The sequence below is a fragment of the Pinus tabuliformis genome, chromosome 8 (assembly GCF_031772625.1).
Source record: "Pinus tabuliformis cultivar Carrire ecotype Pingquan chromosome 8, CPIR1, whole genome shotgun sequence".
Lineage (NCBI taxonomy): Eukaryota > Viridiplantae > Streptophyta > Pinopsida > Pinales > Pinaceae > Pinus > Pinus tabuliformis.
The window spans coordinates 1,225,185,535-1,225,257,623 of NC_142294.1; positions in this window are offsets into that span (position 1 = coordinate 1,225,185,535).

Sequence of the window (72,089 nt, forward strand, 5' to 3'; positions counted from 1 at the left end):
AGGGATTCCTGTTATCGGAAAATCTAGTGTCTATGCAGAGCTGCTAGTCCCACTAAGGCTGGTAGCTACCTTAGAAACAAACAAACTAAAACCACTTTCATTTTCCTTTATGAGAAATAGATAAGAGGGGATAAAGGAGACCAACATCTGTCTTGCGCTTGGTTCCTTGCTTGATTCATCTCCCTTCTAATAGATCTTTGCCACTCGCTTCCTTGTCTACCCAGCTTCAAAGAGCACCTGTAGAATCAAAGCAGCATAACACTATCCAAGAACATAGATCTATTATCATAAACAATATAGGACCAGATATATATTGACCACAGAAATGCATATATCATCAATCATACAAGAATGTGGAGGAAAACTTGAATAGCTTTACTAATAATCAAGAATAGCAAAGAGGATTACAACCAATTGTTCTGACCCAGCGTCATCCTCTCAGCAAGAAAGCCCTTCTTCACCTCATGAAAAGCTTAGATCACCCAACACTATGATGTTACCCCAAGAAACTAGCAACACTTCCTTACAAGATACAAAATTCCAGCCTTTGGATCTCTGGGATGAGGGATCCATATATAGATGTTTGCAAGGGGGGTGAGTCAACTTTTGAGATTTGATTAGTGTCCTCTCTCTGATAGTTCTTGATTCCACTTCGAGATTGATGATCTCTTACTCATCCCTGGGCGAATGCAGAGAGGCAAGTGTCATAGGAGAAGTTTCTGGAAGATTCCATAATCCTCCACGTTGCAGATTGACCCTGCCATTTGTCCACTCTCGCCCATCGCACCCCTTAGAAGGGCTTTTCAGTATGCATCAAACCTCCCTTGTGTATTTAGGTGGGATGCAACGCACATTGACCATGGAGCAGGTGAGATGGTCCAGTTTTGACCAGTTCTAAGCAGTTTTTCATGGAGAACTTCTGGGAGAAGATGTAATCAGTTGACCTTGTTCTTTTAGAGGTTGGAACAACACTTTTAGGGACTTAAGAGCCCTTGGTTTATGGACATTTATGATTGGGGTTGTAGTGCCCAAAAATGTCTATAACAGTTGCCCCGTAAAGCATGAGGTCGTTAATCTGTTGATGTCGGGTGAAATGCTTTATCATGAGGATCTGAAGTTTTTTCAAGCTGGAAGGCGACCTGTAATAAGATACAATACAATGCATTATCTTCATAATATTTTCATGATCTAGCTGAGGTTGGAATTCCCATGCTCAGCTTTATAAATTTATTTTCATGTACATAAGACAGACAATCGTCTGAGTGTAGACTGATGATCCTGGTGGAGCCATCATCCCTTGGATTGGATGATTATCTGTGTAGTAATGATGTACATTTGATGTCTTTATTTTCCCGAACATATATCGCATCCCGGATGGATGAAACTAGATCCAGGGTCTTCAATCTCCTTCGATCTTCACTCAAAGTACAAGTCGATCCATGTGAGAGATGTTCTGGAGTCGAACATGGAAAGACATCACCTGATTACCAGCCGATGATGTAAGATGTTAACAGGCGTGAGAGGAATCACCGATAATGATGATGACCCTCAAGGTACTACAGTACAATTCACGTGGTGTGAATAAGGGACTTGGCGTCAAACACCACGCAAAGTCTTTCGGTCGAAGGCCATTGATGTAAACCTGTCGCTGGAAGTGAGAAACTTGCAATTGAGGATGCAAGTTTCAAAGTACTGAAAGGGTTGTTCCTAGATCAACTTATTGGATAATGAGCTGATGCCAACAAGAAGCGGTCCGTCATAGGAGGGCCTTAGTGAATCCCACATCCATGACACGGAATGGAGCAAATGATTTTAATGGAGGTGAAAACGATCTGGTGATATAATGTTCAGGGTGGCGGTCATGAAAGGATGGAGCGTGAATGTATTGCAGTGGATGAGACACAGGTGAATTCTCTGAATGACTTCTCTTGAACATATAGGCGACACGGACATGATGGATTGGTAGCTTTAACCCCAAATATGGATGGTGTGATGGACCCATGGTGATATGAACAGTGAATGGAACAACCCAACCCGACTCGGATGCGGAGTGAAAGTTTCATGTTCAAGAGTGACTTGCTACCAATAAAGTTTCTTCAAGTTTTCTTCCCAATTTTTCCCCAGTCATTGCTGACCAGTACCTATTTATTTTTATCAAGCTTGAGGAGGATAACATATTCTTGTTCTATAATTTTCCCTTCGGGAAAACCCATCGCTATGTTTTAATGAGCCTAGCGATAGTGAAACTCATTCCTGTCTGTATGGACAAGTTTGTCGCTATTCGGTTTTAACGAGTTTAACGACAAGGATAACTCGGTCCTTTTCAATTTTAGAGAGTCTAAAAAAGGGACGTAAAGAAAACTCCAATAATCCTTTTTCGTCATATAATCCCTTGAGTCTGAAAAAGTATAAAACAATACAAAAGGGATGAATTTTCGGTACTTTTAACGAGCCGAACAAGACAAGCGCTCAATATTTTTGTGTAATAATCCCTGAAGTCCAAAAAGATTAAAATCTAAAGGAGGGATAGCATTTCCGATCCCTTTAACGAGATGGAGAGGCCAATTGCTCGGCAATATTTTCATATTTTACGAGTCAGTTGAAGAGATCTTAAAGGAGACTCATTTTTTGAGGAACGTGTGATAAATTCAGGTAGCAACTGATTCCAGGTAAGGTTTGGAATTTTCCAATCACAGCAGTGTCACAAGGATGGCTAATAGGATCACTCTTCGTAGTTGTTCCTCAAAAAGGGTAAATAATCAAATGGAGGTGAATGATCAGCCAATACAGAGTGGAGGTGATGATGAGAACACGACCAAGGCTTCAAAGGCTGATGATAATACATTCACGAAGGTTATTTACCGGAAAATGGTTCATTTTTTAATGAGCTTAAACTCTAGGGGAACATTTGCTCATTGCTTATGTTTATTTTTTAACGAGCTTGAATTCCGCGTTAAAACTACTCGATCCAATCGTATAATAAGGATGTCTCATTTAAAAATGGCATTTTTTCAAAGCTTTGCCCCGCATCCTTTCTTTATGCAAGTTAGGAAACGACCAATCCTACGAGTTTAAAGGGTTAGAGGACCTACAAATTTTAAAAATAAATGGTCGCTCTTTGCTTGCATGCCAAAATGTTTGCATTCCCCCAGGTATAGTGAGTTAGAGTTTCTAGGTTACCCCTCAATTTGCAGACAAAACATTTGTTTTATCGGTAAAGGCCTACCTTTTCCAGGTTACCTTTCAATTTGCAGACAAAACATTTGTTCTATCGGGAAAGGCCTACCTTCTAACGGAGGTATATTATTCCGGTTTAACCCCTTTTTCCTAAACGGATGGGTATGTCAACCAGTCATATATCCTTCGCGGAAACCTACTCTATGCCCAAGGTTTTCCTGCCGAAATAGGCCAGGGTGCATGCCCCCTGGGTTTTAGTCATATCCTCCAAATCACTCGCGCTCATCAGGAGGATGGACTGGGGATTGATGAGACATTCCTTGCATGAAAAGACCATTCAGGGATGGTATATGACTATTTGCTATGTGTGAATCGAGGAATGAAAGCTGGTCTACGAGCTTGGCCACTCTTCCTTCATGCGGAAAACACATTACTCTAAAGAGTGAGGAGACAATGGCTCCCATGCAATAAATATAGTCACGTCCAAGAAGTAGATTATAATCGAGGGGTCCTTGGACTACCATTACGTTCATGTGAACGGTTTTCATTCTCAATGTTATCGGCACATTGGGAAGGATCCCTAACGGTCGACTGGTTCCTTTGTCAAAGCCTGTTAGATTTCTCATTTCAGGGAAAAGCGGTGGTGAACCAAGCACTTTCCAAGCAGTTGAGGAAAGGATACTCACAGAAGCCCCTTCATCTATGATGGTACCGGCCATGACCATTCTATATATTTGAGCAATGATTCGAAATGGTACACTAGCTGGTAAGCGGGGTCTGCCTGGTAGATTCCAATCGAAGGAAACAACTAGGTTGCTTGAAAGGTGGGACCGAATAGACGGTCGGATATGACTATGACGAACTTCCTTCCTGCAGTAAAGGAACGGGTAGACTACCCCCATGTTCATTGGAGTCTGTGCTTACGAAGAGAATTTGGACTGTGTCATTCTTGTTCTCCCCGGTGACTGTATCATCTGAAGATGGATCCTCTGAAGGCAAGACCAGGTCAACTGCCACCTCGACCTTTTGACTTTCGTCTGGTGTGGATTCAGATGGTTCATTTTCAATTATAGATGCTTCATCTGACCACAACGGTGTGTCAGCTGGGTTTTCAACTAGTGACGAACTCGGCAAGAGTTTGTTATATCCAGGAGGAAGCTGTAACGGTGAGACCGGACGGTCGTCCAAAACTCTTTTAGCCTCGTCTAAGAAGGGACAACAGTGGACGGCATGATCGCCTTCACATAGTTTACAAGGAAATTTACATTTTCTTTTTTGTCCAGGGGCTTCACTTTCACTAGTTGAAGGTGTATTTTCAACCTTATCATCAGAGGTTGATGACACCGGATTGTGCAAACGAGGAGACCAGTCCCTTAAGATCCGAGGGATGCAAGGACAATCTCGATGATAGTGGTCTCCTTTGCAAATGACACATGGTGATTTAGGCTTGGACGGTGTAGTGTGTGGATTTTCGCTAGACGATGCTTGGTTGCCCCTTTTTGCCTTTGGCTCCTTCTTCTTCTTCTCTTTCTTCTTCTTCACCTTCTTCTTCTCGGTTACTTGATTTTTGGCTTTACCAGCTTCATCAAGCGAAGAGGAAGGAGGAGAGGAAGAATTGGATGAAGTAGAAGGCAAGGGGGTAACTCTGGTATTGTTTAGTTGCTGACTTGATTGTTCAGGAATCACGGTGTTCTGAATGACAGAGGTTGAGAAGAGCCATACGGGAAAGCCGATTGTCAATCCTGGAAGCGACAATGTGGCCATATGGGGCGCACCAACGTCTCCCCAGGAGGAGAAAGGACTAGGATTTCCCCCAAGGGGAACTCCTTGGTTGGTGGACTCCATTTTTCTCAACCTAAGACCAACGTAGGAAAGGTGATATTTATTCCGATTAAAATAAATTTTAGACGCTTTGACACAACTTGTTTTTTCAATTTTGAAGAGTCGAGAAAAAACAAAATATGATTCTAGTCGCCTTCGACTTTTAATGAGCCTGAAGTGACAAGTGCTCAGATGGACCTTTTCCTTTAAGGAGTCTGAAAAGGAATGAAAGAGACTTCTCTGGAAATCTAGATAGAGGGATTACCAAACCAATCGCAAAACTGCATAATATTTTTTACGGTACGGCAGTCAATCTTCCCGAATGCTGTGTTCAGTGTATTGCGATCGATAAGGCGACAGACACCGCTTCCTATGGATAAAGGATAAATCCTATTGTGGTCTCCCAGTATATACTCGACGATACGTGGGAGCACAGGTCCGTACTAACACTTATCACCTCAAAGTGGAGGAATCACCCAACCATCAATGAAAACAACAGTTACCAGGCTTTACGACACCAGAATAGTCTCTAGCCTAGAATTCTAAATGTTGTGCGTTAGGTTCCAAAGCATTTTTAGCTTCATTAAATTTATTTTACAGTTGATCTTGCTTAAGAAATTTGCCTTTCAGGTTCACTGTGCGATGTAGATGTACAATTCCTAAAATGAAATCTAAGATGATAACCAATCGTTTAATCTTCTTTTTTGCAATGAAAATCCTAGTTACTAAGGAAAGAGAGGTGATATTCTTTCAACATAGAGCAGAGAGCACACACTATATGCACTGTCCTAAATCAAACCAACAAACAGTCTAAATGCAAATGCACATTCATGTATTTGTTTTCAGCCTTCTTAATGTGTGAATGATAAAAAGAAAGCTAAGCGCAAATCTGAATTATTTTTCAAAGCGACATTACTAACAAGTTTCTTTTCAAGACAAACTAAAGACAATGATGACACTTTGCAATTTGGAATTGAAAACTTTCTTTCGACACTTGAAAAACTACTAATTCAAATCAAATACAAGAGTAACAGTGTAATCGACTATCAAGAACAATCGGATTATCTTCTATGACTGAAAACGACACTTGTGACACTTTCAAATCAAGGACAGTTCAATTATGCTACTTCTTTGTAAAGAGAACTGAAAATGGATCACAATACATAAAAACATTTACAGTTCATTACACAATGGAGGCGGAATAATGGCAAGGAAGGGGGTTTCAACAGAGGTATACTGACTACAGACAGCAAAACTCCTGAATAGAGCTAAAAAGAGTGAACACAGAAACCAAAATCTAAGAGCAGAAGAGGCCTTGTCTGATCAGCACACCTGTAACACGGGGAAAGTGAGATGCAGCGCACCTACTACACTCGGCAAGTGCGATGCATCCAGAATCCAAAGAAGAGACAGTGTGATGATCCAGGGACGAGACTTCAACTGGGTTCCGGGTCACAGTTTGCAGCTTAGTTCAGGGATTTAGGCCGAGCAAGTGGTAATCAGTAAATAAATCATAGGGGTAGATCTAAGGAGGTTACTAGAGCCACCACAAGGGCAATTAGAGAGTTTGTAAATAAATTTTTCAGTTCATAAACAAAACCCAGAGATAGACTGAAGTAACATTGATCTACTTTTCACTTGCATAGCAAATGCAATTTGAAGGCTAGCAGGCTTGACTTCAGGCTCAGTCTGTACGTTTATAAAGAAAACAAATGTAGACAAGCAAATAATCTATTCGCTCCCCAGTGGAGTCGCCATTTTGTTATCGGGAAATCTAGTGTCTATGCAGAGCTGCTAGTCCCACTAAGGCTGGTAGTTACCTTAGAAACAAACAAACTAAAACCACTTTCGTTTTCCTTTATGAGAAATAGATAAGAGGGGAATAAAGGAGACCAACCTCTGTCTTGCGCTTCGTTCCTTGCTTTATTCCTCTCCCTTTTGATAGATCTTTGTCACTCGCTTCCTCATCTACCCAGCTTCAAAGAGCACCTGTAGAATCAAAGCAGCATAACACTATCCAAGAACATAGATCTATTATCATAAACAATATAGGACCAGATATATATTGACCACACAAATGCATATATCATCAATCATACAAGAATGTGGAGGAAAACTTGAATAGATTTATTAATAATCAGGAATAGAAAAGAGGATTACAACCAATTGTTCTGACCCAGTGTCATCCTCTCAGCAAGAAAGCCCTTCTTCACCTCATGAAAAGTTTAGATCACCCAACACTATGATGTTACCCCAAGAAACCAGTAGCACTTCCTTACAAGATACAAAATTCCAGCCTCTGGATCTCTGGGATGAGGGATCCACATATAGGGGGGTGAGTCAGCTTTTGAGATTTGATTAGTGTCCTCTCTCTGTTAGTTCTTGATTCCACTTGGAGATTGATGATCTCATACTCATCCCTGGGAAAATGCAGAGAGGCAAGTGTCACAGGAGAAGTTTCTGGAAGATTCCATGATTCTCCACCTTGCAGATTGACCCTGCCATTTGTCCACTCTCACCCATCGCACCCCATAGAAGTGATTTTCAGTATGCATCACACCTCCCTTGTGTATTTAGGTGGGATGCAGCGCACTTTGACCATGGAGCAGGTGAGATGGTCCAGTTTTGACCAGGTCTGAGCAGTTTTTCATGGAGAACTTCTGGGAGAAGATGTAATCAGTTGACCTTGTTCTTTTAGAGGTTGGAACAACACTTTTAGGGACTTAAGAGCCCTTAGTTTATGGACATTTATGATAGGGGCTGCAATGCCCAAAAATGTCTATAACACTTCCTCTACTAGGATTTTGATTAAGCCATGGTGAGCTAGTTGCTCTGAATTTCCTACTTGTACCTTGGTGCTGGAGTCAATGAGGGACTACAGGAGGAAGTAAGGGATACTGAGCTTCTGAGGTGCTGGAGTGTCCATTCCATACGTTAATTCTTGGAGGATTCTAAAGTGATAACCATAAACAATGTTGTACCTCCCGTCAAAGGAAATGTATTTGATTATTTGAAAGCTAAGCTCATCCCAGGGATATGGTATGCTAGCCCTTCTAATGCCATTTTTATCTTCAACAGAGGTTTCATTATTTTGGAAAATTTCTTCTTAGTAGCCTAGCCAATTGGTTTCTCTTTACTCCAAGGCAGCCCAAGAGGAAGGGTAGTGACCCTACTGATAAATTCAGGGGTTATCTCCTTGGAAAGACCTATAATGGTGAAAGTGGCATGATTTCTTGTGTGAGGGACCAGAGAGAGAGAAAACTCTTGGGCAATTTCCTCATCAAACCCTGGAAATTTCTCAAAGAAATTCATCCAGTTTTCCCTTTTGAAGATGTCCACCACTTGAGGATGTGCATGGAGCCTAGTGGAGTTAGTGGGCTCCTTTCTCATAAATCCTCCTATCATATTGTCTATACTCTTTTGGAAAACCAAATATGGAGATGGAGACAAAGAATTTTGAGAAAAACAGAGAAACATAGGAGACTGTGTTTTTTTTATTGTATTTTCTTCTCTCCTAAAGACTTATTTCCTCCTCAAATTGAAACCACTTATTTCATATGTTGATATTCAACAGGGGGCATGCATGAACCCTACCTCTTAAAACTAAAAATTGTGCTAAAAATTGTGTATTCTCCCTTCAAAATGACTCACTGCCCCTCCTGTAGAAGCCTATTGTCCCTCCTGTAGATTTCCTGTAGGTGCTCCTGTAGAAAACCTATAGGTGCTCCTGTAGAAAACACCGAGAGCAAGAATATGGGAGAGATCGATGGAGGACAGTGGTTATGAGGCTGTGGGGGCACAAGGAGACTATTGTAGTTGAGTTACGAGGAGAGAATGAAGGAAAAGGTGGTGAGAATGCTTGGGGAGGAGTACTTATTACCCTTTATGGATATTTTTGGTGATGAGTGCTAAGTTGGTAAGGTATACGATAGCCACTTTTGGACCGTTGGTCCCCACCTACTTGGTTATCATGGCCCCTCCTTGTAATCATACCTCATTATTGCATTGGAGTTCACACTTCCTCCACTACCTATCCTTGGCATCTTGTGCTGGAGTTAACTGTGCGCACGTGTCAGTGACATCTCGAATGAGTGGAGTTAACTAGATGAAGGTGGCCAAGTTAACTGGCCACCTTTCCCTCATTCAACCTCAACCATCTCATTGCTTTTGCATGACTTCTAATTACACAAATGCAAACAGAGGAGTGACTTAGTTACTTACCTGTGATCTAAGTGTATTTGTTGTGAGGTGTTGTGGCTTTCTCTGCTGCATGCTTTTATTTCCCTTTTTGCATGCTATCTCTGCTTGCTGATGTGTGGTTGTCTGCTTGTTTAGGTTCTTCTATGGCTAGATCTGAGCTTCAGGTGCCTTTTCAACCTTCATGTTTTCACTCTCTTGCTGTTGGTGCTGGATTTCTATGGGATCATCTTCTACAGGAATTCCTACAGGAGCTCTTGTACCTACTTCTCCCCTTGAAACTTCAGTATCTTCCTGTTCTTGGAGCTCGAGGATAATGCTAGAGGTGTAGATAAAGATTGAGAGGTAGTAGGTAGGCTTCAGGTGAGGTTGATGGTGCTTTTTCCTCTCATTTTTTTGTTTTTTTTTTTTGTATTTTTTTTAACTAAAAAACTGTTTTTCTGTGTTTTTCTTGGACAGGAAGAAAAATGATGCTTGGGGTGTGATGCAGGTTTGGAAATGATGGAAAGGAGGTTTGAATATTGTAGAAGGGATTATATGTTCTTCATGGAGCTTCTTTTTACCTCAAACTACCTTTTATAGCCACTTCTGACTCTCTGTAATTCTTACAGGAGCCTCATGTAGAAAACACAGTTTTTGAAAAGGAGGTATAGTGGGGTGAAAGAAATGCCAAAAATGATGGAGGAAGGTGTGGAGAGATGAGATGGGTGCTGGTGTGAATGTCAGAGTCCCCTTGGCACCTTCTTCTTCTACCTGTAGTCCTTATGCAAACCTGCAATGCAACAAAAAAAATCATTTTCTTTCTCCTTTTTCTCTCTTTTTTTTTTTTTTTAACAACTGGGGCACCTCAAAGAGGTTTTCACACTAATTTCTTGCCCTGGGCACCTCCAAGGGAGGTTTTCACCCAGGGATCTTATTCTCTTTCCTCTCTTTTTTTTGACATCACTGGGCCGCCTCAGAAGAGGTTTTCAACCCAATGATGGGATTCAAGTACCTCATGGAGGTTTTTACTTGAGTCCTTATTTTTTCTTTCCTTTTTCTTTTCTTTAGTGAGTTGGTGAAGTGGAAGCTAAGACATGCTCCACTACCATCATTGTCTTATTAAAATCTTCGATGAACTCTCGTTTGGAGAGGGGCTTCTTGTAGACCTTCAACCGATGTCCATTGACAAACATGGGGATGGCTTCATCATCAATGGTTCTGATCAGAATTGAACCATTGTCATTGCATTTCTCCACAGTGTATGGTCCCAGCCATCTTGTCCTCAGCTTGCCTTTGAAATCCTTATATCTTGAACCATAGAGTAGTGCCCAATCTCCCTCTTGGAATTGGTTCTCCTTGATATTTTTGTCATGCCATATCTTTCTCTAAAGCTAAACTACCTCTGTATGGAGAAGGGCTTGCAATCTATATTCATCCAATCCATTGAGCTGAAGTAATCTCTCCTTCTGTGCATGGCTGAGGTCTAGGTCTAGTTGAGCTACCATCCTTAGTGTATTGAACTCAAATTCTATTGACATCAAAGCCTTCTTCCCATAGACCAATTCATAGGGTGTGAACCCGATGGTGGTCTTCCATGTGGTGTTGTAGGCCCAAGTGGCCTCAACTAATCTGTCTGCCTAGTATTTTCTGCTACTACTCACTACCTTGGTTAGTATCCCTTCCAATGCTTTGTTAGTGACCTCCACTTGCCCATTGGCTTGTGGATGGTAAGGGGTGGAAGTCTTGTGCTTGATCTTATGATGTGTGAACAGGTCTTCAATTAGGTTGGAAGTGAACTGATTGCCTTGATCTATGACCAACTCTCTCAGATACGTGAACTTATAGAATATGTTTTCTCTCAAAAACTCAGCTACTTTTTCCTCTGTCTCTATTTTGATTGCTTTTGTCTCTACCCACTTTGTCAGGTAGTTGGTGCACACAATGATGTATTGTTTATGCTTTGAAGGAGGGTTGATAGGCCCCACAAAGTCCATGCTCCACTTCTCAAATGGCTCAAAGGTCACTTGAGGTTGCATGGGCATCTCATATTTTGGAGTAGGTTTCCCCATCCTCTGACACTGATCACACTGGCTTGTATATCTCCTCACATCCTGATGAAGAGTGGGCCAGTAGTAGCCTGCTTGCAATATCTTGAAGGCAGTTATTTTTGCTGCAAAATGACCTCCATAAGGCCCATCATGACAGGTTAGGAGGATGTCAAAGACTTCCTCCTCCTTGACACATCTTCTCAAGATCTGATCTAGGCCAAGTTTGAAGAGATTTCCTTCAAACTAGGTGAAAGGGGCACATTTCCTTACTATCTTACTCTTCTCTTTTGAGGATAGGTGTGGTGGGAACTGTGTTGAAACCAAGTATTTTTCTATATCAACAAACTATGGAGAGAGTATTGATATAGCAAACAGATGTTCATCTAGCATTTGGTCATCCACCATTCCTTCTTCACCTGCAGACAAATTTACTCTAGACAAAATGTCAGCAACAACATTTTCTTTACCAAGCTTATCAATAATGGTCAGATAAAACTACTGCATTAAAAGAAACCATCTAATAATGCCAGCATTTACATCTAGTTTTTTCAATAAATATCTAATTGCAGTGTGATCAGTGTGCACAAAGGTTTGATAGCCTATGATATGATGTTTGAATTTATTTAAGGAATGCATGACAGCTAGGAGTTCATTCTCGGTCACTGTATAGTTTAACTCTTCCTTTGACAAGTTTTTGCTTATAAAGTATATGGCATAAGGTAACTCTTCATCAATTTGTCCTAAGGCTACTCCTATTGTTTTGTTCGAGGCATCTGTGTGAATGTGGAAAGATAGGGCCCAAATTGGGCCTCTGAGAATTGGGGCAGTCACTAACTTGCTCTTCAAGGTATCTAGGGCTTCTTGACAGTTTTCTGACCATATGAACTCAACATATTTGCCTAAGAGGCCAAACAAAGGAGAGGCTAGCTTACTGAAATATTTAGTGAATCTCCTGTAATATTCAGCTAAGTCTAGGAAACTTCTGAGATCTCTCACCTTTTGAGGAGGTGGGACCCTTTGGATGATGGCAATTTTTTTAGGGTCCACCTGCAGTCCTTGCTGAGATATTGCATGACCTAACACGGTCCCTTCAGTCATCAAAAATTCACATTTTTCCAAACTGAGGGATAGGTTCATCTCAATACACTTGTATAGAACTTTTCCTAGGTTAGATAAAGCTTCCTGAAAGTCAGAACCATAAGGAGTAAAATCATCCATGTATATTTCTACTGCATCATGAACTAGTTCAAAAAATATACTCAATACCATTCTTTGGAAAGTGGTTGGAGCGTTACACAAACCAAAGGAAGGACCCGGTATGCAAAAGTACCCCAAGGACAAGTGAAAGTGGTCTTATATTGGTCTTCCGGACTTATTTGAATCTAATTGTACCCGATAAACCCATCTAGGAAGGAGAAATTTTTTTTCCCTGCCAGACTGTCTAACACTTGATCTATGAAAGGTAAAGGAAAATGGTCCTTTTTAGTGGCTTTGTTCAATTCCTGATTGTCGACACAGATTCTCCACTTACCATTTTTCTTTGGCATTAGCACCAAAGGAAAGACCCATTCACTGTCAGAGATGGGATAGATGAATCCTGCATCAAGCAATTTCTGCAGTTCTTCCTTAACAATATCTTTAAGTGCTAGATTCATCCTCCTTTGAGGTTACCTGACTATTTTGCAATCTTAGTTGATGTATATATGATGAGTACATACTAAAGCGTGCACTCCCTTCATCTCCTTATAACTCCAGGCTAAGGCATCTAGAAATTTTCTCAGTAGGCTGCACAGTTCCTTCTCCTGGGAAGTGGATAAGGAGGGATTGATTTTCAATGTTCTTTCTGGGCCAAACTCTATATTATTAACATGGAGAGAACTGGAGTCGGCCGCAAAAAGATTAGTTGAGGGGCTGTTTTTGGTTTCTCTTACTATGTCCTCCAATGGTGATACACTGGGAGGTGGATTCTGAATCAAATTTTAAATCATATCATCCTCATCTTGTTGTTTGCCCCCCATGGTGATTTCTAATGCACAAACTGGTACAGAATAAACCTCATCCTCATCTTCCTCCTCCAACTAGAGAGGTAGATCGTGTTCTAGCAAGGGCTGCGTAGGAGAATATAGGATTAATTGCTTGGACATGTGCCCATTCTTTATGGTCATGTTCCGAGCTCGACAGTTGATGTAGGCATCGGCTATAGCCAACCAGGTTCTTCCAAGAATGAGAGGATACCCAGTGAGCTTTGCCTTTGGCTGGAGAACTAAGAAATCAACAGGGTACTCCCAAGAATCAATGGAGACCATCACATCTTCCATAATCCACTCAAGGGTCACTGTGGAGTGGTCTGCTAGCTATAGCACTGTCGTGGTCTTCCTCAAGGAACCCTGGAGGTTAAGTTTGAGCATTGTGTCCTTTTACATCACATTAATGGCAACTCCCAGATCAATCAAGGTATGCAAGTTCATTGTGCCATTGATGATGACATCAATTATTGGGCTTCTAGGGTCCAGATATTTTGGAAAGATTACCTGCCCCAACAACAGATCAGACAGTTGTTCTATGACATTGATGGTTGGGGCATCTCTCTTGCGCCTTCCTGGATGCCTAAAGAACTTCTCTATGATCAACCCATTGTAGATAGGCACATATTTTATGGCTTGGAGAAGTGGTATATTTACACATAAATGTTTCAATTCTTCCAGGAGTTCAGTCTCTTCTAGGATAGGCTAGACTGTCATGGATAGTCTCTCAGGAGAGGGTGGATTTGCTTTAGGTTCGCTTTCCCATTTATCTTCCTCAACCTCCCCGAGTGAAGGTTGGCTATCTGGGAGGACTTTCCCAGATCTCAAGTTAATTTCTTGAATCCCCACAGCATAAGTTGGGCATGATGGTTCCCCACTATACACTTGCTGAGCCTATCTGTTGTTTGGGTTTGGATTTGGCTAGGTAGGCATTTGGGGTTGCTTTGATGGAGCAGAAGGTAATGGTTGTGGTTGGGCAGGTGGTGGAGGCAAAAGAGTGGAAAGAGGGTTGTATTGGGGCCTCCACTCCTTATGAGATGCATTCCACTAAAGTTTTTGTTGAGCATAGGATTGAAATGAATGGGTGGCTGGTTGGGCATGATATTGAGATGTGAAGGACCAAGGAGGAGGCGTGGACCAGGAAGGATGAGCAAGAGGGCCCCAAGAAGGTATGGAGGTTACTTGGTTGGGGTTGTAGTATGACTGAGATGTCCCTTGCATCCCCTGTTGGTATGGTCTAGGTCCATGTGGCCTTTTTTTTGTTTATGTAATAGAGTTGTTCAGTGACTCCCTCGGCCCCTTGATATACAACTTTAATTCCAGGCAAGGAAGGGCACTTATCTGTGGAATGATTTTCCTCACAGACTGAACAAACCTCTATAGAGTTCAATGGGAATTCATTCCTAAGATGCCTCCTGGTGCATCTAGGGAAAAAAATGGCCAAAGCCCTCTCTGCTTCCTCTTGTTTTCTTTTGATATGTAAGGTATCCATTTGCATGGGAAGAGTCTGCAGCATCTCACTCTTGAAGTCTTCCAGCATGTTTCCAATTTCTACTTTAATGGATGAGTTGGAGGAAGACGTATTGACTATGGGTTTACTCCTCCTACCTTTCTTTCTGGCTACTCTAGAGTGGTTTCTAAAAACAATCTTTATGTCCTCATAGGATACTTGGTAGATGTCTCCCCTGGCCAGTAGATGGAGGGTGTCTAAAAGATCTTCCCGAATTCCCCTGAGCAAGACCAACTTCAGAAACTCAGCGACAAGTGTACACCTGGCCCTTTGGTAATTGAGCTAGAACCTCTCTTCATAGTCTTAAAGGGACTCATCACTTCCTATGGTCATTCAGAAAATTTCTTCTTTAGTATCTTTTGACCAATAATAGTCTCAATACTTGTTGTTAAAGGCTTGCTACATCTAAGCCCAAGTTGTGATGCTCTTGCCATGTCATCCCATGAACCAACACAGTGGTGCATCCTTGAGAGTGGAAGGTGTTATCACAAAAATCCAACCCTGATAGGCTGCTGATTAGGTAGACCTTGAGTAACTATTTCAAACCAACTTTTGGCTGAGGCTTAGCCTCCTCAACCTGAGAGGGCTCTCTCAAAGGATTAATGATATTGATAATGGATTAGATGGCTAACTCTATTAAACAAATGAAGAAGTATAAGTGATTAAAACACAATCAATAAACATCCATTGGGCTTATGGAGTCAGAAAAGCTTAGTATGATAACAGTATCAGCTAAACATGGAAGTCAGGGCATCAAAAGTTCAATATATCAGTTAACACATAGAGACATGTAGGAAAACACAGTATATAAATGTATGAAGGAAGTTAGAGCATGTCAATGAGTTCTAAGTATCATACATTCATATAAATGAAAATAAGGAAATAAGGAAAAACATAAACAAGCCACCATTGAACTCTTTCTGAATCTTGAGAAGTAAAGCCAAAGTCTGCATTCATAAAAACATAATCTTCTACAATGGCACAATATGAGTCTTTCTTTGAAAATTTCCAACCCTTTGTACATTATATCTTCTCCTATATATAGAGATCTTTACATAACTGATATTCCTTCCTCTAGGATGAGGAGAATTCGAATTCTACCTGACCTGACACCTATTGACACTTAAAACTAACTTTTAAATGTAACTCACTGTTAACTGGCAGTTTTAGAGACCTAAAACAATTAGGAGTGTAACTGCTCATTATGACTAAAACGACCTTATCTAAGAATTAAAAACTCCTTTTTACACCTATAACCCCATGAATTCGAATTTGATGGTGCTCATAACCCTCTATCTGGCCCTTGATGACTCATCCTTTTACTGTTCCTAGAAACTAGGAGACTGTTCCTTGCTCTGTTCTGGCTGAAAAATAGGTCTTGGGACAGAGCTCATATCTTCTCATAAAAAATGTATTTGGAAAAACTGAAGAAGGCTTTTGTGAACCAATCCATGCTAAAAAAAAACCTCTCTTTTGTTTTTTGAAACACCTTTCCTACTGCCCAAAATGTGTCTTTGAAAAGCAGGTGTAAAACAGGAGAAATATGCTTGTGAAAAACTGCACCTATAGCAGTTTCGTAGCGCAAGTTTGGTCATTCATTTTGCCCATATCATAATGGATTTGGAGAAAGTAAAAGAGGTTTTCGTATTTTAGTATATTAGGAATGAAAACCTCTTTCACTTTTCAGAGATGATTTTTCCATTGCTTGGTAATCCCCTTGGAAGTTGACTGTTGTTTTCATAACATAAAATTTTGGAGTTCATAAATGTCCTTCTTTACTTGTTTTTCCCTTGTTGGATGTTTACACCTTGTAAATACTCCCTTTTAGAAACCATTCTTCAGAAAGATTTACTTTTTGTCTCTCAAAATTGGTCCATGAAATCATAATATGCAGCCACAGCAGTTTCGTAGCGCGCTACGAAACTGCTGTGCATTAGGCATCACCTACAGCAGTTTCGTAGCGCACTACGAAACTGCTGTGTAATTTTAAAAACACAGCTTGAGGCCAAAATTTAACTCTCTTGATCTTTCTTTTGCTTGAAATGGCATTTCCATCTGCCATGAAGTTGTTCAAAACTAAAAACATAGACACCATTCTTTTAAGGTAAACTTCAAAAGGTAATCTATTAAAATTTAGGACTTAGCCTTACTTGCTGTGTGATTTCTTTTAGCTAAGGATGTCCTTCATGCTGGCTTAGTTGTGTCTTCAGATCTTCAAAACTACATTCCTCTTGTTGAGAGATGACTGCCTTACCTTTGTCATTTTTATGCAGCTGTGATGATGTTTCTGATGCAGTCATAGGTCCTTCATAAGATTTTGTTACCTCCCCTGTTTCACTTGCTTCTGGCAGCACCTCTTGAATCTCTTTTGAATGCCTTGTCACAGGTCTTCTCGGCTTAAAAACAAATTTAGAAACCTGATCATCAAATTTGATTTTTTTAGAGGTTTTGGCTTTTTTGGCTTGGCCTTTACCTGTGTCTATTAAGTCTGCTCGAACCAAAGGAGATTCCTCAATGTAAATAGCTTGAAGCAAATCATTCAAACTTCCTTTTGAAATTGGGCTTCCCTCAGTACCCACTGTCTTACCTTTTTCTCTAGCTAGCTGGCTCTTGGTTACTCTTCTTTGGACTGTTTTATCAATAGACTGCTCTTGTACCACTTCCTTGATCTGAACCTTCTTCTTCTATGACTGCAAATATGACCTCAGGAGAAACTGGTATTTCTAGCACTCCAACTTTTGAATTCAAACCAATGAAATTAAAAACGAAATCTTTGAAACAGCCTTGACACATGACACCTTTGTGGGATTAATGTTAGGTAAAAAAAGATTGTTGACATTATTTGCTAATGGGAACAAGGCTCTGCTCTATGTTCTAGACTCCTTAATCAAAACAATAAAAATGACTTTGACCAGGACTGACTTACAACTTTGAAACCATACAAGTTGCCCAATTTTTTTTTTTTTTTTTTTTTTTTTTAGTGATAACAGAAGGGAATAGTTTCAACTTTTTCTCATCTTCTGCATAGTCATATGTTCGACAGATGATAGCAAACTCGAACAAGAATGCGTCAAAATATTCTGTAGTCAGACCATGGAAATAGGGTAGGGTAGAAGGGCTTATATTCTTCATTTTGATGTCCCCATTGGTCTCCTGAATGGGAAGGGTACCCTCTATTCTCTCTCCATTCCCCCTAGCATTTCTGTTTTCAGCCATTGGCTCCAAAGGAATGTTTTCTTCATATTTTTCCCCTATATGTTCTTCAAATATGTTTGGCTATTCACCTAAGGGTTCTTCTTGATCATAGCCACCAAAGAAGAGAAAAGGTTAGCTGTGTGAAGCAGTGGGGGTGTTGGGCAGAAATTTTCCTGAGTTATATCTATACCTACGAGGCATGAAAGGAAATATTTTTGGTTGTTTTTTGTTTTTTTTTCCCGACACTGACGGTAACTACAGAAACTGAAATTGATTGAACAAAAAAAATTGCAACTAACTAAATTGAACTTGCTGAAATGAAATTTGCAGAATTGAAAAGGAAAGCAAGGAAATGAAAAATTGAAGGAAAAGGAATGACTAGTCTACTGTTGCTGAGATAAACCATTAGCAGAATGTTGCAATAGGAAATAGAAGAAAGTAGTGATCACAGAATACTCTGACACTTCCCTAGCAATGGCGCCAAAATGTGGTGAGCACCAGTATTGCAGCAATGATGATGCAACTCTTGGGCTGCCTACTTTACTCTTATCAACCGGGTAATTCGTAACAAACTTGGAAGCGTCGGTGTTGTATGCACAAGTACTAGTTCTCACTGCAAGTTGTCACTTGGTCAACCGACACAAGATCACTAGGAGCTCAACCCAACTTCTATAGATTCCAAAAGAAGGTCTATATGTGATCAAAGAAAAGAAAGATTACTCTACAAATGCTATTCTACTACAGAAAGGAGAAAGACTGAAATGTAAAGAAAACCTAGTAAACCCTAATTAACCAACTAATTATACTTTTGTAGAAAGCACTATGAAAACCATGAAATGAATTCCATTATCTAATCAAGGAAGTAAACAACATCTAAATATGCTATTTCTGGAAGTAAATAAGCAAAAAACATATTTTTGGATTTTTATGTATTTTTATGTGAATTTGACATGCATGTAATTTATTGTGTGTGAGTGTGGCAGCGAATAGGTGGCGTTGAAGGGAAATTTTGGGACTTGAGAGGATGTAGGATGGTTTGGATTGGTCCTAAGAGGTCTCAGGTGGTCTTCTGGAGGCTTTTCCCACACTCGGCCTACAAAAGAAAGCCTACAAGAAAATCTACAGGAGGAAAATAGGGAAACTACAAGAGGCCTACAGGAGAAGGCCCAGAGTAGTTTTCGTTGTTTTGAGGGTGTGAGAGTTGGTGAAAAAGGTGGATGGAGGTTGGAATGAGGTGTTAGGGTGCCTAAGGTTTACCATGAATCACCAGGAGAAAGAAAGATGATTAGGTTTGCTCAAGGAGAGAGGAAGAAGTTCTATGGAAAAATGTAGGAAATTAGGGCAGAATTGAGGTGAGATTTGGGAGACCTATAGGGCATGGATCAGATGGGGGGTGTGATTGCTAATAAGTTGGCCTACTATTGGAAGATATCTACTACATAGAAACTAACAAATAACCAAGGAAATCAAACAACAATTGAAATAAATGCATTTAGGAAAAATAGAGTTTTGCATAAAAATGGTCTAAACTATGATCTATGAAAGGAAATGCTGAGAAATGTTGTAGGAAAGGAAAGCATGAAAGAAGACTATTGCAAATGAGGAAGTGAGCATGATGAAGAAGATCTGAAGCAAAGCAAGCTAGACTATTAACCTACTAAAATGCTACAAACACTAGAAGTCCTATGAAGGAGGAAACTCTGTGTTTTTGGGGCAGCAAGAGAGTCTTTACCTCAAATCATGGTCCGAGAGGGAGGAAGAGAGGCCAAGGAACTGTTGCTAGACTCCCCTGAGACTTTGGAAAGGGAGGCAAGAGCTACCCTCACTACCCTCAGTACACCAATCAAGCCAAAGAAAAAAAGGAAAAGACAGACCTTCATGTATTTAAGGGCTAGGAAAAGCACAAGAATTAAAACAGGCAAACCTCAACCCTCTTCAAAAGTGCCAATTACCATTGAAGATTCACCCTCTACCAAGGGGAAAGAATCTCCTTCCAAGACACCTATAACATATGAAAGGGGGACTCCTAGATCTTCCACATGGAAGGAAAAGGCAGTACTACAGGACCCAAAAACAGTCCTACAGGAGGCTCAAATAGTTCTACAGGAGACACTGTCAAAACTACAGGAGACCCAAAAACTTGAGAAAAGGATAGAAATATAGACACAGGTGAAGGAGGAAGCACAAGAGATACAAGAACCTGATCCCCAGCCTAGTCTTGCCTCCTATTACAATCTACTTGAGGGAGGAAGGATAATCCCACAGAAATTTTCAATTCCACTATTTTTTGAATTGGAGAAAGAAAGAGTGAGAACACATAGGTGGATGCAGATAGCCAAATCCAAAGGAGTTGAGGATGTTGGCCATATGGAAAACAAACTCAGGGAAATGGGCAGAGAGTTGAGTGCTCTCAGAGATAGGGAAGCAATTACAAGAAGCCACCTTGAAACTAAAAATGAATTGCGAAGGAGGTAGCTGCAAGAGAAAGAGATCCAGCTGGAATGCATGGCCAACTTATCCATGGAGGAATTTCAATGCAGAACACCAGTCAAATCCTTTGGCCTCTTTCTAAAGGACTAATGGTTACAATTCCAAATAAAGACTTTGGCACAAAGAGGCACAATGCCTTTCCAAGACTACAGGCAGTTCATGGATTTGTGTGACCAAAGCACCTCAGAGGATAAAGCAAAGATGGCAGAATTCTACTTACACAACATGGCCCTCACAGACATGAATGTGTGGGATCCCAATGCCAAGCTAGGGGACCTGCAATTAATGGCCATGGCCTCATAGATGAACCATGAAGAATTGAGGGCAGTTGAAATAAAAAGATTGATGATAAAGAAGCAAAATGAGCCATAAATGATAAGAGTTGAGCCATCAGATCCTATGGTACTCATTAGCACACACAACCTACTTGTCAATGACCCTTAGATTGCCCCTAGATATCTCACCAATCAGGCACAAGCCATTGCACACTTTGAGGATATGAAAAGGCTACTTGGGGATGACTATGTGCATGCATGCATGAGGAGATGGAAAGCCTTACCATATAGTTTGCAAATCAGAGAATATCATTCACCCATGAGGCTGAAGGAGGCATTGAGAAGAGTGCCAATGTACAAGCGCTCCATGCAAAGGCTGAAGGTCAACTGGATTGGCCTCAAACTGAGTCCCCCACTGTTGTTAGGCATGATGGAAGGCAGAAGAGAAGAAGAAGAGGAGTAGAGGAAGGAAATAGACAGGAAGGCAGGATTCTATGGCAAATAAGAGCAAACTACATCAGAAGCCTCGGATGTTAAGGAGACCACCAAGGTCATAAAATATGAGGAGATTGACTAGGTTGCTCAGAGGATGAGCAACACCTTCAATAGGGGGGTGATGATGAGCCTCATAAATGGGTAATTATATGGGCTCATTTTACCTCCTAACCTAGTCAAATCAACCATTCTCTTAGCTTATTGTATGATTTTCTTATTATATTTATGCTTATAGAGTGAGTTGAGTTAGTTATTGTGCCATGTGGTCTAACATGTATTTAATGCAGATTATTGATGGATTTCGAGGTCAAAGTCAAGGATCCAGTGGACAAATGGCAGCAATAACTTGAAGTGGATAGAGGAGAGGACTTATAGGAGGGAATCCCCCTCATTTATTACTCCTCACTTCGAATTCCCCTTCATTTAGCTCAGAGTACAAGTAGCCGAATCATGCACTAGAAGGCAGCCGAGAAAGTGGAGGATGGCTGATGATTATCTTGAGTTTTGGGAGCCAAGCCTCCTTGACCTTAAGGAAGTTGTTGGTAGCTTCATTTTTATAAGTAGAGAGTCCTAGGGCCTCACTAGGGTCAGATTTTTTGCTTATGTGAACACTACTCAAATTTCAAGCTTATTATTTTTGTGACAGTTTCATGTAATCTTGTTGTTGTTTTAAAAATAAATATGGAATCATTTTTGAGCTAGCACTGACTTACCTCAAAGGGATGAAGCTCTTGGGTTAGGGCCCAATCAAAGTAGCCAAGCTCATCTTTACTTTTATTTGTATGCCTTCTTTTAGTTTGTAGATTAGTTTGCTCTTAGGTGTATTTCTCTTATGGTTAAGAATAGGTTGCTTTTGATGATTTAGTAGTTTGCTTCCATTTTTGCTTTCTGTAGCAGGTTAAGCAGTGATAAAGAGAAGATTCAAAAGGCTATCAATAGTGCCTTGGCCTCTCTTCCTCCCTCTGGGACCATGATTTGAGGCAAAGACTCTCTTGCTACCCCAAAAAAACAGATTTTCCTCTTACATAGGCCTTCTAGTGTTTGCAGTTTTTTAATAGTCCATCTTTGGTTTACTTTATATCTTCTTCATCATGCTCACTTCCTGATTTGCAATAGTCTTCTTTCATGCTTTCCTTTCCTGCAACGTTTCTCAGCATTTCCTTTCATAGATCATAGTTTAGACCATTTTTATTCAAAACTCTGTTTCTCCTAAATAAATTTATTTCACTTGTTGCTTGATTTCCTTGGTTGAATGTCAATTTCTATGCAGTAGATCTCTTCCAATAGTAGGCCAGTTATCAACAACCACATCCTCCATCTGATCCATGACCTATAGGTCTCCCAAATCTCACCTCAATTCTGCCCTAGTTTCCTACATTTTTCTATAGAACTACTCCCTCTCTCCTTGAGCAAACCCAATCATCTTTCTCTCTCCTGGTGATTCATGGTATACCTTAGGCACCCTAACACCTCATTCGAACCTTCATCCACCTTTTTAACCACTCTCACACCCTCAAAAAAGTGAAAACTGCTTCCAGCCTCCTCCTATAGGCCTCCTGTAGTTTCCCTGTTTTCCTCCTGTAGATTTCCTGTATCCTCCTGTAGATTTTCCTGTAGGCTTTCTTTTGAAGGCCGAATGTGGGAAAAGCCTTGAGAAGGCCACCTGAGACCTCCTAGGACCCGTCCACACCATCCTACATCCTCTCAACTCCAAAAACTTCCCTTTAACGCCACCTATTTACTGCTACACTCACACACAATAAATTACATGCATGTCAAATTTACATAAAAATACATAAAAATCCAATAATATGTTTTCTTCTTATTTACTTCCAGGGGAATTCGAAGTGAGAAGTAATAAATGAGGGACATTCCCTCCTATAAGTGCTCTCCTCTATCCACTTCGAGTTATTGCTGCCATTTGTCCACTGGATTCTTGATTTTGACCTCGAAATCCATCAATAATCTGCATTAAATACATGTTAGACCACATGGCACAATAACTAACTCAACTCACTCTATAAGCATAAATATAATCAGAAAATCATACAATAAGCTAAGAGAATGGTTGATTTGACTAGGTTAGGAGGTAAAATGAGCCCATATAATTACCCATTTATGAGACTCATCATCACCCCCCTACTGAAGGTGTTGCTCATCCTCTGAGCAACCTAGTCAATCTCCTCATCTTTTATGGCCTTGGTGGCCTCCCTAGCATCCCAAGCTTCTGATGTGGTCTGCTCTTCTTTGCCATAGAATCATGCCTTCATGTCTATGTCCTTCCACTGCTCCTCCTCTTCTTCTTCTCTTCTGCCTTCTAACATGCCTAACAGTAATGGGTGACTCAGTTTGAGGCCAATCCAGTTGACCTTTAGCTTCTAAATGGAGCGCTTGTACATTGGCACTCTCTTCAATGCCTCCTTCAGCCTCATGGGGGAATGATATTCCCTGATCTACAAACTTTGTGGTAAGGTTTTCCATCTCCTCATGCATGCATGCACACAGTCATCCCCAAGTAGCCTTTGCACATCCTCAAAGTGTGCAATGGCTTGTGCCTGATTGGTGAGATATCTATGGGCAATCTGAGGGTCATTGGCAAGTAGGTTGTTTGTGCTGATGAGTGCCATAGGATCTGATGGCTTAGCCCTTATCATTAATGGCTCATTCTGCTCCTTTATAATCAATCTTTTTATTTCTACTGCCCTCAATTCTTTATGGTTCATCCATGAGGCCATGGATGTTAATTTTAGGTCCCCTAGCTTGGCATTGGGATCCCACACATTCATTTCTGTGAGGGCCATGTTGTGTGAGTAGAATTTTTCCATCTTTGCTTTATCCTCTAAGGTGTTTTGGTCACACAAATCCATGAACTGCCTGTAGTCTTGGAAAGGAATTGTGCCTCTTTATGCCAGATTCTTTATTTGGAATTGTAACCATTGGTCCTTTAGATAGAGGCCATAGGATTTGGCTGGTGTTCTACATTGCAATGCCTCCATGGATAAGCTGGCCATGCATGCCAGCTAGGTCTCTTTCTCTTGCAGCTGCCTCCTTAGCAATTCATTTTCAGTTTCAAGGTGGCTTCTTGTAATTGCTTCCCTGTCTCTGAGAGCACTCAACTCTTTGCCCATTTCCTTGACTTTTTTTTCCATATGGCCAACATCCTCAACTCCTTTGGATTTGGCTATCTGCATCCACCTATGTGTTCTCACTCTTTGTTTCTCCAATTCAAAAAATAGTGGAATTGCAAATTTCTGTGGGATTATCCTTCCCCCCTCAAGTAGATTGTAATAGGAGGCAAGACTAGGCTAGGGATTAGGTTCTTGTATCTCTTGTGCTTCCTCCTTCACCTGTGGCTGTCCTTCTATCCTTTTCTCAAGCTTTTGGGTCTCCTGTAGTTTTGACAGTGTCTCCTGTAGAACTGTCTAAGCCTCCTATAGGACTGTTTTTGGGTCCTGTAGTACTGTCTTTTCCTTCCATGTGGAAGATCTAGGAGTCCCCCTTTCATATGTTATAGGTGTCTTGGAAGGAGATTCTTTCCCCTTGGCAGAGGGTGAATCTTCAATGGTAATTGGCACTTTTGAAGAGGGATTAGGTTTGCCTGTTTTAATTCTTATGCTCTTCCTAGCCCTAAAATACATGGAGGTCTATCTTTTCCTCTTTTTCTTTGGCTTGATTGGTGTACTGAGGGCAGTGAGGGTAGCTGCTACCTCCCTTTCCAAAGTCTCAGTGGACTCTTCTCCTTGTTCTTCCTTCTCTACCTCTTTTTCTCCTTCTTTTGTCTCTTTTTTTGTCTCTTCCTGCTCTGTTTCTTCAGCTCTCTCCTCTTCTATTTCAGTTCTTTCCTTCTTCCTTTATTGTTCTTCTATGTCACCCCTGGCTCCACCTTCTCCCCCTTGTTGTTCTTCCTCCTCACTGCTAGTAGGGCTGCCATCATAGGTTAAGGCCTTTATGTCATCCTCAACTGTCAAGTTTCGGAAAACTTCCCATCCTATAGGGAGTGTAAAGCTGTGGAGGGCTTCCTCTACTAGGATTTTGATTAAGCCATGGTGAGCTAGATGCTCTGAATTTCCTGCTTGTACCTTGGTGCTGGAGTCAATGAGGGACTATAGGAGGAAGTAAGGGATACTGAGCTTCTGAGGTGCTCGATTTTCCATGCCATACCTTAATTCTTGGAGGATTCTAAAGCAATAACCATAAACAATGTTGTACCTCCCCTCATAGGAAATGTATTTGATTATTTGATAGCTATCCTCATCCCAGGGGTATGGTATGCTAGCACTTCTAATGCCATTTTTATCTTCAACAGTGGTTTCATTATTTTGGAAAAGGTTCTTCTTGGCAGCCTGACCAATTGGTTTCTCATCTTTACTCCAAGGTAGCCCAAGAGGAAGGGTAGTGACCCTACTGATAAATTCAAGGGTTATCTCCATGGAAAGACCTCTAATTGTGACAGTGGCATGAGTTCTTGTGTGAGGGACCAGAGAGAGAGAAAACTCTTGGGCAATTTTCTCATCAAACCCTTGAAATTTCCCAAATAAATTCATCCAGTTTGCCCTTGTGAAGATGTCCACCACTTGAGGATATGCATGGAGCCTAGTGGAGTTAGTGGGCTCCTTTCTCATAAACCCTCTTGTCATATTGCCTATACTCTTTTGGAAAACCAAATATGGAGGTGGAGAAAAAGAATTTTGAGAAAAACAAAGAAACAACATCTAACTATGGTATTTTTGGAAGTAAATAAGCATATTTTTGGACTTTTATGTTTTTTTATGTGAATTTGACATGCATGTAATTTATTATGTGCAAGTGTAGCAGCGAATAGGTGGCATTGAAAGGTGGTTTTGGGAGTTGAGAGGATGTAGGATGGTGTGGATGGGTCCTATGAGGTCTCAGGTGGCCTTCTGGTGGCTTTTCCCACACTCGGCCTTCAAAAGAAAGTGTACAGGAAAATCTACAAGAGGACACAAGAAATCTACAGGAGGAAAATAGGGAAACTACAAGAGGCCTACTGGAGGAGGCCGAGAGTAGTTTTCACTATTTTTAGGGTGTGAGAGTGGTTGAAAAAGGTGGATGAAGGTTGGAATGAGGTGTTAGGGCACCTAAGGTCTACCATGAATCACCAGGAGAGAGAAATATGATTGGGTTTGCTCAAGGAGAGAGGAAGTAGTTCTATGGAAAAATGCAGGGAACTAGGGCAGAATTGAGGTGAGATTTGGGAGACCTATAGGGCATGGATCAGATGGAGGGTGTGATTGCTGATAAGCTGGCCTACTGTTGGATGAGATCTGCTGCATAGAAACTGAGAGACAACCAAGGAAATCAAGCAATAAGTGAAATGAATGCATTTAGTAAAAACAAAGTTTTGCATAAAAATGGTCTAAACTATGATCTATGAAAGGAAATGTTGAGAAATGATGTAGGAATGGAAAGCATGAAAGAATACTATTGAAAATCAGGAAGTGAGAATGATGAAGAAGATCTAAAGCAAAGCAAAAATGGACTATTAAAAAGCTGCAAACACTAGAAGTCCTATGAAGGAGGAAAATCTATGTTTTTGGGGCGGCAAGAGAGTCTTTGCCTCAAATCATGGTCCCAGAGGGGGGAAGAGAGGGCAAGGCACTATTGCTAGCCTTTTGAATCTTCTCTTTGTCACTGCTTAACCTACTACAGAAAGCATAAATGGAAGCAAACTACTAAATCATCAAAAGCAACCTATTCTTAACCATAAGACAAATACACCTAATAGCAAACTAACCTACAAACTGAAACAAGGCATACAAATACAAGTAAAGAGGAGCTTCGCTACTTGGATTGGGCCCTAACCCAAGAGTTTCAGCCCTCTGAGGTAACTCAATGCTAGCTCCAAAAGGATTCCATCTTTATTTTCAAAACAATAGCAAGGTTACATGAAACTGTCACAAAAATAATAAGCTTGAAATTTGAGCAGAGTTTACATAAGAAAAAAATATGACCCTAGTGAGGCCCTAGGCATCTCTACTTATACAAATGAAGCTACAGATAGCTTCCTTAAAATTAGGGAGGCTTGGATCCGGAAACTCGAGATAATCATCAGTCATCCTCCACTTGCTCCATTGCCTTCTAGTGCATGATTTGGCTTCTTGTACTCTAAGCTAAATGAAGGGGAATTCGAAGTGAGGAGTAATAAATTATGGGGATTCCCTCGTATAAGTCCTCTGCTCTGTCAACTTTGAGTTATTGCTGCCATTTGTCTACTGGATCCTTGACTTTGACCTCGAAATCCATCAATAATCTACATTAAATACATGTTAGACCACATGGCACAATAACTAACTCAACTCACTCTATAAACATAAATATAATCAGAAAATCATACAATAGGCTAAGGGAATGGTTGATTTGACTAGGTTAGGAGGTAAAATGAGCCCATATAATTACACATTTATGAGGCTCATCATCACCCCCTACTAAAGGTGTTTCTCATCCTCTAAGCAGCCTAGTCAATCTCCTCATATTTATGACCCTAGTGGCCTCCCTAGCATCCCAGGCTTCTAATGTGGTCTACTCTTCTCTGCCATAGAATCCTACCTTCTTGTCTATGTCCTTCCACTGCTCCTCCTCTTGTTCTTCTCTTCTGCCTTCTAGCATGCCTAACAGCAGTGGGAGACTCAGTTTGAGGCCAATCCAGTTGACCTTCAGCCTCTCCATGGAGTGCTTGTACATTGGCACTCTTCTCAATGCCTCCTTCAGCCTCATGGGGGAATGATATTCCCTGATCTGCAAACTGTGTGATAAGGTGTTCCATCTCCTCATGCATGCATGCACACAGTCATCCCCAAGTAGCCTTTACATATCCTCAAAATGTCCAATGGCTTGTGCCTGATTGGTGAGATATCTAGGGGCAATCTAAGGGTCATTGGAAATCAGGTTGTGTGTGTTGATGAGTGCCATAGGATCAGATGGCTCAACTCTTATCATTAATGGCTCATTCTTGTCCTTTATCATCAATATTTTTATTTCTGCTTCCCTCAATTCTTCATGGTTCATCCATGAGGCCATGGCCATTAATTGCAGGTCCCCTAGCTTGGCATTGAAATCCCACACATTCATGTCTGTGAGGGCCATGTTGTGTAAGTAGAATTCTACCATCTTTTTTTTTATCCTCTGAGGTGCTTTGGTCACACAAATCCATGAACTACCTATAGTCTTGGAAAGGCATTGTGCCTCTTTGTGTCAAAGTATTTATTTGGAATTGTAACCATTGTTCCTTTAGATAGAGGCCATAGGATTTGGCTGGTGTTCTACATTGCAATGCCTCCATGGATAAGTTGGCCATGTATGGCAGCTGAGTCTCTTTCTCTTGCATTTGCCTCCTTAGCAATTCATTTTCAGTTTCAAGGTGGCTTCTTGTAATTGCTTCCCCATCTCTGAGAGCACTCAACTCTCTGCCCATTTCCCTCACTTTGTTTTCCATATGGCCAACATCCTCAACTCCTTTGGATTTGACTATCTGCATCCACCTATGTGTTCTCACTCTTTCTTTCTCCAATTCGAAAAATAGTGGAATTGCAAATTTTTGTGGGATTATCCTTCCTCCCTCAAGTAGATTGTACTAGGAGGCAAGACTAGGCTAGGGATCAAGTTCTTGTATCTCTTGTGCTTCCTCCTTCACCTGTGGCTGTCTTTCTATCCTTTTTTCAAGCTTTTGGGTCTCCTATAGTTTTAACAGTGTCTCCTGTAGAACTATCTGAGCCTCCTATAGGACTGTTTTTGGTTCATATATGTTAACGGGAAAAGTGTCTATTCAGAACGACCCTATCCCACTAAGGTGTGATAGTGACCTTAGAAACAAACAGAGAAAACTACTTTTGTATTCTTCTTTATGAACTATAAACAAAGAGAAATAGGATGAACCAACCTGTGTCTTGTGCTAGTCCTTTGATCCAATCTCTCTCCTCTTTGACAGCTTCCAGCTACCTGCTCCCTTACTTGCCCAGCTTCACCAAGTACCTGCAAGATCACATAAGAAGGAAACTATACAAAGACATGGGTTTATACTCATAAAAAGCTTAGGATCAGATTTAAGCTAAACATACAAATGTAACAAACATCAATGATACACAAGCATGTAGGAGAAACTCAAATAGTTTTATTGATATAATAAGAAGATCCGGGAAGAGTTACAACCGATGATTCCTGATCTAGCATCTACCTCCCAGCAAAGAAGCCCCTCTTCACCTCCAAAAAAGCATAAATCACCCAATACTCTGATATCTATCTCTAAACCAACAGCAATTCTCTGCAATGTACAAAATTCCAGCCTCCGGATCTCTGGGATGAGGGATCCATATATAGATGTATGCAAGGAGTATGAGTCAGCTTATGATTTGACTAGTGTCTTCTCTCTGTCAGTTCTTGCTTCCACTTGGAGACTGAGAGCCTCTTACTCATCCTTGGTCGAATTCAGTGAGGCAAGTGTCATTGGAGAAGATTCTGGAAGCTTCCATTGTCTCTCCACCTCGTGGAATGACTCTGCCACTTGTCATTTCCCGCTCAACGCACCCTGGTAGTGCATTTAGGAGCGTCGCAACGCACCTAGCTAGTGGACATGGGTGCTATGCAACGCACTTGGCTAGTGGAGCAGCTGAAATGATCCTGATTTGACTGATTCTGAGCAGTTTCTGGTGGAGAACTTCTGGGAGAAGCTGTAATTTGTTGACCTTGTTCCTTTAGGAGTTAGAAGCCCTTGGTTTATAGACATTTCATGCTTAGAGCTGTAAGGCACAAAAATGTCTATAACAGTTGCCCCCTAAAGTATGAGGCTGTTTATCAGGTGAAATTCTTTATTAGGAGGATCTGAAGTTCTTTCAATGCTGGGAGGAGACCTGTAATAAGATACAATACAATACATTATCTTCATACTATTTTCATGATCTAGCTGAGGCGGGCATTCCCATGCTCAGCTTTTATAAATTCATTTTCATGTACATAGGACAGACAATCGTCTGATGGTAGACTGATGATTCTGATAGATCCATCATCCTTTTGGTAGGATGATTATCTGTGCTGCAGTGCTGTACATTTCAATGTCTTTATTTTCCTGAATATATATCGCAGCCCGAATCGATGAAACTAGATCCGGGGTCTTCAATCTCGTCTGATCTTCACTCGAAGTACAAGTCGATCCATGTGAGAAATGTTTTGAAGTCGAACATGGAAGGACATCGCTTGATTACCAGTCAATGATGTAAACTGTTAACAAGCGCGAGAGGAATCACCGATAATGATAATGACCCTCAAGGTACTGCAGTACAATTCACGTGGTGTGAATAAAGGCCTTGGCGTCGAACACCATGCAAAATCTTTCGGTCAAAGGTCATTGATGTATACCTGTCGCCGGAAGTGAGAAACTTGCCATTGAGGCATGCAAGTTTCAAAGTACTGAATGGGGTGTTCCTAGATCAACTTCTTGGATAATGAGCTAATGTCGACAAGAAGCGATCCGTCAAAGGAGGGCCTTAATGAATCCCACATCAATGACATGGAACGGAGCAAATGATTTTGATGGAGGCGAAAACGATCTGATGATATATGGTTTAGGATGGCAGTCATGAAAGAATGAAGTATAATGTATGGTAGTGGATGGGACACAGGTGACTTCTCTGGATGACTTCTCTTGAACATGTCGGCGACACTTATGTGATGGATTGGTAGCATTTACCCAAACGTGGATGGTATGGCGTGACCATGGTGATGTGACCGGTGAATGAAATAACCCAACCCGACTCGGGCACGGAGTGGAAGTGTCATGTTCAAGAGCGACTTGCTACCAATAAAGATTCTTTGAGTTTTCTTCCCAATTTTTCCCCAGTCATTGCTGACCAGTACCTCTTTATTTTTGTCAAGCTTGAGGAGGATAACATATGCTTGTTCTATAATTTACCCTTCGGGCAAACCCATCGCTATGTTTTAACGAGCCTAGCAATAGTGAAACTCGTTCTCGTCTAAAGACAAGTTTGTCGCTATTAATCTTTTTAACGAGTCTAACGACAAAGATAACTCGATCCTTTTCATTTTTAGAGAGTCTGAAAAGGTACGTAAAGGTAACTCCAAAATTCCTTTTTCATCATCTAATCCCTTAAGTCCGAAAAAGTATAAAACAATACAGAAGGGATGAATTTTCGATAGTTTTAATGAGCTGAACAAAACAAGCGCTTGATCTTTTTGTGCAATAATCCCTCAGGTCCAAAAAGATTAAAATCTAGAGGAGGGATAGTGCTTCCTGTCGCTTTAATGAGCTGGAAGGCCAAAACTCGGCAATCTTTTCATATTTTACGAGTCAGTTGAAAAGAGCTTAAAGAAGACTCGTCTTTTGAGGAACGAGTGATAAAATGGGTAGCAGCTGATTCCAGGTAAGGGTTGGAATTTTCCAATCATGGCAGTGTCACAAGGATGGCTAGTGAAATCACTCTTCGCAGCTGTTCCTCAAAATGGGTAAACAATCAAATGGAGGCGAATGATCGGCCAATGGAAAAGTGGAGGTGACGGTGCAAACACGACCAAGGCTTTAATGGCTGAAATGCTTCATTCACGGTGGTTATTTACCGGGGAATAGTTCATTTTTTAACGAGCTTAAACGCGGGTGGAAACATTTGCTCATATCTTATGTTTATTTTTTAACGAGCTTGAACTATGTGCTAAAACTGCTCGATAAGTTTGCATGCCCCCAACATAATAACTCAAATTGAGGTGCATGCCCCCCAAGCTTCATTGCATTCAACTCGGTGGTTGGAATGAAGGTTTACCTTTGAGACTTGGAAAGGGGATTTGTTTCATTTTTTAATGAGGTTGACACAGTAAAAGAACTATCCTCATGACTCCTTGTTTCATTTTTTAACGAGGTCGACACGAGATAAGAACCATCCTCGAAATCCACCGTATTTACAGTATTTGATAGAAAAGCAAAAACTGATGGATGATTAAGGTCATTGGAATAATCTTCGTTGTAATCCGGAAGATGGGAGCGATGGTGGTAATCTTCCCATGGTGCCTCTCCCATCATCAAATGATTGAATGATTCCTTCGTCTGTAGAATGTACATGTGACCAAGGATCTGAAGAGGTACCATATTCCTTAGACCAATCTATCCAAACACTCGATGAGCATTGATTTGGGTTTGACCCCCAGGCCAAGAAAATTGATTGCTACAATATTTCTATTAGGGCGATGATCCATGCTGACAAAATGTTTAGGAATCTTCCAAATCCATTAGATATAGAAGATTTCATATTGCAGGTTTCCACTGTGGCCATTTCCGCCAGCTTACTCGGAGGCGGCAAGGCAAAAGTACCCATTAAGGCAGGGTCTTTTAGGAGGCCTACTCCAATATTTTGAAGTGAGTGATTGCTTCCATGGATCATTGGAATGCTTCCCGTAACTTGTGAACTGTTGGGAAGAAATGTTTGTTGGTCGACGATTGTAATTCCTCCTTGGAAGGGAAATGCAATCTTCCTAAAATAGGTCGACACAACAGCAGCCATAGCATATATCCATGGTCTTCCCAGTAGGATGTTGTAATCGAGGTTTCCGTCGATTACTTCAACATCAATTTCTACTGTTTTGCCCCCCAGTTCAACTTGCATGTTACTTAAAATCCCATATGGAGTGTATGATTGTCCATCAAATGCTTTTAACGTCGTTGACGATCTCGACAAGGGTGGTGAGCCTAAATTTTTCTAGCAACTCATCGACATAATACATGTAGATGCCCCCTCATCAATAATTGTTCGATGAACAGTTTTGTTGAGGGCTTTCACTTGAATAAGGAAAGCTAGTTGAGCTGGTAACTGAGGGTCATATCCTTTATGATCAAAGGCCACAAGATTGGAATCCATTGGGTCAATCCCACCTATTGCTGATAATAAAGCTTGCTCTTGGGAGGGACAATTTTGCGGTACCTCAAGTGTCGACATAGTGGACGGCGATTGGGCCTGGTCCTCTATTATATTATAATTCTGTGCTATTTTTGCACGAGGATTATATGTCGATTTGTGTACTACTCCCTTTGGCGACTTTATCATTGGTTCAGGAATGAAGGGTGGCACAACTTTGGTCAAAGTTGTTGTCGAACTACTAGGTTGTTCATTAGCCTTGTTATTTGACAGCTGTGGATTCCCGTAACCTTTATTTCTTGTCAAAGCATCATTTTGCTACTTTGAGATAGACAATATAAGCACTTGGGATCGGGAAGCATTTTTATTAGCAACCAGTTTGGTTCCTGGGTTTGGAAACGGATCAGTCAATACTGCTGAGGTTTTTGAACTCTTAAAGAGTTTCTTAACTTCAACTTTATGTGGACAATATCTCGTTCGATGCTCCTCATCGCATATATGACACCCCGCAGGGGGTTTTCTTTGCCCATAAGGGTTTGAAGAAGCTTTATCGTGCTTCTTTTTCCTCCCTTTATTTTTCTTCTTGCCCCCTGGTTGCTTCAGTTGTTTGCCCTTGTCGGTCGACATGGCATTTACTTCCGAAGGAAGAAGTTCGTCTTTTGCATTTTGACCTGAAATCTTACGGGCCTTCTTGGATGTAGCCTTTGTCGATTTCGTGTCTATCGTGCCAATCACGCCATCGCCGGCATGAGAGTCATTGTTCGATTTAGGAGGAGGAGGAATTGAGAATTCCGGTCTAGGGGCGTCAGGTATTTTGTCGTAGAGCATGCCAGACTGAGTGTAAATCAAGTCCAGATATTGTGCACGAGCGATAACTTGCTCTTTTGTTACGACTCCCCCCTTTGCCACATCTTCCGTGATGGAAGGCAACAAAGACTTAATAAACCATTCAGCTAAAAGCTGATCAGGAACATACGTTTTTACCATTCTACGACGACGTCGCCACTCATGAATATGATCAGATATGTGAGTGGCCGTTGTTTGTTTGAAATTGGTAAGAAGTTCTGTTCCTGTTTCGTACCTTATCGGTAACTGAAAATGGGTTAAAAAGGTTGTGGCTAGGGTACTAAAGTTGTCAAACGAAGCTCTGGGCAATTCGATATACCATTTTGCTGCCGGACCAGTTAACGTCCTCTGAAAAAGGCGAAGCCTAATCAAATCATCATTTAGGGTGTTTGAGGAACACCACAGATGAAATGTCATCACATGATTCGATGGGTCTTCACCCGGATTTCCATTAAATTTAGGAATATCTGACGGAAGTTTATGCGGAATCGCTGGCCACCAAGGGGCATAAGCAATTGGATCATTCGTCAGCCGGTTTAGATCTGGTAATTCTAGAGTTGCTACAAAGGGAAACTGTTGATTCAGGTTAGGCGAAGCATACCCAGGATAAGATGGAATCGCCTGAGCAGTGGGTCCTTGCATACCAGCATAATGTATTTGATGCTGGCAACCTTGACAAGGTTGATGGGCATCACAATTATAGTATGGTTGTTGATAACCGCTTTGGAAATGAATTTGCCCATTACTTACAAACACTTGTTGCTCAGGTCCTCGATATGATTGCTGGAATTGCAGTTGTTGAGATTGAACCAGCTCTGGTTGTTGGACCATTTTCTGTTGTCCAATACTGGATGATTGACCAAGATGAGGAGTCACAGTACTTGTTTGAGCCTGATTCGCTCCAGATAAGGAGGCACTAACCTGAGGTTGTGATTGAGTCGTTGAGACAAGGGGCTGTTGTATTGCAACCTGAGAAACTTGGGGTTGACATACAACAGGTAGCGCTTGTACTTGTGACGCAATCACCATACCAGGTATAGTGGGAATATTCGACACAGGGTGGACTGGTTGCATTGAATATGCAACCCTTGGTTGCTGAGGTAGTATTGGTACCCAACCGCTGGATGTAATTCCAGTTTGACCTGAACTTTGTTGTAAACTCCCATATGGTTGTTCTCCGGGAGGGAACAATGAAAAGGCATACTGCCCTCCATATGGTGGAAATCCAGTACTTAAAGGGTATATTGGCCTTTGAAGACACATTGGATCAATTTGTTGAGTTTCAACATAAGAAATACCAGATGATAATCCGGATGAAGAAATAGGAACTAACCATGTCGTCGAAACAGTCCCTGATTGGACTCCAGCTTGTTGTTGACAACTTGCCGGGACAGATGGTATGCCGGCGAACATCGTTGGAGTAGCAGTAGGAGGCTCTGCCGCTGCTGCGTCAGATGACACATTCCTGGATGTCGACGGTTGTTCAGACATATCTAGTCTATCCAAAAGATTTTCTAGCGATTTCGATTAACTTTTCTTCCACGATCGCAAATTACTCGATCAACTAAAAATGAAAGGGAAGTATGTTTCCGAATTAAATGAATTTTAGATGCTTTGACACAACTTGTTTTTTCAGTTTTTAAGAGTCGAGAAAAAACAAAAGATGACTCTAGTCTCCTTCGATTTTTAATGAGCCTGAAGTGAAAAGTGATCAGATGGACCTTTTCCGTTAAAGAGTTTGAAAAGGAACGAAAGGGACTGCTCTGGAGGTCTAGGTAGAGGGAGTACCAAACCAATCGCAAAAATGCAGAATACTTTTTACAGTACGGCAGTCAATCTTCCTGAATGCTGTGTTCGATGCATTGCGATCAGTAGGGCGGCCGACACGGCTTCCTATGGATAAAGGATTTAAGCCTATAGGGGTCTCCCAATATATACTCGACGGTATGTGGGAGCACAAGTCCATACTGGCACTTATCGTCTCAAAGTGGAGGAATCACCCAACCATCAGTGAGGACAATAGTTACCAGGCTTTGCGATGCCGGAATACGTCTCTAGCCTAGACCTCTAAATGTTTTGCGTTAAGTTACAAAGCGTTGTTAAGTTCATTGAGTTTATTTTAAGTTGATCTTTCTTATGAAGTTTGCCTTTTGGGATCACCACGAGATGTAGATGTAATTCCTAAAATGCAATCTAAAGATGATAAACAAACTTTTATCTCTTTTCAGCAATGAAAATCCTAGCTACAAGGGAAAAGAAAGACACAATCTTTTCGCAAAGAGCAAAGAGCACACTGTAAATGTACTTTTCCTAAATCAAGCCAAACAGACCGTCAATATGAAAATGCACATGCATGTGTTTTGTTTTTCACTTTCTTAATATTGATGCCTAAAAAGAAAGTTGTTTTACAAATCTGAATTCGCTTTCAAGTGAAAAACACAAACAAGCCTCTTTTCGAAATCAAAAGGTAGAGACGATTACGACACTTTATGATTTTGAAATAAACACTCGTTTCGACACTAGAAAGTCACAAATTCAAACCAAAGGCAAAAGTAAAAGCATAATCGACTGTCAACAGCAAATAAACTTTCTCCTATGATCAAAATCGACACTTGCGACAGATCTAAATCAAAGGACGACAGTATGACTATTCTACTTTTGCAATGGAAAACTGTAAATGACGTAACAAACACACAAAAACATCTACAGTTTCTTTTATACAACTGAGGCGGAATTACAGCAAGGAAAAGGGGTTTTTAAACAAACACACACACTGATCACAGGCTGCAAAAATCAAAGACAAAACTGAAAAAATTGAGCAAAGAACCTTAGCTGCACAAGGCTAGGCTGATCAACGCACCTGCTACACAGAGAAACTAGATTGCAACGCAGGTTTCCCTCTCGGGAACTGCGCTGAAATGCAGGAACTCTTCACAGTACCTGCGCTGGGGTAGAAACAAGAATTCTATCTGGGTTCTGGGTCACGGTTTGCAGTTTAATCTATGGTTTTTGGCCAAGTAAAAGCAATCAGTAATGCACAATCAGAGGGTAGATTTAAAGGAGGTCTAAGAGCTATCACAAAGGGCAATCAGATCATTTGTGAATCAGCAGTTCAAATCATAAATAGATCCAGTGAATGGATTGAAGCAGCAGATGTATACTTTTCATTTGTTAATGGCAAATGCAGTTCGATTTGCTACTTCTAAGTTTATGAAACAAACAATAAGAGAAACACAAAAAAACTAACTAGACAATCGTCCCCAGCGGAGTCGCCATTTTGTTAACGGGAAAAGTGTCTATTCAGAACGACCCTATCCCACTAAGGTGTGATAGTGACCTTAGAAACAAACAGAGAAAACTACTTTTGTATTCTTCTTTATGAACTATAAACAAAGAGAAATAGGATGAACCAACCTGTGTCTTGCGCTAGTTCTTTGATCCAATCTCTCTCCTCTTTGACAGCTTCCAGCTACCTGCTCCCTTACTTGCCCAGCTTCACCAAGTACCTGCAAGATCACAGAAGAAGGAAACTATACAAAGACATGGGTTTATACTCATAAAAAGCTTAGGATCAGATTTAAGCTAAACATACAAATGTAACAAACATCAATGATACACAAGCATGTAGGAGAAACTCAAATAGTATTATTGATATAACAAGAAGATCCAGGAAGAGTTACAACCGATGATTCCTGATCCAGCATCTACCTCCCAGCAAAGAAGCCCCTCTTCACCTCCAACAAAGCATAAATCACCCAATACTCTGATATCTATCTCTAAACCAACAGCAATTCTCTGCAATGTACAAAATTCCAGCCTCCGGATCTCTGGGATGAGGGATCCATATATAGATGTATGCAAGGAGTATGAGTCAGCTTATGATTTGACTAGTGTCTTCTCTCTATCAGTTCTTGCTTCCACTTGGAGACTGAGAGCCTCTTACTCATCCTTGGTCGAATTCAGTGAGGCAAGTGTCATTGGAGAAGATTCTAGAAGTTTCCATTGTCTCTCCACCTCGTGGAATGACTCTGCCACTTGTCATTTCCCGCTCAACGCACCCTGGTAGTGCATTTAGGAGCGTTGCAATTCACCTAGCTAGTGGACCTGGGTGCTATGCAACGCACTTGGCTAGTGGAGCAGCTGAAATGATCCTGATTTGACTGATTCTGAGCAGTTTCTGGTGGAGAACTTCTGGGAGAAGCTGTAATTTGTTGACCTTGTTCCTTTAGGAGTTAGAACAACACTTTTAGGGACTTAGGAGCCCTTGGTTTATAGACATTTCATGCTTAGAGCTGTAAGGCACAAAATGTCTATAACAATATAGTACCGCCTTTTCCTTCCATGTGGAAGATCTAGGAGTCCCCCTTTCCTATGTTATAGGTGTCTTGGAAGGAGATTCTTTCCCCTTGGCAGAGGGTGAATCTTCAATGGTAATTGGCACTTTTGAAGAGGTCTGAGGTTTGCCTATTTTAATTCTTGTGCTTTTCCTAGCCCTGAAATACATGGAGGTTTGTCTTTTCCTTCTTTGTTTTGGCTTGATTGGTGTACTGAGGGCAGTGAGGGCAAAAACTACCTCTCTTTCCAAAGTCTCAAGGGACTCTTCTCCTTGTTCTGCCTTCTCTACCTCTTTTTCTCCTTCTTCTGTCCCTTTTTCTGTCTCTTTTTCTGTCTCTTCCTGCTCTGTTTCTTGAGCTCTCTCCTCATCTATTTCAGTTCCTTCCTCCTTCCTCTCTTGTTCTACTATGTGACCCCTGGCTCCACCTTCTCCCCCTTGCTATTCTTCCTCCTCACTACCAGTAGGTCTGACATCATAGGTTAAGGCCTTTATGTCATCCTCAGTTGTCATGTTTCGTAAAACTTCCCATGCTATAGGGAGTGTAAAGGTATGGAGGGCTTCCTCTACTAGGATTTTGATTAAGCCATGGTGAGCTAGCTGCTCTAAATTTCTTGCTTGTACCTTGGTGCTGGAGTCAATGAGGGACTGTAGGAGGAAGTAAGGGATATTGAGCTTCTGAGGTGATGGAGTGTCCATGCCATACCTTAATTCTTGGAGGAATCTAAAGTGATCACCATAAACAATGTTGTACCTCCCCTCACAGGAAATGTATTTGATTATTTGATAGCTAACCTCATCCCTGGATGTGGTATGCTATCCCTTTTAATGCCATTTTTATCTTCAACAGGGGTTTCATTATTTTGGAAAAAGCTCCTCTTGGCAGCCTTGCCAATTGGTTTCTCATCTTTACTCCAAGGCAGCCCAAGAGAAAGGGTAGTGACCCTACTGATAAATTCAGGGGTTATCTCCCTGGAAAGACCTCTAATGATTACAGTGGCACGAGTTCTTGTGTGAGGGACTAAAGAGAGAGCAAGCTCTTGGGCAATTTCCTCATCAAACCCTTGAAATTTCTCAAAGAAATTCATCTAGTTTGCCCTTGTGAAGATGTCCACCACTGGAGCATGTGCATGGAGCCTAGTGGAGTTAGTGGGCTCCTTTCTCATAAACCCTCCTATCATATTTCCTATACTCTTTTGGAAAACCAAATATGGAGGTGGAGACAAAGAATTTTGAGAAAACAGAGAAACAGAGAAGACTGTGTTTTTTTTAAATAAGTAGATTCTTTTATTTTTTTATTTTTTTATGTATTTTCTTCTCTCCTAAATACTTATTTCCTCCTCAAATTGAGACCACTTCTTTCATATATTGATATTCAATAGGAAGCATGCATGAACCCTACTCTTTAGACCGAAAATCATGCTAAAAATAGTGTTTTCCCCCTTCAAAAGGACTCACTACCCCTCCTATAGAAGCCTGTTGTCCCTCCTCTAGAAAACCTATAGGTGCTCTTGTAGAAAATGTCGAGAGCAAGAATATGGGAGAGATTGATGGAGGACGGTGGTTATGAGGCTATGGGGGCAAAAGGAGACTGTTGTAGCTGAGTTACGAGGAGAGAATGAAGGAAAAGGTGGTGAGAATGCTCGGGGAGGAATACTTATTACCCTTTATGGATATTTTCAGTGATGAGTGATGAGCTGGCAAGGTATATGTTGGCTATATTCGGACCATTGGTCCCCACCTGCTTGGTCATCATGGCCCCTCCTCATAATCATCCCTCATTATTGCATCGGAGTTCACACTTCCTCCACTGTCTATCCTTGGCATCTTGTGCTGGAGTTGACTGTGCGCACATGTGGGTGACATCTCGGATGAGTGGAGTCAACTAGATGAAGGTGACCAAGTTAACTGGCCACCTTTCCATCATTCAACCTCAACCATCTTGTTGCTTTTGCATGACTTCTAATTACACCAATGCAAAAAGAGGAGTAACTTAGTTACTTACCTATGATCCGAGCGTATTTGTTGTGAGGTTCTATGGCTTTCTCTACTGGATCTGAGATTTAGGTGCCTTTTCAAACTTCATGTTTGCACTCTCTTGCTATTGGTGCTAGATTTCTATGGGATTAGCTGCTACAGGAATTCCTACATGAGCTCCTGTAGCTACTTCTCCCATTGAAACTTCAGCTTCTTCCTGTGCTTGGAGCTCAAGGATGATGCCAGAGGTATAGATCAATATGGAAAGGTAGTAGGTAGGCTTCAGGTGAGGTTGATGGAGCTTTTTCCTCTCATTTTTTTGTTTATTTTTTTTTATTTTTTTTAACTGAAAAACTATTTTTTCCTTGTTTTTCTTGGACAGGAAGAAAAATGATGCTTGGGGTGTGGTGAAGCTTTGGAAATGATGGCAAGGAGGTTTGAAGATTGTAGGAGGGATTATAGGTTATTCATGAAGCTACTTTGTCCCTCAAACTGCCTTCTGTAGCCACTTCTGGCTCTCTGTAATTCCTATAGCAGCCTCCTATAGAAAACACTGTTTTTGAAAAAGAGGTATAGCGGGGTGAAAGAAATGCCAAAAATGATGGAGGAAGGTGTGGAGAAGATGAGATGGGTGCTGGTATGAATGTCAGGGTCCCCTTTGCACCTTCTTCTACTCCCTGTAGTCCTCCTGTAAACCTGCATTGCAACAAAAAAAATCATTTTATTTCTCCTTTTTCTCTTTCTTCTTTTTTTTGAAAACAATTAAGGCACCTCAGAGAGGTTTTCACCCTAATTGCCTGCCCTGGGCACCTCCAAGGGAGATTTTCACCTAGGGATCTTATTCTTTTTTCTCTTATTTTTTGACATCACTGGGTCACCTCTGAAGAGTTTTTCAACATAATGATGGGATTCAAGCACCTCATGGAGGTTTTCACTTGAGTCCTTATTTTTTTTTCTTTTCTTCAGTGAGCGAGTGAAGTGGAAGCTAAGACATGCTCCACTACCATCACTGTTTTATTCAAACCTTCGATGAACTCTCACTTGGAGAGGGGTTTCTTATAGACCTTCAACCGATGTCCATTGACAAGCATGGGGATGGCTTCGTCATCAATGGTTATGATCAGAACTGAACCATCGTCATTGTATTTCTACACAGTGTAGAGTCCCAGCCATCTTGTCCCAGCTTTCCTTTGAAATCCTTGTATCTTGAATCATAGAGTAGTGCCCAATATCCCTCTTAGAATTGCTTCTCCTTGATATTTTTGTTATGGCATATCTTTCTCTGAAGTTGAACTACCTTTGTATGGAGAAGGGCTTGCAATCTGTATTCATGCAATCCACTGAGATGAGGTAATCTTTCCTTCTGTGCATGGCTGAGGTCTAGGTCCAGCTGAGCTGCTATCCTTAATGTATTTAACTCAAATTCTATTGATAGCAAAGCCTTCTTCCCATAGACCAGTTCATAAGGTGTGAACCCGGTGGTGGTCTTCCATGTGGTGTTGTAGTCCCAAGTGGCCTCAACTAATCTGTCCACCTAGTCTTTTTTGCTGCTGCTCACTACCCTGGTTAGGATCCCTTCCAATGCTCTATTACTGACCTCCACTTGCCCATTCTCTTATGGATGGTAAGGGGTGGGAGTCATGTGCCTGATCTTATGATATGTGAGTAGGTCTTCAATTGGGTTGGAAGTGAACTGACTGCCTTGATCTGTGACCAACTCTCTCGGATACTCGAACTTGTAGAAAATGTTTTCTCTCAAAAACTCAGCTACCTTTTCCTCTGTCACTGCTTTGATTGCGTTTGTCTCTGCCCACTTTTTCAGGTAGTCGGTGCACACAATGATGTATTGTTTCTGCTTTGAAGGAGGGTTGATAGGCCCCACAAAGTCCACACCCCACTTCTCAAATGGCTCAAAGGTCAATTGAGGTTGCATGGGCATCCCATCCTTTGGAGTAGGTTTCCCCATCCTCTAAAACCAATCACACTGGCTTGTATATCTCCTCACATATTGATGAAGAGTGGCATAGTAGTAGCCTGCTTACAATATCTTGAAGGCAGTTCTTTTTGCTGCAAAATGACCTCCACAAGGCTCATCATGATAGGTCAAGAGGATGTCAAAGACTTCCTCCTACCTGACACATCCGCTCAAGATCTGATCTAGGCCAAGTTTGAAGAGATTTCCTCCAATCCAGGTGAAAGGGGTGTTTTTCCTTACTATCTTGCTCTTCTCTTTTGAGGATAGGTGTGGTGGGAACTGTGCTGAAACCAAGTAGTTTGCTATATCAAAAGACCATGGAGAGAGTACTGATATAGCAAACAGATGTTCATCTGGCATTTTGTCATCCACCATTCCTTCTTCACCTGCAGGCAAATTTACTCTAGAAAAAAAGTCAGCAACGACATTTTCTATACCAAGCTTATCAATAATGGTCAGATCAAACTGCTACAGTAAAAGAAACCATCCAATAATGCGAGCATTTACAACTAGTTTGTTCATTAAATATCTAATTGTAGCATGATCAGTGTGCACAAAGGTTTTATAACCTATGATATAATGTCTGAATTTGTTTAAGGAATGCACGACAGCTAGGAGTTCCTTCTTGATCACTGTATAGTTTAACTTTGCCTTTGACAAGTTTTTGCTTATAAAGTATATGGCATAAGGTAAATTTTCATCAATTTGTCCTAAGGATAATCCTATTGCTTTGTTCGATGCATCTGTGTGAATGTGCAAAGGTAGGGCCCAGTTTGGGCCTATGAGAAGTGGGGCAGTCACTAACTTGCTCTTCAAGGTATTTAGAGCTTCTTGATAGTTTTCTGACCATATGAACTCAACATATTTGCCTAAGAGGCCAAACAAAGGAGAGGCTAGCTTGCTGAAATATTTAGTGAATCTCTTGTAACATCCAGCTAAGCCTAGGAAACTTCTGACATATCTCACCTTTTGAGGAGGTGGGACCCTTTGGATGATGGCAATTTTGTTAGGGTCCACCTGCAGTCCTTGCTAAGATATTGCATGACCTAACACAGTCCCTTCAGTCATCAAAAATTCACATTTTTCTAGACTGAGGGATAGGTTCAACCCAATACACTTGTCTAGAACTTTTCCTAGGTTCGATAAAGCTTCCTGAAAGTCAGAACCATAAGGAGTAAAATCATCCATGTATATTTCTACTACATCATGAACTAGTTCAGAAAATATACTCTATGCCGCTCTTTGGAAAGTGCCTGGAGTATTACACAAACCAAAGGGAAGGACCCGGTATGCAAAATTACCCCAAGGACAACTGAAAGTCGTATTATTTTAGTCTTCTGGGCTGATTTGAATCTGATTGTACCCGCTAAACCCATCTAGGAAGGAGAAAAACTTTTTCCCTGCCAAACCGTCTAACACTTGATCTATGAAAGATAAAGGAAAATGGTCCTTTTTATTGGCTTTGTTAAATTCCCGATAGTCGACACAGATTCTCCACTTACCATTTTTCTTTGGCACTAGCACCAAAGGAGAGACCCATTCACTGTCAGAGATGGGATAGATGAATCTTGCATCAAGCAATTTCTGCAGGTCTTCCTTAACAATATCTTTAAGTGTTTGATTCATCCTCCTTTGAGGCTACCTGACTGGTTTGCAATCTTCCTTGATGTATATATGATGAGTACATACTGAAGGGTGCACTCCCTTCATCTCCTTATAACTCTAGGTGAAGGCATCTAGATGTTTTCTCAGTAGGCTGCACAGTTCCTTCTCCTAGGAAGTGGATAAGGATGGATTGATTTTCAATGTTCTTTCTAGGCCGAACTCTATATTATTAACACGGAGAGAAGTGGATTCGGCCGCACAGAGATCAGTTGAGGGGTTGTCTTGGGTTTCTCTTACTATGCCCTCTAATGGTGATACATTGGGCGATGGATTCTTAATAAAATTTTCAATCATGTCATCCTCATCTTGTTGTTTTCCCCCCATGGTGATTTCTAATGCACAATGTGGTGCAGAATAAACTTCATCCTCATCTTCCTCCTCCAACCAGAGAGGTAGATCATGTTCTAGCAAGGGTTGGGCAGGAATATATAGGATTAATTTCTTGGACATGTGCCCATTCTTTATGGTCATGTTCCTAGCTCAATAGTTGATATAGGCATCAACTATAACCAACCAGGGTCTTCCCAGAATGAGAGGATACCCAGTGAGCTTTCCGTTTGGCTAGAGAACTAAGAAATCAGCAAGGTGCTCCCAAGAATCAATGGAGACCATCACATCTTCCACAATCCGCTCAAGGGTCACTGTGAAGTGGTTTTCTAGCTGTAGCACTATCGTGGTCTTCCTCAAGGAGCTCTGGAGGTTAAGTTTAAAAGTTGTGTCCTTTGTCATCACATTAATGGCAGCTCCCAGATCAATCAAGGTATGTGGGATCATTGTGCCATTGATGTGGACATCAACTACTGGGCTTCCAGGGTCTAGATATTTTGGACAGATTAGCTACCCAGCATCAGGTCGGACAGTTGTCCTATGAAATTGATGGTTGGGGCATCTCTCTTGTGCCTTCTTGGATGCCTAAAGCACTTATCTTTGATCAACCTATTATAGATAGGCACATAGTTTATAGCTTGGAGAAGTGGTATCTTTAAACATAAATGTTTCAATTTTCCCAGGAGTTTAGTCTCTTCTGAGGTAGGTTGGACTGTCACGGATAGTCTCTCAGGAAAGGGGGGATTTGCCTTAGGTTCGCTTTCCTCTTTATCTTCCTCAACCTCCCTGGTTGGAGGCTGGCTATCTGGGAGGACTTTCCCAGATCTCAAGTTAATTTCTTGAATCTCCACAGCATAAGTTGGGCATGATGGTTCCCCACTATACACTTGCTGAGTCTATCTATTGTTCGGGTTTGGATTTGGTTGGGCAGGCATTTGGGGTTGCCTTTATGGAGCAGAAGGTAACGGTTGTGGTTGGGCAGGTGGTGGAGGCAAAATAGTGGGAAGAGGGTTGTATTGGGGCCTCCACCCCTGACGAGATGCATTCCATTGAGGTTGTGGTGAACATATGATTGAAATGAATGGGTGGCTCATTGGGCATGATATTGAGATGTGAAGGACCAAAGAGGAGGCGTGGACCAGGAAGGATGAGAAGGAGGTCCCTAAGAAGGTATGGAGGTGACTAGGTTACGGTTGTAGTATGCCTGAGATGTCCCTTGCATCCCCTGCTAGTATGGTCTAGGTCCATGCGGCCTTCTTTGGCTTATGTAATAGAGTTGTTCAGTGACTCCCTCAGCCCCTTGATATACAACTTTAATTTTGGGCAAGGAAGAGCACTTATCTATGGAATGATTTTCCTCACAGATTGAACAAACTTCTATAGAGTTCAATGGACATTCATTCCTAGGATTCCTCCTGATGCATCTAGGGCAAAAAATGGCCAAAACCCTCTCTGCTTCCTCTTGTTTTCTTTAGATATGTAAGGTATCCATTTGCATGGCAACAATCTGCAGCATCTCACTCTTCAAGTCTTCCAACATGTTTCCAATTTCTCCTTTAATTGATGAGTTAGAGGAAGAGGTACTGGATATGGGTTGACTCCCCCTACCTTTCTTTCTGGCTACTCTAGAATGGTTTCTAAAAATAGTCTTTATGTCCTCATAGGATAGTTGGTAGATGTATTCCCCAACCAGTAGATGGAGGGTGTCTAAAAGATCTTCCCGAATTCCCCTAAGTAGGACCAACTTCAAAGACTCAGGGTCAAGTGTACACCCGACCCTTTTGTAACTGAGCTGGAACCTCTCTTCATAGTCTTCCAGGGACTCATCACTTCCTATGGTCATTCAGAAGATTTCTTCTTTAGTACCTTTTGACATACAATAGTATCGATACTTGTTGTTAAGGTCTTGTTGCATCTGAGCCCAAGTTGTGATGCTATTGCTAGGTAATCCCATGAACCAGCGCAATGATGCATCCTTGAGAGTGGAAGGGAACAATTTCAACTTTTGCTCATCTTCTGCATAGTCATAAGTTCAATAGATGACAGCAAACATGAACAAGAAGGTGTTAGGATCTTTTGTAGTTAGAACATGGAAATGAGGTAGGGTGGAAGGACTTATATTCTTCATTTTGGTGTCCCCATTGGTCTCCCAAATGGGAAAGGTACCCTCTATTATGTCTCCATTCCCCTTAGCATTTATGTTTTCAGCCATTGGCTCCAAAGGAATGTTTTCTTCTTCTTCTTCCCCTATAGGTTCGTCAAATATGTCTGGATATTCACCTAAGGGTTCTTCTTGATCACAACCACTAAAGAAGAGAGAAGGTTGGTTGTGTGAAGTAGTGGGGGCGTTGGGAAAAAAATTTCCTGAGTTATCTCTATTCCTACGAGGCATGAAAGGAAATATTTTTGGTTGGTTTTTGTTTCTTTTTCCCCACATTGACGGTAACTGTAGAAACTAAAATTGATTGAACAAAACAAATTGCAACTAACTGAAATGAACTTGTTGAAATGAAATTTGCATAATTGAAAAGGAAAGCAAGGAAATGCAGAACTGAAGGAAAAGGAATGACTAGTCTACTTTTGCTGAAATAAACTATTAGCAGAATGTTGCAATAGGAAATAAAAGAAAGCAGTGATCACAGAATACTATGACGCTTCCCTGGCAGTGACGCCAAAATGTGGTGAGAACCAGTATTGTAGCAATAATTCTACAACTCGTGGGCTGCCTACTTTACTTTTATCAACCGGTAGTCCGTAACAAACTTGGAAGCATCGGTGTTGTATGCACAAGTACTAGTTCTCATTGCAGGTTATCACTTGGTCAGCCGGCGCAAGATCACCAGGAGCTCAAGCCAACTTCTATCGATTCTAGAAGAATCTCTATATGTGATGAAAGAAAGGAAACATTACTCTACAGATGTTATTCTATTGTAGAAAGGAGAAACACTGAAATGTAAAGCAAACCTAGTAAACCATAATTAACCAACTAATTCTACTTTTGTAGAAAGCACTATGAAAACCATGAAAGGAATGCCATTACCTACTCAAGGAAGTAAACAACATCTAACTATGCTATTTATGGAAGTAAATAAGTAGAAAACATATTTTTGGATTTTTATGTATTTTTATGTGAATTTGACATGCATGTAATTTATTGTGTGTGAGTGTAGCAGCGAATAGGTGGCGTTGAAGGGCGGTTTTGGGAGTTGAGAGAATATAGAATGGTGTGGATGGGTACTAGTAGGTCTCAGGTGGCCTTTTGGAGGCTTTTAGCACACTCGGCCTTCAAAAGAAAGCCTACAGCAAAATCTACAGGAGGACACAAGAAATCTACAGGAGGAAAACAGGGAAACTACAGGAGGCATGCAAGAGGAGGTCGAGAGCAGTTTTCACTATTTTTAGGGTGTGAGAGTGGTTTAGAAAGGTATACAAAGGTTGGAATGAGGTGTTAGGGTGCCTAAGGTCTACCATGAATCACCAGGAGAGAGAAATATGATTAGGTTTTCTCAAGGAGAGAGGAAGTAGTTCTATGGAAAAACGCAGGAAACTAGGGCAGAATTGAGGTGAGATTTGGGAGACCTATAGGGCATGGATCAGATGGAGGGTGTGATTTCTGATAAGCTGGCCTACTACTGGAAGAGATCTGTTGCATAGAAACTAACAATCAACCATGGAAATCAAGCAACAAGTGAAATGAATGCATTTAGGAAAAATAGAGTTTTGCATAAAAATGGTCTAAACTATGATCTATGAAAGGAAATACTAAGAAATGTTGTAGGAAAGGAAATCATGAAAGAAGACTATTGCAAATCAGGAAGTGAGCATGATGAAGAAGATCTAAAGCAAAGCAAATCTGGACTATTAAAAAGCTGCAAACACTAGAAGTCCTATGAAGGAGGAAAATATGTGTTTTTGGGGCAGCAAGAGAGTCTTTGCCTCAAATCATGGTCCCAGAGGGAGGAAGAGAGGCCAAGACACTATTGCTAGCCTTTTGAATATTCTCGTTATCGCTACTTAACCTGCTACAAAAAGCACAAATGGAAGCAAACTACTAAATCATCAAAAGCAACCTATTCTTAACCATAAGAGAAATACACCTAACAGCAAACTAATCTACAAACTGAAAGAAGGCATACAAATACAAGTAAAGAAGAGCTTAGATGCTTGGATTGGGCCCTAACCCATGAGATTCAGCCCTCTGAGGTAAATCAATGCTAACTCAAAAAGGATTCCATCTTTATTTTCAAAACAATAGCAAGATTACATGAAATTGTCACAAAAATAATAAGCTCGAAATTTGTGCAGAGTTTACATAAGAAAAAATCCGACCCTAGTGAGGCCCTAGGCCTCTCTACTTATACAAATGAAGCTACCAATAGATTCCTTAATATCAGGGAGGCTTGGCTCCCAAAACTTGAGATAATCATCAGTCATCCTTCACATGCTCGTCTGCCTTCTAGTGCATGATTCAACTACTTGTACTCCGAGCTAAATGAAGGGAATTCAAAGTGAGGAGTAATAAATGAGGGGGATTCCCTCCTATAAGTCCTCTCCTCTGTCCACTTCAAGTTATTGTTGCCATTTTTCCACTGGATCCTTGACTTTGACATCGAAATCCATCAATTATCTGCATTAAATACATGTTAGACCACATAACACAATAACTAACTCAACTCAGTCCATAAGCATAAATATAATCAGAAAATCATACAATAAGCTAAGAGAATGGTTGATTTGAATAGGTTAGGAGGTCAAATGAGCCCATATAATTACCCATTTATGAGGCTCATCATCACCCCCTATTGAAGGTGTTGCTCATCCTCTGAGCAACCTAATCAATATCCTCATCTTTTATGGCCCTGGTGGCCTCCTTAGCATCCCAGGCTTATGATGTGGTATGTTCTTCTTTGGCATAGAATGTTGCTCATCCTTCCTAGTCCATGCCTCCTCCTTGGTCCTTAACATCTGAATATCATGCCCAACCAGCCACCCGTTCATTTCAATCCTCTACTCAACCACAACCTCAGTGGAATACATGTCATCAGGGTTGGAGGCCCCAATACAACCCTCTTCCCACTCTTTTGCCTCCACCACTTGCCCACCCACAACCATTACCTTCTACTCCACCAAAGCAACCCCAAATGCCTGCCTAGCCAAATCCGAACCCGAACAACAAAGAGGCTCAACAAGTGCATAGTGGGGAACCATCATGCCCAACTTATGTTGTGGACATTCAAGAAATTAACTTGAGATCTGGGAAAGTCCTCCTAGATAGCCAACCTCCACCCAGGGAGGTTGAGGAAGATAAAGAGGAAAGAAAACCTAAAGCAAATCCACCCTTTCCTGAGAGACTATCCATGATAGTCTAGCCTACCCTAGAAGAGACCGAACTCCTCGGAGAATTGAAACATTTATGTGTAAAGATACCACTTCTCCAAACCATAAAAGATGTTCCTATCTATAATAGGTTGATCAAAGAGAAGTGCTTTAGGCATCCAGGAAGGCACAAGAAAGATGCCCCAACCATCAATGCCATAGGAAAATTGTCTGACCTGACATTGGGGTAGGTAATCTGTCCAAAATATATGGACCCTGGAAGCCCAGTAGTTGATGTCCACATCAATGGCACAATGATCCCGTATACTTTGATTGATCTGGGAGCTACCATTAATTTGATGACAAAGGACACAATGCTCAAACTTAACCTCCAAGGCTCCTTGAGGAAGACCATGACATTGGTATAGCTAGCAAATCACTCCACAGTGACCCCTTAGGGGATTGTGGAAGATGTGATGGTCTCCATTGATTCTTGGGAGTACCCTACTAATTTCTTAGTTGTCCAGCCAAAGGCAAAGCTCACTAGGTATCCTCTCATTCTGGGAAGACCCTGGTTGGCTATAGCTGATGCCTACATCAGCTGTCGAGCTGGGAACATGACCATAAAGAATGGGCACATGTCGAAGCAGTTAATCCTATATCCTCCTTCCCAACCCTTGCTAGAACATGATCTACCTCTCTCGTTGCAGGAGGAAGAAGACGATGAAGTTTATTCTACACCACTTTGTGCATTAGAAATCGCCATGTGGGGAAACAACAAGATGAGGATGATATGATTGAAAAATTGATTCAGAATCCACCTCCCAGTGTATCACCATTAGAGGAAATAGTAAGAGAAACCTGTGGAATTTTGTAGAATTTTTACTACAAATTAGCTAGCTCTGATACCATGTAGAACCTTTTCTACAGATCAGCTAGCTTCGATACCATGTAGAAATTTCCCACTTGTATATCACCTGGTAATGCAATGTACTAAAGCAAAACACTTGATCTACTTCTACAAACAATTTAGCAGAAGCTTAATCAACCATGAGCAACATAAATAAAAACACATATAACTAATAAGAATGAATTAATCACGCATAACATACAAGAATTTACTCGGGGAAAGCACCTACCTAAAACCCCATCTCTGTATTATCATACAAGTGGAAATATAGTCCAGATTACACAAAGCCTTAGCTCAGAATCTACCCAGCTCTCAGTACAATCCCTTTACTGCTCATAGACAATCAAAGGTTTCTCACAAACCTTCTCCTCTTCCCTCCAAGCCTCCTATTTCCTTGTGCAGTTTCCTTGGGGTCCTAGTGCTGCCACCTATGTGAATTGGCCTCTTCACACACTCACTAACCTTTGATCTAACTACAGAAACCTGAAGGAGATAAATCCTCATCATGGATGAGCTTCCTTTATAGAAAAAATATTCATCCAACTGATAGCACACTGTCCCTTCTCTGATCTCAACTGGGTATCTATCTGAACTGACATGCATCAGTTATCCATGAGGGAATACTTAGTTATCTGAAAATAATAGTTGTCACATGCATGCAAGCATCAACAAACTATATCTCATTAATTTAACAACTTGTTAAGTTAATCTAACTAAACTTGACTAAGTTAAACTAAGTCATCTAATCCTCTCAATATGGAACTCATCCTTAATTCCTCAATCAGTGGAGCAAATCAAGGACACATTCCCCAATTAGTGGAGAAATTGTTGCATGTTCTCACAAAGACTTCAAGTTTGATTTTCCTTAACTAATTAACTCATGGAGAATTAATTAATTAATATTCAAACTGCTGGTAAGACGAAATTCAAATTTTACTTGCTATTCTAGACCAGGGACTGTCTAAAAATAGGAATCCAACTTGAACTGCTGAAAATAGAACATCTATTTTTAGCACTTCCATTTTTCATTCCCTGTTTCCCAATCTAGCACTGATACCCAAACTGCTATTTTTAGTAGTGTTATTTTTAGCACTTCTATTTTTAGCAATTTCTTGTTGCTAATTTTCAAAACTCCCTCTCAACAATAAAGGCTTCCTCTCAAACCCAATCCTGTACCTCTAGAATGTTCTGCATGCAACACATCTACCAAGTGTGGTTTCTCTAGCAACTCTCGAAACAAAAAAACCTCCCAACTAACCTCTCTGTTGGGATAGAAACATACTCTGATGCTGAAGCTCTACCTACTGTTGACAAGTGCTCCCTCTCTAACCTCTGTGCTACTGCAACATATCCATGCATCTCGCACCGTTGCACCTCTGTGCTACCTTGCACTGTGCAACACACTTGTTCCTCTCGCATTGCTGCAACTTGCATGCTCTATGCTGTCCTGGGATTCCCTGCACCATAGCTCTCTCTGCCACTCCATCCGCATCTGTCTCTACCCAATCAGTTAGTTCCTGCTACTCCACATCGGGGCTCCTGTAGCAAGGTCTCTTCCAAGAGGTTGGGTACCTCAAGGATCCTGCCCCTTCTCCTTGGGACGATCACTCTATATCGCCCCACCCCCTACCTGAAGGTATGGCTGCATGTGATCCCTCTGCCCACCTGGCTCGAAGTTTCCCCTTGCTGGAGGTCTCTGCATGAGTAGATTTCTCTACTTAATCTCCACTCATCTTCCCCTGTTGCAACTGCTCCACAACCTCCTGAACTTGTTGCACCAATCATGGCTCCTCCATAATTGTCTGAGACTTATTTTGGCTTTGCATGTTGAGGGGTAATTTACTCTCCCTCTCAAACACCAAGTATCTAACCTTTGCCTTACTCCTCAAGGCTTTGCATAAATCTTGTACCTCAAGTGCATATAGGTTCTTGGCTAGCACACCAATCTATTTCCACTTTTCCGCTGTCACGAAATTTTCTAGAAAAAGAGTTGATTTTAAATCAGCGATATCTCCCTCACCCGAACTCTAATTCAGCCTGTTTTTTTATTTTGGGTAATTTTCCGCAAGGAATCCAAATCTGCTATTTGTTTCTGAAAATATTGTACATAAATTTTCAAATCTGCTCTGCAAACTCTCAGCCCAAAACTCAAAACTTTGAAATCTCCTCTCAGTATAATGTTCTTCCTTGATCACCTGTGCTCTGATACCATGTAGAATTTTGTAGAATGTTTCTACAAATCAGCTAGCTCTAATCCCATGTAGAATTTTGTAGAGTTTTTTCTACAAATCACCTAGCATTGATACCATGTAGAAATTTTTCTACAAATCAGCTAGCTCTGATACCACTATAGATCACCTGGCAATGCAATGTACTAAAGCAAAACACTTGATCTACTTCTACAAAAAATTTAGCAGAAGCTTAATCAACCATGAACAACATCAATTAGAACACATATAACTGATAAGAAGGAATCAATCACACATAACATAGAAGAATTTACTCGGGGAAAGCACCTGCCTAAAACCCCATCTCTGTATTATCATACAAGTGGAAATATAGTCCGGATTACACAAAGCCTTAGCTCGGAAGCTATCCAACTCTCAGTATAATCCCTCTGCTGCTCATAGACAGTCAAAGGCTTCTCACAAATCTTCTCCTCTCCCCTCCAAGCCTCCTATTTCCTTGTGTAATTTCCTTGGGGTCCTAGTGCTGCCACCTGTGTGAATTGACCTCTTCACACACTCAGTAACCTCTGATCTAACTACACAAACCTGAAGGAGATAAATCCTCATCATGGACGAGCTTCCTTTATAGGAAAAATATTCATCCAACTGATAGTACACTGTCCCTTCTATGATATAAAATGCGTCTTTGTCTGAATTGACATGCATCAGTTATCCATGAGGGAATACTCAGTTATCTGAAAATAATAGTTGTCACATGCATGCAAGCATCAACAAACTATATCTCATTAATTTAACAACTTGTTAAATTAATCTAACTGAACTTGACTAAGTTAAACTAAGTCAACTGATCCTCTCAATATAGAACTCATCCTTAATTCCTTAATAAATGGAGCAAATCAAGGAAAACTTCCCCAATCAGTGGAGAAATTATTGCATGTTCTCACAAAGAATTCAAGTTTGATTTTCCTTAACTAATTAACTCATGGAGAATTAATTAATTAATATTCAAACTACTGGTAAGACCAAATTCGAATTTTACTTCCTATTTTAGACCAGGGACTGTCTAAAAATAGGAATTCAACTTGAACTGCTAAAAATAGAACTTCTATATTTAGCACTTCCATTTTTCATTCCCTGTTGCCCAATACAACATTGATGCCCAAACTGCTATTTTTAGCACTTCTATTTTTAGCAATTTCTTGTTGCCAATTTTCAACAAAACTGTTATAGACATTTTTGGGCACTGCAACCCCAAGCATAAAATGTCCATAAACCAAGGGCTCCTAAGTCCCTAAAAGTGTTGTTCCAACCCCTAAAGGAACAAGGTCAACTGATTACAGCTTCTCCCAGAAGTTCTCCATGAAAAACTACTCAGAACTGGTCAAAACTGGACCATTTCACCTGCTCCATAGGAAAAGTGCATTGCATCTCACCTAAATACACACAGTGGGTGTGTTGCATTTCAAAAATCCCTTCTATGGGGTGTGATGGGCGAGAAGAGACAAATGGCAGTGTCAATCCGCGAGGTGGAGAAGCATGGAATCTTCCAGAAACTTCTCCTGTGACACTTGCCTTTCTGAATTCGACTAGGGATGAGTAAGAGATCATCAATCTCCAAGTGGAAGCAAGAAATATCAGAGGGAAGACACTAATCAAATCACAAGCTGACTCATCTCCCTTGTAGACATCTATATATGGATCCCTCATCCCAGAGATCCAGAGGCTGGAATTTTGCATCTTGTAAGGAATTGTTGTTGGTTTCTTGAGGCAACATCATAGTGTTGGGTGATCTAAGCTTTGCATGAGGTGAAGAAGGGCTTACTTGCTGAGAGGATGATGCTGGGTCAGAACAAATGGTTGTAACTCTCTTGGCTCTTTCTTGATTATTAATAAAGCTATTCAAGTTTTCCTCCATACTCTTGTGTAATTTATGTTTCATGCATTTGTATGGTCAATTTACATCTGATCCTAGATTGTTTGTGATAATAGATCCATGTTCTTGTATATTGTTGTGCTGCTTTGATTCTACAAGTACTCTATGAAGCTGGGTATAGGAGAAAGCAAGTAGCAAAGGACTATCAGAAGAGAGAGGAATCGAACAAGGAACCAAGTGCAAGACAGAGGTTGGTATCCTTTATTCTTCTCTCATCTATCTTTCATAAAGGAAAACGAAAGTAGTTTTACTTTGTTTGCTTCTAAGGTAGCCACCCGCCTTAGTGGGATAAGCAGTTCTGCATAGACACTTTTCCCTGTAACAAAAACCCAAAACAACCCCTCAACTGATCTCTTTGCGGCTGACTCCACTTCTCTCCATGTTAATAATATAGAGTTCGGCCCAGAAAGAACATTGAAAATCAATCCATCCTTATCCACTTCCCAAGAGAAGGAACTGTGCGGCCTGCTAAGAAAACATCTAGATGCCTTTGCCTGGAGTTATAAGGAGACGGAGGGAGTGCACCCTTTAGTATGTACTCATCACATATACATCAAGGAAGATTGCAAACCAATCAGGCAGCCTCAGAGGAGGATGAATCCAGCACTTAAAGATATTGTTAAGGAAGAACTGCAGAAATTTCTTGATGTAGGATTCATCTATCCCATCTTTGATAGTGAATGGGTCTCTCCTTTGGTGCTAGTTCCAAAGAAAAATGGTAAGTGGAGAATCTGTGTCGACTATCAGGAATTTAACAAAGCCACTAAAAAGGACCATTTTCCTTTACCTTTCGTAGATCAAGTGTTAGACGGTCTGGCAGGGAAAAAGTTTTTCTCCTTCCTAGATGGGTTTAGTGGGTACAATCAAATTCAAGTCAGCCTAGAAGACCAGTATAAGAGCACTTTCACTTGTCCTTGGGGCACTTTTGCATACCGAGTCCTTCCTTTTGGTTTGTGCAATGCTCCAGCCACATTCCAAAGAGCGGTATTGAGGATATTTTCTTAACTAGTTCATGATGCAGAAGAAATATACATGGATGATTTTACTCCTTAAGGCTCTAACTTTCAGGAAGCTTTATCTAACCTAGGAAAATTTCTAGACAAGTGTATTGAGATGAACTATCCCTCGGTTTGGAAAACTGTGAATTTTTTATGACTGAAGGGACCGTGTTAGGTCATGCAATATCTCAACAAGGACTGCAGGTGGACCCCAACAAAATTGCCATCATCCAAAGGGTCCCACCTCCTCAAAAGGTGAGAGATGTGAGAAGTTTCCTAGGCTTAGTTGGATATTACAGGAGATTCATTAAATATTTCAATGAGCTAGCCTTTCCTTTGTTTGGCCTCTTAGGCAAAGATGTTGAGTTCATATGGTCAGAAAACTGTCAAGAAGCCCTAGATACCTTGAAGAGAAAGTTAGTGATTGCCCCAATTATTAGAGGCCCAAATTGGGCCCTACCTTTCCACATTCACACAGATGCCTCGAACAAAGAAATAGCATCAACCTTAGGACAAACTGATGAAAAGTTACCTTATGCCATATACTTTATAAGCAAAATCTTGTCAAAGGAAGAGTTAAACTATACAGTGACCAAGAAAGAACTCCTAGTTGTTGTGCATTCCTTAAAAAAATTCAAGCATTGTATCAGAGGCTATCAAACCTTTGTGCATACTAATCATGTTGCAATTAGATATTTAATGAACAAGCAAGATGTAAATGCTCGCAATATTAGATGGTTGCTTTTACTATGGCAGTTTGATCTAACCATTATTGATAAGCCTGGTAAAGAAAATGTTGTTGCTGACTTTTTGTCTAGAGTAAATTTTCCTACAGGTGAAGAAGGAATGGTGGATGACCAAATGCTAGATGAACATCTATTTGCTATATCAGTACTCTCTCCATGGTTTGCTAATATAGCAAACTACTTGGTTTCAACACAGTTCCCACCACACATATCCTCAAAAGAGAAGAGAAAGATAGTAAGGAAAAGTACCCCATTCACCTGGATTGGAGAAAATCTCTTCAAACTTGGCCCAGATAAGATCTTGAGAAGATGTGTCAGGGAGGAGGAAGTCTTTGACATCCTCCTGACCTATTATGACAGGCCTTGTGGAGGTCATTTTGTAGCAAAAATAACTGCCTTCAAGATATTGAAAGTAGGCTACTACTGGCCTACTCTTCATCAGGATGTGAAGAGATATACAAGCCAGTGTGATCGGTGTCAGAGGATGGGAAAACCTACTCTAAAGGATGATATGCCCATGCAACCTCAAGTGACCTTTGAGCCATTTGAGAAGTGGAACATGGACTTTGTGGGGCCTATCAGCCCTCCTTCAAAGCAGAAACAATACATCATTGTGTGCACCGACTACCTAAAAAAGTGGGCAGAGACAAAAGCAATCAAAGCAGCGACAGAGGAAAAAGTAGCTGAGATTTTGAGAGAAAACATATTCTACAAGTTCGGGTATCCGAGAGAGTTGGTCACAGATCAAGGAAATCAGTTCAATTCCAAACTGACTGAAGACTTGCTCACACATCATAAGATCAAGCATAGGACTTCCACCACTTACCATCCACAAGCCAATGGGCAAGTGGAGGTCACTAATAGAGCATTGGAAGGGATCCTAACCAAGTAGTGAGTAGTAGCAGAAAAGACTAGGCGGATAGATTAGTTGAGGCCCCTTGGGCCTACAACACCACATGGAAGGCCACCACCGGGTTCACACCCTATGAACTGGTCTATGGGAAGAAGGCTTTGCTGTCAATAGAATTTGAGTTCAATGCACTAAGTATGGTAGCTCAGCTGGACGTAGACCTTAGCCATGCACAGAAGGAGAGATTACTTCAGCTCAATGGATTGGATGAATATAGATTGCAAGCCCTTCTCCATACAGAGGTAGTTTAGCTTCAGAGAAAGATATGGCATGATAAAAATATCAAGGAGAAGTGATTCCAAGAGGGAGATTGGGCACTACTCTATGATTCAAGATATAAGGATTTCAAAGGCAAGCTGAGGACAAGATGGTTGGGACCCTATACTATGGAGAAATGCAATGACAATGGTTCAGTTCTGATCAGAACCATTGATGATGAAGCCATCCCCATGCTTGTCAATGGACATCGGTTGAAGGTCTACAAGAAACCCCTCTCCAAGCGAGAGTTCATCAAAGATCTGAATAAAACAATGATGGTAGTGGAGCATGTCTTAGCTTCCACTTCACCCACTCACTGAAGAAAAGAAAAAAATAATGACTCAAGTGAAAACCTCCATGAGGTGCTTGAATCCCATCATTGGGTTGAAAACCTCTTCTGAGGCGGCTCAATGATGCCAAAAAAAAAAGAGGAAAAAAGAATAAGATTTGTGTGTGAAAACCTCCCTTGGAGTCGCCCAAGGCAAGCAATTAGGGTGAAAAACTCTTTGAGGTGCCCTAGTTGTTTTCAAAAAAAAAGAGAGAGAAAAAGGAGAAAGAAAATGAATTTTTTGTTGCATTGCAGGTTTGCAGGAGGACTACAGGGAGCAGAAGAAGGTGCCAAGGGGACCCTAACATTCATACCAGCTCCCATCTCATCTTCTCCACACCTTCATCCATCATTTTTTGCATTTCTTTCACCCCACTGTACCTCTTCTTCAAAAACTATGTCTTCTACAGGAGGCTCCTATAGGAATTATAGAGAGCCAGAAGTGGCTACAGAAGGCAGTTTAAGGGACAAAGAAGCTTCATGAAGAACTTATAATCCCTCCTACAATCTTCAAACCTCCTTGTCATCATTTCCAAACCTGCATCACACCCCAAGAATCATTTCTCTTCTTGTCCAAGAAAACACAGAAAAATAGTTTTTCAGTGAAAAAAAAACAAAAAACAATAAAATGAAAGGAAAAAGCACCATCAGCCTTATCTGAAGCCTACCTACTACCTCTCCATCTTTATCTACACCTCTGGCATCATCCTCAAGCTCCAAGCATAGGAAGAAGCTAAAGTTTCAAGGGGAAAAGTAGCTACAGGTGCTCTTGTAGGAATTCCTGTAGCAGTTGATCCCATAGAAATATAGCACCAACAGCAAGAGAGTGAAAACATGAAGGTTGAAAAGGCACCTGAAGCACAAATCCAACTAGAGAAGATCCTGCACAATAACACAACTGATGAGCCCCAGAAATGGGTAATTATATGGGCTCATTCTGCCTATTATTTTCATTTAATCCACCATTCTCAATAGTTTTGTGCATGTTTTTTAATATATTTATGTCAATAGAGTGAATGGGGATAGTCACTTTGCCACATAGTCTAATGAGTGTTTATTGCAGATTTTTGGACAAGTACCAGGCATTTATGAGCATATTGGCAACCAAACTTGAGGAAACAGGGCTGAGGACTTATAAGAGGGGTGTCTCCTTCATTCATGACCCCTTCCTTGAGTTCTCCATCAGCAGCTCAGAGTACAAAGGCCCACAATGATGATTCCAAGGGGTAGCTGAGCAAGTCTAGTAGAGATGTTGTTATCTTCAGTTTTAGGCAGCCGAGTTCCTTAAGTTTAGGAGGACTTTTGGGAGTCCTCTCTTGTATAAATAAGAAGGCTTCAAGCCTCAGTAGGTTAGCCATTTTTTATAGTATATTTTCGCACTTTGGTGCATTTTGTACTCAGCTCATTTCCGAGCTCTTTTTGAAGACAATTTTGTGATGTAACTGTTAATTTTTTTATAAATGAAGGTGAATCAAGTTTTGAACCATCATTGATCTTCCCTAGAGGGCTGAAGCTCTTGGTTTAGGGCCCAACCCAAGCTGCTCAACACCTCCTTTTTGTATTTATATGCTTTTGCTTGCATTCATGAGATAATTTCTGTTGTTTAGGATAAATCTTGCTTTGGTAATTAGGTTGCTTTTGATGGTTAGAATAGTTGTTCTTGCTTCAGGTTGATTGGATAGTTTGCTGCAGTAACAGAAAAATATCTAAAAAGTCTACCCCGCAAGTTTTGATCTCCTTTCTCCCTCCTTGGGACCATGATTTGAGATCAAGGCACTATTGCTGCCACCAAAAACATTGTTTTTGCTTTTCCAATGCAATTGCTAGTGTGATATTTCGAGTTGGAGAAGTTAATATTAGTTTTGATTCACATGCTTAGATCATTTCATGTTCATTTACCATGGTATTCTCGCATAATCTTTGGTTCATAAAGTTCTGTTCAGCATTTCTCTGATTTTAGGTCATAATAGAAAAAAGTCTATTTTCAGTTCTTGCTTTGGTTAGTTTTGAGAAGTAAGTGTGCAACTCTCTTGTAAAACATCCAAGCTTATCATTCCTCCATAACACAACCTGTGCCAATTCATTTCTCAAGATTTCCCCACTCATTCGCCACATTTCGCCAATTTGCCCTAATTTTTGCATTTTTCCACAAAGTTGCTTTCTTGCCCTTTGAACAAATCCAACCATCTCCTTCATTCTTGATCTTCATTGACAAAGTTATAGACCCCTCAACACCTTCATCCAGCCTTCATTTCCCTTTTCCCATCATTTTTCCACCTTCAAACCTCAAAAAACCACTTTCAGCCTCCTCCTGTAAATCCTCCTGTAGGACCTCTTGTAGATCCCCTACAGCCTCCTGTAGAATTTCCTGTGAGTGATTTTCCGAAGTCCGATCACAATGGAAGTCTCCAAAAGGATACCAGGGACTTCTTAGGACCTCTCTACACCTTCCTCATGTCCTACAAAAGCCAACTCCATCTCCCTTCGCCACCAAACCTCTACACAGTCACAACTAGTTAAAACACAAGCATAATAATTCCACACAAAAATGCTCAAAAGTACAAAAAGATGATTTCTTCTCATTTCTCTTCAGAAGTAGCTTGAATACATGCGTTTTACCTTTTCAGTAGTCAATGGAATCCATATTAGTAGTTTCCATCTCTTTTCTTGCAAAAGTAGGGTTATTGGGTAAAACTAGGGCTTGCTAGGGTTTGCGTTTCCTTTCAGTTCTCATTCTCTTTCTGCAAGTAGAATAGCCTCTTTCGAGTTAGATTTCTTCCATCATAATTAAAAGCTTCTTTTGAAAACTCATAGAAGTTGGTTTAAGCTCCTAGAGAACTTGTGCCAGCTGATCAATTGACAGCCTGTAGTAAGAGCGAGTACTTGTGCATATAGCACCGTCACTTCCAAGTTTGTTACGAACTACCGGGTTGATAAAAGTAAAGTAGGGAGACCCAGGACTTGCAACATTATTGCTGCAATACTGGAGCTCACCATCTTTTTGGTGCCATTGCTGGAGAAGTGTCAAAGTATTTTTTGATCACTGCTTTTCTTCTATTTTCTACTGCAACATTCTGCTAAGTAGTTTATTTCAGCACAAGTAGAGTAGTTGTTTCATTTCAATGCTGCAATTTCATTTCAACGAGCATAAATTAGACATTTCCTGCTTCCATTTCAATTCTGCAATTTCATTTCAACAAGTGTAAATTAGACATTTCCTGCTTTCATTTCAATTCTGCAATTTCATTTTAGCAAAGTAGATTAGTCATCCCCTGCTTTCATTTCAATTTTTCAATTTTCATTTCAGCAAGGGTTATTTTAGTTAGTTGAAATTTTTTGTTCAAACCATTTCGGTTTTTACAGGTACAAGAAGAAAAAGAAACACAAAAATCACCCAAAAAGAAATTTCATTTCATGCCTCGTAGGAACAGAGACAATTCAGGAAAATTCCTACCCAACACCCCCACCACATCACTAAGTCACCCTTCTCTCTTCTTTGGTGGCAGTGATCCAAAAGAAACTATAGGTCAAACGACCGAGATATATGAAGATCCTATAATAGAAGAAGAGAAAGAAACCATTCCTCCTAAGACTATGGCTGAAAACAGAGACGTTAGGGGAAATGGGGAAAGAACAGAAAGTGTCTTTCCTATCCGAGAGACCAATGGGGACACAAAGATGAAAAGCATAAGTCCCTAAGCCTTACCTCACTTCCATGGATCGACTACTGAAGACCCTAATACCTTCTTGTTTGAGTTTGATGTTCTCTATCGAACCTATGACTATGCAGAAGACGAGCAGAAGTTGAAACTCTTTCCCTCTACCCTCAAGGATGCAGCATTACGCTGGTTCATGGGGTTACCTGGAAACAGTATCACAACTTGGGCTTAGATGCAACAAGCCTTTAACAAAAAATACCAGGACTACTGTAGGTCAAAGGATACCAAGGAAGAAATCTTCCGAATGACCATGGGAAGTGATGAATCTTTAGAAGACAATGAAGAGAGGTTTCAAATCAGTTATAAAAGGGTCAGGTGCACACTTGACCCCGAATCTCTAAAGTTGGTTCTGCTCAGAGGAGTCCATGAAGACCTTCTAGATACCCTCGATTTGCTAGTTGGGGGAGACATCTACCAACTACCTTATGATGACATAAAGACTATGTTTAGAAACCATTCTAGGGAAGCCAGAAAGAGAGGTAGGGGAAGTCAACCCTTAGCCAGTACCCCCTTATCCAGTTCATCCCTTAAAAATGAAATTGAGAATCAGATGGAAGATTTCAAGAGCAAGATAAGGAAGACTCTTGCCATGCAAATGGATACCTTATGGATCCAAAGGAAGCAAGAGGAAGCCGAGAGGGCTTTGGCCATGTTTTGTCCCAGGTGCACTAGAAAGCATCCTAGGAACGACTTTCCATTGCACTCTATAGAAGTGTGTTTTGTCTGTGAAGAAGACCATCCTACAAATCAGTGCCCTTCCTTACCTTGATTTAAAGGTATGTACCAAGGGGCTGAAGGAGCCACTGAACCACTCTATTTCATGAACCAAAGGAGGCCGCATGGACCTAGACCTTACTAGTAGGGAATGCAAGGGACATCCAAGACTTATTACAACCCCAATCAAGCCACTTCCATGCCTTCTTAGGGTCCCCCTACTCATCCTTCTTGGTCCACACCCCTTCCTTGGTCGTATCCATCTCAATATCATACTCAACCATTTGCTCATTCATTTCATTCTCATGCTCAGCCACAACCTCAGTGGAATGCACCTCATCGAGAGTGGAGGCCCCAGTACAACTCTCCTCCCACTCTTTTGCCTCCATCACCTGCTCAACCACAACCATTACCTCCTGCACCTCCAATACAACCCCAAATACCTGCTCAGTCGAACCCGAACCCCAATAACAGATAGGCCTAGTAGGTATATACTGGAGAAACAACATGCCCAACCTACGCTGTGGAGATTCAGGATATTAACCTACGATCTAGGAAGGTTCACCCAGATAGCCAACCTCCTCCTAAGAAGGATGAGGAAGAAAAACAGGAAGTGAACCAAAAACCATTCCACCCTTTCCTGAAAGACTAACTAGAACCACACAACCGACCCCAGAAGAAATTTAACTTCTGGGAGAACTAAAACAATTATGTGTAAAAATACCGCTTCTCCAAGCCATAAAAGATGTACCAATCTACAACAAGTTGATCAAGGAGAAGTGCTTCAGGCACCCAGGTAGGCGCAAGAGAAATGCCCCAACTATCAATGTCATAGGACAACTGTTCGAAATATCTGGACCTTTGGAGTCCTGTAGTCGATGTCTACATCAATGGCACCATAATCCCCCATACCTTGATTGATCTAGGGGCTGCCATTAACGTGATGACCAGGGACACTATGCTCAAACTCAACCTTCAGGGTTCCCTAAGAAAGACCTCAATGGTACTGCAATTGGCAGACCACTCCATCATGACCCCTGAGGGGATTGTGGAAGATGTAATGGTCTCTATTGACTCTTGGGAGTACCCTGCTGACTTCCTAGTTCTTCAGCCAAAGGCAAAGCTCACTGGGTATCCTCTCATCCTGGGAAGACCTTGGTTGGCTACTGCAGATGCCTACATCAGTAGTCGAGCTAGGAGCATGACCATCAAGAATGGGCATATTTCCAAACAGCTAGTCCTATATCCTCCTACCCAACCTCTGCTAAAACATGACTTACCTCTCTGGTTGGAGGAGGAAGATGAGGAAGAGGTCTACTCTGCACCATTATTCACAGTGCAAGCTACCACGAGGGGTCCAGAAATCGAGGATGATCTTATTGAGAACTTGATTCAGAATCCACCCCCCAGTGTGTTGCCATTAGAAGAGTTGGTGGAATAAACCCAAGCCAATGCTTTATTTGATCTCTGTGTGGCTGATCCGACCCCTCTCCGAGTTAAGAATGTGGAATTCAGCCCAGAGAGAACCTTGAAGATCAACTCATCCCTATCCACCTCTTAGGAGAAAGAACTGTGTAGCTTATTGAAAAACCACTTGGATGCTTTTGCTTGGAGCTATAAGGAGATGAAGGGAGTCCACCCTTCAGTTTGTACTCATCACATTTACATCAAAGAAGATTGTAAACTAGTAAGGCAGCCTCAAAGGAGGATGAATCCAGCCCTTAAGGACATTGTCAAAGAAGAACTGCAAAAGTTAGTGAATGCAGGATTCATCTACCCCATCTCTGACAGTGAATGGGTTTCTCCTTTGGTGCTAGTGCCAAAGAAAAACATGAAGTGGAGAAGCTATGTGGATTATCGAGAACTAAACAAGGCCATGAAGAAGGAACATTTCCCTTTGTCTTTCATAGATCAAGTGTTAGATGGCATGGTATGGAAGAAGTTCTTTTCCTTCCTAGATGGGTTTAGCGAGTACAACTAGATCCAAATCAGATTGAAAGACCAAGATAAGACCACTTTCACTTGTCCATGGGGTATCTTTGTCCACCGGGTCCTTCCTTTTGGGTTGTGCAATGCTCCTGCCACTTTCTAGAGAGCAATACTGAGCATATTTTCTGAACTGGTTCATGATTCAGTGGAAATCTACATGGATGACTTTACCCCTTATGGTTCTAACTTCCAGGAAGCTTTGACTAACCTAAGGAAAGTTTTAGCCAAGTGTATTTAAATGTACCTATCCCTCAGTCCTGAAAAATGCGAATTCCTGATGACTGAAAGGACCGTGCTAGGTCATACAATTTCTCAGCAAGGATTACAAGTGGATCCCAACAAGATTGCTATCATCCGAAAGGTCCCACCTTCTCAAAAGGTAAGAGATTTTCATAGTTTTCTAGGCTTAGCATGGTATTATAGAAGATTCATTAAGGATTTTAGTAAGCTAGCCTCTCCATTATTTGGTCTTTTGGGAAAAGTTACTGAGTTCATATGGACTGACAACTGTCAAGAGGCTCTGGATGCCTTGAAAGATAAGCTGGTAACTGTCCCAATCTTGAGAGGTCCAAACTAGGCCCTACCTTTCCACATTCACACAGATGCCTTGAACAAAGCTATAGGAGTAGCCTTAGGGAAAGTTGAAGAGAAGCTATCGTATGCCATATATTTTGTCAGTAAAAACTAAGATACCGGAAACGGCTCCCTGGCAGGCCAAAACGCCGTTTTACGTATCAGATACGTATTCACCCCAGAAACGGCAAAAAAACGGCTAAAAAACGTTTTTGGTGATTTGGATACGTATCGAATTTTTTTTTGCCGTTTTTCAGGCGTTTTCAAGGAAAAAACCTCCCGTTTAAAAAAAATTGATACGTTTCAGAAAAACTTAAAACGTATTTCGAAATTTTCAAAACGTATCTGCAAAATCGTGATTCGTATTTAAAAAATTTCAATACGTTTCCTGACTTTGTCGCTATCACTTGCCGCCGGGAACAGATCTTCAAAATCTGGCATTTTAGGTTTTGAAGTTTGAACTTCACTTTACAAATTACGGCACGGTTTTATTATTCAATGTTCATTCTAGTTACTAGTATCACTATCTACCCTAACCTAATCCCTAAACGACAAGTCTGAAGAGCGCTGACTGCCGCCGTTGAGTTCACTGCCCAGTGCCGCCGCTGAGAGTTTCGCTCCGTCACTGAACTTTGGAAGTTTGGATTCTGGAACTGCTCATTGGAGTGACTGAAGTTTGAACCTGCCGGCATCGTTGGACAACTACAAGCCTACAAGGTACACAACTTATCAGTTATCACTGATCAGCGTCTATTTTTATGATTTTATCGTTCGATTCATCTACAGTTGTGCATGCCATACTGCAGTTTTGCATCTTATTTAGCATGATTTTCAAAGCTGTATTAATAGCATTAACATATAAGAGCTGTACCAAAAATATCGACTGCAGTCCCTGACATATATAATAGCTGTATGATGGTCCTGGTTATGCTTGTTTGCCACAATTGTTTTTCATTTTGATACGAACAGAATCAACAGATGCTCATGCTCATTGCTGAGACAGTGAGAATTCACCCTTTTTTGTTTATTGTATTCTAGCAAAAGTTCTTTAAAAAATTGGAGTTTTTTACCTGGGTACTTGTCTGCCCTTCTAATATCAAACATGGCATTGTCTTTAAACTTTAAACCTCCCAGATTACTGTATCCTGCATTTCAAGCTTATGGTGTCCGTCTTTTTAAGTTTTTATCTGATGATTGAGCTTGTACTATGGACTTGGTCAACACTAACAGCCATGAGGTTCAATGAGGTTTGTCAATCCTCAAAAATTATTTTAGGTTCGTTGAATCTGAACATCATGATTGAATTTCGTCAAAGTTGATCAAACCTTGTGACATGGGGTTATGGTTTACTTTATGGTTATTTGTAGAGTGTAGAATCTGTAGATATCCCTGAAAAGGAGTAACAGCCACAGGTGTGTCACTGTGTTGTTCTTTTAAATGCAGTCATATACAACTTCAAATAGTTATCTGATATTTAATTTGTTTTAGAATATTTCATTGGTCAGGGATGGGACCTATGGTGTTCGTGGTCACCTACTATGTCACTAGATAGTAGAAACAAGAAACAGGAAATGAGGACAAAACCAGAAACGGGGTCAGACGATTTTGGGGAATAAGAAATGTGCACATCCCCAGGCATGTGCAAGTCTGTCATGCATATAAAATTGATTACTAATGTAGTGTCAACTGTCAAGACGGGAATGAGAATGAGAACAGGAACGGAAATTGGAATGAGAAACAGGTTTCCTGGTCACATTATTGGCAAGCATCCTGTAGGTTATAGTAGAATCATAGAATGCCTTTGTCAAAAATGATTCTGATCACTATTTGTTTTAACTTTTGTGTGTTCAATTTCATACTACTGGCATGGTAATCCTGCTGTCCCACGAATTCTCTCAATCATTTCTTCAATTCGATGGAATCTTCATGTTGAGTCTCCCCAACAGTGGCTGCTGTTCTTGCTTCAATGTTCGCTGTCCTTCCAGAATCTGCCACATTGGCACCGGATTGTGATGAACTGAACAGTTACAGAAGTGATAAAACTGAAACCATGACGAGAGATAGACCTAGAGCCATGACTATCTTGATTCTTAATACCTGCAACATTAAATTTCAAGTGGGAGCAGAGAGTTGGTAAAATAATCTACATTCTGTCATTCTCCTGTCATAAAGCATTGTTTTCCTATTACTTAACTGGTTCTAAAATTTCTCAGTTGTAGGTCCTATGTGACTGGGATCTGTTGCTCAGATTTACAACCATATTGGCATATTCACTTATCACAGTTGAAAGTTCATTGTCACAGTCACAATTCACTGTCACTGTCACTGTCATGATAGATCATAGATGATAATTTAGATTCTGAAATATGAATGGTAATATGAATTTTTTATTTTTAATATATATATATATATATATATATATATATATATATATATATATATATATATATATTAATATATTTATTATGTGCCGTTTCCTGTCGTATCGTATCCAGATTTTTTGAAAATTTGCCGTATCCGTTTCAAACCCCGTACCCGTATCCGTTCCCGTATCCGTTTTCTGGCAACTTAGAGTAAAAACCTGTCCAAGGCAGAATTAAACTACACTGTAATCGAAAAGGAGCTCCTAGCTATAATCCATTCCCTAAATAAGTTCAAACGCTACACCACCGACTATCAAACATTCATACACACTGATCATGCTACAATTAAGTATTTTATGAATAAACCAGATGTAAATGCTCGTATCATTAGATGGTTACTTTTTTTTGCAGCAATTTGATTTGACCATTGTTGATAAGCTGGGTAAGGAAAATGTTTTGTTGATTTTCTGTCTAGACTAGACTTGCCTGCAGGTGAAGAAGGAATTGTGGATGATCAAATGCCAGATGAACACCTATTTGCTATTTCAGTACTCTCTCCATGGTTTGATGATATAGCAAATTATTTGGTTTCAGCACAGTTTCTGCCACACCTGTCCTCAAAAGAGAAGAGCAAGATCATGAGGAAAAGTGCCCCATTCACTTGGATTGGGGGTAATCTTTTTAAACTTGGCCTAGATTAGATTTTGAGGCGATGTGTCAGGGAGGAAGTTTTTGACATCCTCCTAACATGTCATGATGGGTCCTGTGGGGGCCACTTTACAGCAAAGAGAACTGCCTTCAAAATTCTGCAGGCAGGTTATTATTGGCCCACTCTTCATCAAGATGTCAGGAAATACATCAGCCAATGTGACTGATGTCAAAGGACGGGGAAACCTACTCCAAGGGATGAGATGTCCCTGCAACCTCAAGTGACTTTCGAGCCATTTGAAAAGTGGGAGACTTTGTGGGTCCTATCAACCCTCATTCAAAACATAAATCTTACATCATTGTGTGTACGGATTACCTGATAAAAAGGGCAGAAACAAAGGCGATCAAGGCAGCAACAAAAGAAAAAGTAGCTAAGTTTTTGAGGGAAAATATCTTCTACAAGTTTGGCTATCTAAGAGAATTAGTCACAAATCAAGGAAGTCAGTTTACCTCCAAGTTGATTGAAGACCTGCTCACACATCACAAGATTAAGCACAGAACTTCCACCCCTTATCATCCATAATAAAATGGACAGGTGGAAGTCACTAATAGAGCTTTGGAAGGGATTTTGACTAAGTAGTGAGCAGCAGCAGAAACGATTGGGCAGATCGATTGGTTGAGGCCACCTAGGCCTATAACACTACTTGGAAAGCCACCACAGGTTTCACACCCTATGAGCTGGTCTATGGGAAGAAGGCTTTGATATCCATAGAATTCGAATATAACACATTAAGGATGGCAGCTCAGCTGGACCTAGATTTTAGCGATGCACAAAAGGAAAGATTGCTTCAGCTAAATGGACTGGATGAACAAATATTGCAGGCCCTTCTCCACTCCGAGGTAGTCCAACTTCAAAGAAAAATATGGCATGACAGACACCTAAAAAAAAACAATTCCAGCAAGGAGATTGGGCGTTGTTGTATGATTCAAGATATAAATATTTCAAGGGAAAATTGAGGACAAGATGGTTGGGACCATACACTGTAGAAAAATGCAATGACAATGGTTCAGTCCTTATCTAGACCATAGATGAAGAAGCCATCCCCATGCTCATCAATGGGCATAAATTGAAGATCTACAGGAAGCCCCTTTCCAAGTAAGAATTCATTGAGAATTTGGGTAAAACAATGTTGGTAGTGGAGCAGGTCCCTGTCCCCACTCCACCCACACCCTAGGAAAAAAAAAAAAAAAAAAAACAAACAGAAAAAGGAATAAAATATCCCTAGGTGAAAACCTCTTGGAGGCGCCCAGGGCAAGCAATGAGGGTGAAAACCTCCTGGAGGCGCCCCAACTATTTCAAAAAAAAAAGAAAAAAGAAAGAAAAAAACCTAACTTCTTTTGAATAAATTACAGGTTGTAGGAGGGTCACACAATAGAAAAAGACATGGCCAGGGTACATAAACCCTTCATAGTCCATCCCTCCATCACCGTTATCCTTTCCCAAGCCTTGGTCTCATTTGTTCTGAAAATTTTGCATCCTACAGGAAACTCTGTGTATTCTACAGTAGGCTCCTATAGAAATCATAGAGAGGCCAAAATCAAGTTCAGAAAAGAACCCGAGGGGTGTAAATTTGTTTAGAAGGCCTGTGGACCTCCATACCACCATCCATCCTCCTATTTCTCCATTCCATCTCTGCACACCCACATTTCCACTCAATTTTTCTTTCCCTGCAAAGATAAATACAAAAATTTTGTTTCTTTCATTTTGTAAACACAAGAAAAGGGTGACAAATAAAGTAGCAACATTCTTTACTTATTCCTACCTGATACCTTCCAGCTGCTATTTCGTTTCATTCGAGACCTTCTTTAGTAGTCTTTTTTAGCCCCTACTTAAGCATCAGCTTGAATTTCAAAAGGAGAAGTAGCTACAGGAAATCCTACAGGATTCCTGTAGTAGTCGTTCCCTTTGAAAAACAAACTACAGAGACAGGGTCAGCGCAACAGGATGTATAAAGCGTGCAAGGAGCAGAGCTTTATCGAGAAATCATCAGCATAAGCCAAGGGCCGAGAATGTAGAGCACCAGTAGCAATGACAACAAGGAAATAAAGTGCCAAATCAAGAAGCATGAAGAACACAACAGCGCAGGTAAGTGGCTAAACCTAATCCTTGATTGCATGAATATTATTTACACATTGCATGAACTATGGGAATTGTCACGATTAAACGGAATTGATGGCCAACTAACTGGCCACCCTAGTTCAGTTCACATACCCTCGTGGAGTTCAAAATGAGCCTCGTCCAATTCAAACCACATATCAGATATGCAGTCAGCATGTGCGGCCCATCAACTCGGCAGGAAAAAACTCATAACCAGTAGTGGTGGTGGCGTATAACAGGAATGAGGGAGGTGATTGATGAGCCCCAAAAATGGATAATTATATGGGCTCATTCAACCTCCTAATTCAACTTAATCCACCATTCTCATTAGTTTATTGCATGTTTTTTATTATATTTATGCTAATAGAGTGAATTGGGTCAGTCATTATGCCAACAAGTCTAATGGGTGCTTTGTGCAGATTTTTAGTCAATTTTGAGACAAAATCAAAGGTTTTAATGAGCACTTGGCAGCCAAATTCATGGAAGAACAAGGGATAGGATTTGTAGGAAGGTGTCCCCTTCATTTATGGGCCCTTACCTCGAATTCTCCACCATCAGCTCGGAGTTCAAGGGCCACCAAATCATTTATCACAAGGGCAGCCGAGCAAGTGCTAGTAAAAGTGATGTTAACTACAAGTTTTGCGAGCCGAGTTCCTAAAGTTTAGGAGGGTTGTTGGGGTCCTAAATTTGTATAAATAAGAGGGCTTAGGACCTCATTTTAGTTAGTCACTTTGTAGGCAGAAGTTAGCTAGTTTTTAGTTCGATTTTAGTCATTTTTTAGGCAGTAGGCTAGCTTTGAATTTCAGCACATTTTCAAGTTTTCCTTGTGGACAATTTTTGGAATATAACTATTCTTTAGATCAATAAAGATGAATCCAGCTTTGCACCAGCTCTAAATCTCTCTTAGGAGGATGTAGCTCTTGGGGTTGGGCCCATCTCAAGTGCCCAATACCTCCTTTGTTTACCTTTATGTGTTTTTGTTTTTTAGGTTACTTTTGATGATTAAAAAGGATTTTGATGTTTAGATTGAGTTGATAGGTTGTTAACATAGAAAAGCTTCAAAAAAGGGCCATCAAACACCTTTGATTTCACCTCTCCCTCAGTGGGATCAGGAGCTGGGATCAAGGTGACCTTGCTGCCCATAAAAACACTGACTTTTCTTTGCCATGCAATCAATAGTGTTTGATTTTCATTTGTAGAATTTGGTTACATGTTCAGATTTTTGCTTGCTTCGTTGCATAAGTTATTTCATCTAATTTCAGTGCAAATAAACTTTTGTTCCATTTATTTGCTGTTATCTAGGTCAGAATAGACTAACATAACTAGGTCTTTGATTTTCCAAATCCTTGTTTGTTTCGTTTGAAAAAAAACTTGCAGAGCACCTGTTATTCTTCTTTATCTGCCCATTCTCTATCAATCCCACCTGCTTCATCCTCTACTTTGAATCCTTACCTTACGTTTGCCATTTGCTCACTTTGCCCTAAATTCTCATATTGTTGTGCAACATTGCTCTACCTCTCCTTGAACAAATCCAACCATCCTCACCACTTCTCAGCTCCATTCCCCAAGTCCTGGACCTCCTCACACCCTTATCTCACCTCCATACCCACTCCAAAATCCCATTTCTGAACATCCTGTAGAAAAATTACAGACATCCTGTAGAAATTCCAGAACATCTTGTACAACCCCTGTAGACTTCCTGTAGAAGCTCACGAATGAGGTTTCTTGATAGCCAAACTCTGTGAAACTCTCTGGAAGGGTGTTAGGGACCCCTTAGGCCTTTTCTAAACCTTTCCAACCTCCTCCAAGCATTTCCTCTCGCCAATCCACCTCTGCACAGTCAAAAACCAGTTAAAATACATGCATGATAATTCTGACACTTTATTCAAAAATACAAAAAGATGTTTTTTTTTTAGATGTTACTGTAGGAGTAGCTTAGACACATGCATCTTACCTTCCTAGAAGTCAATGGCATCTCTTTCAGTAGCTTGCATCCTCTTTCTTGCATCAGTAGGGCTAGCTGGTAAAATTAGGGTTTGCTAGGGTTTACGTTTCCTTTCAGCTTTCCAGTTTCTTTATGCAAGTAGATCAGCCTTCTTTGAGTTAGCTTTCGTCCATCAGTTAAAAAGC